This window comes from Anolis carolinensis, chromosome 2 (assembly GCF_035594765.1).
Source record: "Anolis carolinensis isolate JA03-04 chromosome 2, rAnoCar3.1.pri, whole genome shotgun sequence".
Classification (NCBI taxonomy): domain Eukaryota; kingdom Metazoa; phylum Chordata; class Lepidosauria; order Squamata; family Dactyloidae; genus Anolis; species Anolis carolinensis.
Window position 1 is genome coordinate 158,149,648 of NC_085842.1, and position 53,128 is coordinate 158,202,775.

The 53,128-nt window shown below is 40.8% G+C and overlaps 3 protein-coding genes across 4 annotated transcripts; 1 reads left to right on the forward strand and 2 right to left on the reverse strand.

Annotated features, from left to right (window-relative positions):
- Positions 1-3,938: 3,938 nt before the first annotated feature.
- LOC107982256 (aquaporin-4) lies at positions 3,939-18,376 on the reverse strand. The gene is made up of 6 exons (XM_016991215.2): positions 17,197-18,376; positions 14,501-14,657; positions 10,741-11,097; positions 8,614-8,778; positions 5,693-5,773; positions 3,939-5,276 (listed from the first exon to the last, which is right to left on the reverse strand). The coding sequence occupies exons 2-6, from the start codon at positions 14,513-14,515 to the stop codon at positions 5,073-5,075; spliced, it is 822 nt and encodes a 273-aa protein (XP_016846704.2). The 5' UTR covers positions 14,516-14,657; positions 17,197-18,376; the 3' UTR covers positions 3,939-5,072.
- Positions 18,377-18,420: 44 nt separating this feature from the next.
- Positions 18,421-24,319, forward strand: spryd4 (SPRY domain containing 4). Its single transcript, XM_003216938.4, has 2 exons — positions 18,421-18,553; positions 22,597-24,319. The coding sequence occupies exons 1-2, from the start codon at positions 18,463-18,465 to the stop codon at positions 23,142-23,144; spliced, it is 639 nt and encodes a 212-aa protein (XP_003216986.1). The 5' UTR covers positions 18,421-18,462; the 3' UTR covers positions 23,145-24,319.
- Positions 24,320-24,678: 359 nt separating this feature from the next.
- gls2 (glutaminase 2) lies at positions 24,679-52,864 on the reverse strand. 2 transcript variants are annotated; one of them, XM_008103989.2, is made up of 18 exons: positions 52,586-52,862; positions 47,533-47,632; positions 45,613-45,734; positions 43,371-43,500; positions 42,741-42,820; positions 41,243-41,406; positions 38,448-38,506; positions 37,545-37,577; positions 36,882-36,940; positions 36,608-36,674; positions 36,407-36,457; positions 34,907-35,083; positions 33,799-33,930; positions 30,574-30,666; positions 29,830-29,891; positions 29,625-29,701; positions 27,759-27,822; positions 24,679-26,394 (listed from the first exon to the last, which is right to left on the reverse strand). In XM_008103989.2, the coding sequence occupies exons 1-18, from the start codon at positions 52,750-52,752 to the stop codon at positions 26,238-26,240; spliced, it is 1,794 nt and encodes a 597-aa protein (XP_008102196.2). In that variant the 5' UTR covers positions 52,753-52,862; the 3' UTR covers positions 24,679-26,237. The 2 variants fall into 2 exon arrangements, 1 of the variants encoding a protein (XP_008102196.2); XR_010003016.1 differs by having other exon boundaries at positions 26,319-26,394; positions 29,801-29,891; positions 52,586-52,864.
- Between the last annotated feature and the right edge of the window lie 264 nt (positions 52,865-53,128).

The following is a 53,128-nucleotide window of genomic DNA, read 5'->3' on the forward strand; positions in this document are numbered from 1 at the left end:
TTATATGATATATATTACATATAATATTACAGTATAGTGGTATAGTTCAATATAGTAATATATAATGCTAATATTGTGCTATGCTAATAATATAATATATTGTATGTACATACAGCTGCTCTGAGTCCCCTTCGAGGTGAGAAGGGTGGGATATAAATGTAATAAATAAATGTAGTAAATGAATAAATAAATAAATAATTTTAGACTTAGGCTCGCCCAAAGTCTGAAGTGACTTGAAGGCACAAAACAACAACAACAATCCTAATTAACTTGACTATCTCATTGGCCAGAAGCAGGCCCACACTTCCCATTGAAATCCTGATAGGTTTAGGTTGGTTACAATTGTTTTCATTGTTGTTGTTGTTGTTTTGCACTACAAATAAGACATGTGCAGTGTGCATAGGAATTTGTTCGTCTTTTTTCCTCCAAATGATAATTCGGCCCCTCCACAGTCTGAAGGATTGTGAACCGGCCCTCTGCTTTAAAAGTTTGAGGACCCCTGGTCTAGAGCATAGTTTCTTAAACTGTTCCACTCATACCTCCTTTCATGTGACCCGAAGTATATAGGTATATAAAATATGTATAAAAATCAATCATTTACTGATAATAAATAAGTATTTGTGAGATTTGCTAAACAGGCTGATTTTCTTTTTTGTGGAGTACAGCTGAAGCATTTTCTGCAGAGTCCACTGTAAACGCTGACCATTGTTGCTAACAGATTGGTGTAAATGGATGGCATTCAGAAAGTTTTTATTGTCATGACTCCAACACTAAGCGAAGGGGACCCCATTTGGGGTCGGAACCAACAGTTTAAGAAGCTGCGGTTTAGCAGTTGTGTGCCATGAGTTGGGAACTGGAACTGATCACGGTTTCCTGCAAATTCCTTGTTAAGCTTTACTGCCTAAAATGATGGTGGAGGAAAGAGCTGCTGATTCATCGGCACTTCCACAAGAGGCTAAAGGTATAGTATGAAGAATGACAAAATTACAGCACTGATTCCCCTCAAAGAAGACTTATGCTCCACCATGTGAAGTTTTCCTTCAGGCCCTAAATTTCTGCTGAGAGTGAGGCACTGAAAATAATTCACAGCTAGAGCTCTCACATTTCCTATGCTTTCATTCCCTTCTTATTGTGTCTACTCCTTTCTTGCCTGCATTGTATTGCCGAATGCCTAGCTTAGGTTTTAGGTTATTGCAAAGCTAGAAATTTGGGGACATAATGAGAATTTAAACTGGCTAGAATTCTTATTTGGGGCAATCTCTCAATTTTATCCCCGTTATTGAAAATTAGACCCTTAAATTATAATTTATGAGACATGGCTCCATTGGGACATACGGCGAGCCCATAATGCCTTTGCCATTTGTCCTGTAGTAACCTTTTCATGAATTTCCCTGGAATGCTACCTCATCACACCTCGGAGCTCAGGATTTTTTTCGTGTCAGGAGCAACTTGAGAAACTGCAAGTCACTTCTGGTGTGAGAGAAGAAGCTGTCTGCAAGGACATTGCCCAGGGAACGCCTGGATGTTTTGATGTTTTTAACCATCCTTGTGGGAGGCTTCTCTCATGTCCCCACATGGGAAGCTGGAGCTGATAAAGGGAGCTTATTCGCACTCTCCCTGGGTTGGATTCGAACCGCCAATCTTCAGGTCAGCAACCCAACCTTCAAGTCATCAGTCCTGCCAGCACAAGGGTTTTAACGCACTGCACCACCGGGGAGACCTCAGGATATAATCTCATAATTATCAAAACCCCTCACAATGCCCTGGGAAGACTCTGGGAATACTCAATTGAATTCTCAGAAGAGCCACAAGGGGTTTCTAAATATGATTCGATTTAATCTTGGGAATGTTTCCTCACCTAGTGTACCGGGCCGCCTCTGTGAGATCCTCATTGTATCAGCCAACACCCTGAACTACTCTTTGTCTGTTTGGGTGGCAACCATTGTTTAATCCTGACACTGGGACATCAAGGCCCACTAACTCTTGATCAGCTTCATTCCTTTCTCCTTGTTCCTAGGAGAACCCGGAAACAGACACAAGTCTTCAAATATGCCTATGATATTTTATCAAATTTCCCTCCAAACCTGGAGACCAATTGGCAGCAACAACATCCAACCAACCAGCCTGCCACAATCTGGACCAATCGACATTCAGGGCAGCAGAAGTCCTTTGTTTCAAACTGCTGTCAAGGTCTTATAAATATTTCTGTATGTATGCATTGAGTTATGTCAGTTCTTTGAAGTGCTGTCTTCGCTGACTTTCTCTCTGCCCACTGAGAATAAAGCCTCTGATTCTGCCTTTAGTCCAGTAGTTCTCAACCTGTGGGTCCCCAGGTGTTTTGGCCTACAATTCCCATAAATCCCAGCCAGTTTACCAGCTGTTAGGATTTCTGAGAGGAAGGCCAAAACATCTGGGGACTCACAGGTTGAGAACCACTACTTTAGTCCATCTGTGTCTTATCTGGTCCTTTCGAAACTTGACATTCTGGGCCCCGAACCTACGATTTTAGCAGAACTGAAATCATGCAACATTCTTCTACACCTCTGCAGACACTTGTTATACTCCTCATATGGTCCAACATTTCATACATTAATATTAAGCCGTGTGGCCGAGCAAGATCTGAATGTGGTCAGAAGAATGTGGTTTGTTTTTAATGGAGAAGGATATGCAAAACTAGTATTTATAAAGCCCGATAATGTATGTACTGAATTTAAGAAAGCCTAGAAAAAAAGAACAAAAGTAGCCTGCCAAGAAGAGCAAGATTGCCCCCTTCTCTCTTCTTCTGAGTTGTGTACAAGCTAGTTTGGAATTTTCAACCCCGTTTGCAGCAAAGGAAGTTCAGGATGAAAGAAGAAAGTAGAAGAAAGGGAGAGGGACTGGGACAATTTAAATCTGTTGAAAAAGAATTACTGGTATCTATGATATACCTGCTCAATCAGGACAGTTGGAAGATATGACTCCCTAGCTTCCAGTCCCCATCATTATAGAATTATTTTGTTAGGAGCAATTTGAGAAACTGCAAGTCCATGTGAGAGAATTAGCCATCTGCAAGGACGTTGCCCATCCTGTGGGAGGCTTCTCTCACATCCCTGCATGGGGAGCTGGAGCTGACAGACCGGGAGCTCACGCCGCTCCCCGGATTCGAACCACCGACCTTTCGGTCAGCAGTCCTACCAGCACAAGGGTTTATCCCATTATAGAATGAAAACCTGAAAGAAGATTTTGCAAACAATCGTGATGCTGTTTGACAGATTGCTTTACTGTCCCCTCAAGGTATAGAGTCATCATATTACTACCTCCTTTATCCATTGGAATGGTATCTACAGTCAATTACGGACCAACCACCAAGACTCTACCCTTGGAAGACAATCATACCCAGCCAAAAGTAATAGCCTATGATTATATGATGATGATGAACTGCTTTATCAGCAATTGGTTTCCCACTAACAGAACACTTATTTGCCATTCATGGTGTACAACTCCCATGTGAGTAATACATTGTGGATCACTCTGTGTATGGAGCAGGCTGTTTCTGGCAGTAGAAGTCTCTGTCTCACTAATGGAAGGGTCAGTCTTGCGGCCATGGCATAAACCAGGCCTGTTATCAGAGGTTAATGGCCCAGCAAAAAGAATGAAGATAAAACTAAAGATATACACACACACACACATGCTCAGAACAAGGCCTCTAGGATATTTGTCACCACAGCAATTTAGAGCAGAGGTTTAGTCAGAGCTGTTCAAGAGGCTCCAATTTTCTCTGGGCTCCAGAGGATTTACCAGCTGGCTCAGTAATTGGGCAGGCAGGGCAAAAATTGCCAGGCCTGAAAGAGATGAGGACAATGGGACTTGCTGGACTCAGCATTTCACCGGGCCCAGCTTGTTCGAGGGACATGAAGAGGGAATCAATATATATACACCACATCAAACACACACTCTGATGCAGTCTCCCATTTTATTGTGCATCAGGCTTACGGCAGGCGTTGGCTTATGCCTGTTGTTGAACTCCACCCATGTGGAAGAGAGGACAAAGGGGTGCAGTAGGACTTTTGGGGATGTTCTCTGATCAATGCTACAGAGAGGAGGGGGACATGGTGAAAGGGAACAGACATGCCAAGGGGCATATGATAAAATTGGTGTCAGAGTGTGAAAGGAAATTCTAGAGGCCTAATTTCTAGTTCTTCCAAATTCTACCTCAGTTTTCATAATCATGTCAATCTTGGGGCACAAGACAGAAAATCCCCTACTTCCTCCTGTTTCAACCCAGGGATAAAAAGAGCCCAGAAATCCTGGGCTCTAGCATTTCCCCCAGTGTTATTCCTCCGTGTTCTCTAAGCAGAAGAGAAATCCCATTTTCCTGTGCTGCAGGGATGACTGAAAATATTTTGCCTCAGACATTTGCTGTGAGAGGCAAAGGACAATTTGTGTCATCGGGCATTTGGAAAAGGATAAGGGGCACACTGCTGGGGAGGTTGTGGATGGGATTTTGGTGGGATGGTGAACCTTAAATGTAATTTTAATTGTATTTTGATATTTGTATCCATGACACAAATATTTTTTTATCCATATGTATATGTATTTGCCTTGTTTTTAGATTCAATTATATTGTGTTATATTAGTGTTAGGCACCTTGAATCCCTATGGAGGGAAAGGCGGGATAAAAGTAAAGTAAATAAATAAAATAAGATTTGTGGCAGCATACTAGTGTAATGGGGTCATGGTAAGTTGTGTGAAATGTACAGCTCTGTCTTCCAGTATTAGGGTTGCCACAGTGAATGCTAGAATCCCCTTAAGGGTTGTGTAGAAGAAGGAATTTGAGCTTGTTATCTGCTGGAATTCCCTCTTTCTACACAACCATTAAATGTACAGAAACCCTTTCCAGTTTGCACTCTACTGCCATTTCTACCTGCAGTGCCACCTAAAGGGCTTATATTTCAGACCCACGTCAGTGCCAGGGCCCAATCAGTCATATACATGTATGATAACAAGTGGGTGACATGGTAAGGAAATGCTGATAGGGTGACAGATAGGGTAACAGTAAGAATATGACTGGTAGCCATTGATGCTACTGCATCCTACTCAGAGCCAAGTTCTCCCTTGCAAGGGGGCTTGGCAGAAGCAGAGAGCGATGAACGAGACATACTGGCTGCCTCCACAATTTCAATGTCACGGCAGGTCAGACAAGCAACTAGCTTCTCCCGTGAAGCACTGTGAGCCAAGAAGAACTCATAGGATACTCCAGCAAGGATTGCACCCATTGTGGGTCCAAGCCAGTACACCTGGAAAAGAAGCAGAAAGGGAGCAGCTGAGAGAGAGAAAGCATAAAGAGCACAAAGTTGGTTTAGAAACAATAAGTCATCTTCCAGGGAAAGAGTGTGAGGAAGAGAAGAGTGCACAAAAGGAACTGAGATTGATACAGTGACAGTTTAACCACCTTGCAGTTGAACCACTTTGATGGGGGATCAAGAGAGATGGTCAAACAATGCCTTAAGTGGGACTCAGTGATTCCAGCTGGTAACACAAAGGTAGAGAACCCAAAGGAGGTACTGGCTGCAATCACATCTTAAAGTGAACTATATTCACAACAGGTACAACATGTAAGCATGCCCAGTTCCTCAATTATCACCTACAGAGAATAGAGAACTATCCAAATATATGATGTCAGACGGAGGATAGAGTGTTTCCATCTGCTTACCCAATGATGCTCCCAGATTCCTGTGACTACTGCTGGTCCCAATGATCGGGCTGGGTTCATGCTGCCCCCAGAGAAAGCACCCTATAAAAGGATCACATTGGCACGATCAGTGATGGTATATCAATGTTCTCCTTTGTTCCATGAACTGACTTACATTATCTTTTTTAAAAATCCTGCTTTTTTTAAACTGGTGTTTGTCACTATCATTTGTCATTTATGAAGCACTCTAGATTAAATAGATACTGGTGAGAGATAGAGATATGAAAATAACACATTCCTATATTTTGGTATTCAAACAGTCAATTTGCAAATAATCTTTTAATTATAGTGCAGCATGTGTAGAATGTAGGTGTATGGTTTTTTTTTTAAAAAAACCCCAGTAACAACAAAAATCCAGATTTTGCAAACAGAATCAATTCATTATTAGGCAGAAATTTGACATATATTTCCTTATTAAATTATTATGTGTGCAAATACATAATCCATGATTTGTCAGTGTTTATTGTGAACTAGTGATCACATACAATGCTGTATGCAGGTATATAATTTCTCCTTTGCTTGATCCTGAGCTTAGAATGATATCTCACTGTTTCATAGATTCTTGATTACATTTGATGGTCAATAATACCAGTGAAATCAAGACAATGATCTGGCAATCCCTTACATGTTACAAAGACGGTTGAAGACCATTCGGAAACTACAGCTGGTACAAAGATCAGCGGCCAAATTAAATTAAATTAAATTAATAGCTAGCTATCGAGAGCAGTCAACTTCCTGTTTAAGCAGCTCCACTGGCTACCGATAAGTTTCCGGGCCCAATTCAAGGTGCAGGTTATCACCCACAAAGCCCTAAATGGTTCAGGACCTGCTTATCTCTGTGATTGCCTCTTCCTCATGATCGCCTCTGACCTAAGATCTTCCGGGGAGGGCCTTCTCTCGCTCCCACCTCCGTCTCAAGCATGGTTGGTGGGGACCACAGAGAGGACCTTCTCGGTAGTGGCTCTCCGATTCTGGAACTTGCTCCCTTCATTGTCCACCTTCCGCAGGAGTCTAAAAACATGGATGTTCCGGTGTGCTTTTGAGTGAAGAGGTCACGAGCCATGTATCTTGTTTTCAAACTGTGCTGCACTTTAATATTGCCCCCCATTTTATAGGTTTTAGTGTTTTAATGCGATCGGTTCCTTGTCCTCCCCACCCATCTCTATTTTACTTATGGACTTTACTCAGAGTTTTGCACTAATCACCCTCTATACATAGCAATTGATGTCTTAGTTTTAATAATTGTCATGTAATGTTGTTTTATAACTATGTTATTATATTGCGTTTTAAATGTATTGACTGTTTTTCTTATGTGAGCTGCCCCGAGTCCCTTCGGGGAGATGGATGCGGGGTACAAGAATAAAGTTATTATATTATTATTATTATTAGTAAAGACAATACAAAGAATCTGTGTCTGTGTAAACTGGGGCATCTACACTGCCATATAATGCATTATATGAGTCTACACTGCCATATAATAAGAGAAACACATGCAAAACAGACTATTGTTGTATGGTGTGGATATCTTACAGTTACATGAACCAAATATTTTGTCCGAAATGTTGGTGGGGGGAATGGCTGTCATTCAGTTGAAATACATTTTCTAACCAATATCTTAAAGCAGGGATGGGATGGGAACCTCACATCAATGAGCCAGATACTGCTTTTGAGACTCCCATTTTTTCTGATTGGAGAGAAGGGTGATCACCTTCATTCATACTCCATCATTTCCCCAAAATGAGACACAAGGTGGACTAGACATTAACACAAGTACAATATAATTCAAACATATTAAAATCAATGTCAATAACATTGACATTGACATTAAAAGAGATCAATAACATTATTTAAGACGTTGAGAAAATGTGCTCATATGCAGAGAATTATATCTGGCTTTTCTAATTATGCTCTGCCTTACTCCATGCCCTTCACCCTACTCATTACTGCAGTGACTCCCAACCCATAGGTCTTCTGTGGGGTTGCCAGACAGTGGTGAACAATAAAAATTTTACAAAGGGAAAACAAAACATCATGTCATCCAAACATCACCATGCTTGTGTTTTGAGTTTTGCTCTCATTTGTTTCTACATATCTTTGTGAGAACAGATTTTCAATGCTTCTTCAACTGAAAACCAAAACAAGAAACAGATTAAATGTTAAGAATGACATGAGATTGGCACTAACAAAAACTTAATTCTGAATTTTTAAGCTTGTTAGGTAAAGGGTAAAGGTTTTCCCCTGACGTTAAGTCTAGTTGTGTCCGACTCTGGGGGTTGGTGCTCATCTCCATTTCTAAACCGAAGAGCCGGCATTGTCCATAGACACCTCCTAGGTCATGTGGCATGCATGACTGCATGGAGCACTGTTACCTTCCCGCCCGAGCGGTACCTATTGATCTACTGCCATTTGCATGTTTTCAAACTGCTAGGTTGACAAGCTGGGGCTAACAGCGAGCGCACACTCCGCTCCCCGGATTCAAACCTGTGACCTTTTGGTCCACAAGTTCAGCAGCTCAGCGTTTTAATACACTGCGCCACTGGGGGCCCTTAAGCTTGTTAATGAGTTATAATTTCAATCATCACATTAAATATGTCATACGTTAACATTCTTTTGAATTATATTATACTGAAAAATCTTTTGTGTTTTCATTTACCCTATTAATGAGCCTATTTTTAATTTATTGGGGTCGTGGGTCACTTTGCATCGATAAAATGGAGTCATGACTCGGAAAAGGTTAGGAACCATTTCATTAGTGGAATGTATTCCCTAAGACCCCTCCCAAATTGGATTTGACTTTGGAGGGGACAATATCATGTGTGTCTCCCTCTCCCACTGCCCTTCCCCATTAAAAGGATATCTTGCTTGACTGTGAAGGCTCTTACTGCAGTGAGAGCTCCTGCCACCACAGAGAAGCCAATGGCCAGGATCCCCGGCTCGCCTGTTTCATGCCTCCGATGGTTTTCGACAGCAAAGATAGTGAGAGCCAGCTGGAAGGTGGAAAAAACCTCCATTCCTAAAGCCTGCCCAGCATTTCCCTCACTGCTGACCTGAGTGAGTGATAAAGAAGAGAGAAAAGGGAAAGGATGAAGAAGGGAGAATGTGAAAGAAACATATTAGCATCTGATGACTTTTTACATACATCTCTAAAGACACTCGGTATTTCCTGGAATCTTCTTTCCAAGTACTACCGAAGGCTGACCCTGCTTAGCCGTCAAGGTCAGGCAAGAGCTAGTAACTTCAGGGGGTACTTATTTAGATAATGTTAATTTGGCTCCCATTTCAAGACAGTTTACAATTTCCTCACCCACCATGGTCTTCCTAACTATGTACATTTCTAGCTAGCAGATATTGGGGGAGGAGGGGTTGAAGATTTATTTATTTATTTATTTATTTATTTATTTATTAAACTTATATACCGCTACTCCCAGTTTGGCTCAGAGCAGTTTACAAAAATAGATTAAAACAATACACTTGGCTTTAAAATAGCAATAAAAACAATAAAAACAACAATAAAAGCAACAATAAAAACAGACATAGCCCGAGTTTTTCACCCATTGAAAGCTTGTCGGAAGAGCAAGGTTTTGCAGGCTTTCCGAAAGGCAAGTAAGTCTCGGGTGGTTCGAGTTTCAACTGGCAAGGCATTCCATAATTGAGGGGCTACAATCGAGAAGGCTCTCTGCCTAGTAGAAGACAAATGATAAGTCCGTATGTTAGGGACTTCAAGCAAATTTTGGTCTTTGGACCAAAGTAATCTCTGGGGTTGGTAGGGGGATAAGCGGGGCCTCAGGTACGCTGTTGACTTCCTATACACAACAATTGTAGGAAGATTGTTTATTGGGGGTTGGCAAGAGATTTTGTTAAGGGCATCCTATCCAGAGATTTCTGACCCATTTTGTGATTATTGGATGAGATCTATACAGCAATCTGTAGGGAAAATAGATATCCAATTAGTCTACATTTAAGTAGCCAATAGGAGGAGGGCAAAAAGCAATGGATTGAGCAAGGATCAGCAAAGCGATGTTCAGCACCTAGCCACTAAGGCCCCTTCTACACTGTCATATAATCCAGATTATCAAAGCAGATAATCCACATTATCTGCTTTAAACTGCCATATAATTCAGTTCAAAGTAGATAATGTGGATTTTATATGGCAGTGTAGATCCAGCCAGAGTCTAGAAAGAGAGAAAAGGAGGGAAAGGGGAGAAAAATGAAGATGAGAGGGGTAACCCTTCTAGAAGGACCAAGTTTCATCAGGGAGATTCTTTGGGTTCAGTTAGCCAGAATTCAGTAATGGTGCACAATCATTGTGGGATCTGAGATTACAGTTAATGGAATACCATAGGACAGGGATGTCAAAATCATTTTCATTGAGGGCCACATCAGTCTTATGGTTGCCTTTAAAAAGCCGTTGAATCCACGGATGGAGAATCTGTGGATACAGAGGGCTAACTATATATTTTTTAAAAAATAGTGGCCAATGCTCTTGGGTCACCAGATATTATTGAATGACAATTCCCATCATTTTTTTATTATTTGTCATGTGGACTGGGGATAACGGAAATTGCAACCCCAATAATACTTGTGGCTCTGAGTTTGGGGAAAGTTTAAAGGACATTTTAAAGTTAGACATCATATCAACAAGCCTTGCCTCTAAATCCAAACCCCACTATCCCAACTGAACAGAACAAACTTCAGTCTTCCAGATGTTGTTTACTGTATTTATCACAACTCTCATCAGCACTAATCATTACGTCTAATGATGAGGAATACAAGCACTGGAGGACCACATAAAATAACATGGCGGGGCAGATTTGGACCATAAACCTTGAGTTTGACACATGTGTCATAGACTATGTCTGATCTACAGACACCTGTAATTAAATACATTTATTTTTATTGTTGGCTCAGGAAGACAGAGTAAAGTTTCATTTTCTTTGTTATCTAATGATGGGTGCAGGAGACCATAAAGAGAAGGAGGGAAAAAGGAAGACAGATTGAAGAAGACTCACCTTTGTGACCAAATGTCCAATGGCAGTGGTGGGCAGAATAAGATAGAAAATTCCAGATGCTATGATAGCACCCAAACACTGAGCAGTAATATAGCTTGCTGCATGCAAAACATCCAGTTTGCGGGTGCACAGGAAGGCCATGGTGAGGGCTGGGTTGACTTGAGCACCACTGATCTCTCCAAAGCAGTGAGCCAGGCTGACAGCTACCATCCCTGCGGCAAGGGCTGGCTGGAGCGGGGAAGGGAGCTCCTCTGTTGGACCAGCTGGGGAAGAGGCACCCAGCACCACCCAGACAAAGATAAGGGTGCCAGAGGCTTCTGCCAAGAGGCTGCCCCAGAACCTACGGCTTTGTAGCACCTGGAGTGGAAGGAATAGAAAAAGTAATCTTGAATGGCCCATTACTCATGCAAACTGGCACAAAGGACAATTTGGTGGGATATGCCACTACAACAATCAATCCTTTCAATAAATGTGAGATAGTAGATCAGTCCTTAAATGTTGTATAGCTGGAGTTTAAAATAAAACCACAGGCAGTGTGGATTTTGCTATACAGATCCAAAGTTGATTTTGTTGTGCAGTAGATTCACTGTACAGGTTTTACCAGTACATAACCTAGGGAGGAATAATTGTTTCTCCCATGCTCCCATATTAGGAAGGGATTGCGTCATTTTGTCCAATTATTTTCAAAAATCTCATCAATCTGATATCTGCAAGGACAAAACATATTTTAATTTTAAAAAAAGGGGACACTGGCTGAACTAGTCCTTCTAACTCTAAAATGCTCAAGCATATTATATTTTGTTCTCATCATAGTTGTGTGAGGGCAGAGCTGGGAGTCATGCAGCCTTCTAGCTTGACTTCAACTCCTATCAGCCCTAGTCAACACTGCTAATGGTGAGAACTGTTGAGAGCAACACTTCAACATTGAAGGTTGTGTTTTGGCTATTTCTGATACAGACAAGTATAGAAACTCAAAATTCAGTATGCTTACTTAGAAAAAGAAAAGAGTTCTGGAATAAAGTTATCACTAGCAGCTAAACAAAGGCCAAAAGGGAATAATAAAAAACTCACAAAAGTGATATCCATCTCTATAGCTTCTGGGATCTGGCAGTCAGATCCTAGAAGCTTAAAAGAATGGCATTTGTACTTTGTTGCGGGTAACCATCATCAAGTCAACTATGACTTATGGTGACTCTATGTATGAAAAATCTCCTGGTCATTTATAGCCCTGCTCAGGTCTTGCAGACTCAGGGTTGTGGCTTCCTTGACTGAATATGTATTTTAGTACTGAACAAATTGGGAGGAATTGGATTTCAGTAAAGGAACAGTGGCAAAAATATACAATTTAATGGTAGAAGATAAGGAATTTATGATCCGAGCAATACGTAACAAATGGAATGGGGTTAAAATATTAAGCACACAAGAAGTAGACGAAATAATTAGGAACATAAATAAAATAAAAACAGAAAAATATAATGAATTAGAAAAAAAGATGGTATTAAGATGGTATAGAACTCCTGAACAACTGTCTTATATGATAAAAGGGAAGAATTCAAAGTGCTGGCATTGTAATAAAGAAAAGGGCACTTATTCACATATGTGGTGGGAGTGTTCTGAATTAAAAAAATTTTGGCTAATGATACAAGGGAAAATCCAGGACTTATTACAGATAACAATACAAATTAATAATGATTTGTTACTTTGGGGAGTGCTGGATCATCCAAGTATAAAAACTGAGTGCCAATAGTTATTGAAAGCAACAATAAGAGCAGCACATGCTGTGACTGCTAGAGGATGGAGAGACAAATCGAAATGGACGTTAAATAATTGGAATGATTATTTGTATGATCAAGTGTTGTTAGATATTACAGGAATTATGACTAACCAAGTAACAAGAATGAATAAACAAAAGGACATTACAAACAGATGGAAAGACTACTTCAACTGGGTGAAAAATGGAGGAGCCAACGATTACATTAAAGAAAAAATACAAAGACTTTACCTGTGGCTGGATCTGCAAGATTAATATAAACATACTGTGGTTGAGGAGGGAGGGTGTGGGTGGTAGGGAGGGAAAAAATATTGGAAAAAAGGGAAGTAGTGTTGTTATGAATTATGAATTATGAATGTAAAACCCAATAAAAATGTTTTAAAAAAAAAAGAATTGGATTTCAGTAGTAGTTAAAGGTAAAGTAGGTAAAGGTAAAGGTTTCCCCTGACGTTAAGTCCAGTCATGTCCGACTCTGGGGGTTGGTGCTCATCTCCGTTTCTAAGCCGAAGAGCCGGCGTTGTCCGTAGACACCTCCAAGGTCATATGGCCGGCATGACTGCATGGCGCGCCATTACCTTCCTGCCGGAGCAGTACCTATTGATCTACTCACGTTTGCATGTTTTCAAACTGCTAGGTTGGCAGGAGCTGGGGCTAATAGCGGGTGCTCATTCCACTCCTGGGATTTGAACCTGGCACCTTTTGGTCCGCAATTTCAGCAGCTCAGCGCTTTAACACACTGTGCCACCAGGGGCCCTTTGAGTAGTACCGGTAGTTAGATTATCTCAAAACAGACAGGAATTTCGAGGCTCTATTCATTAGTTATCATGTACAGTATTTAAAGCTCCCTAGACTCCCCACTTCTAATTTTTTTCAAGTCAGATCTGGCTCAGCAAAAGTAAAGCCTTACGCTGACCTCTCCGTGCATATGCTTGCTCCCTTTCTGTTTGTCTCTCCTTTCTTTGGCCAGCAGTTGCTGGTTTGCTGCAAAGGACCAGAACAATCCTGTCAATGAAAAGATGCCAACAAAAGCCACCTCCCCACAACCTATAGGTGTCATATGTACTTGTCACATGTAATTAATGCGCAGTGTGGAAATATTTAGGGCCAATTAATAGGGAAGCAATTTTGAGGTTAGCTTTTAAATACCTATATTTAAAAAAGGAAGAACTGCCTGCCCTCTGGAAACACTATCTGCCAGACACTCAAAATGTTTCATTCCTGATGATGAATATCTCAGCACAGTTAATACTTTAACCAAAAATACTCCATCTTTGCAATGTCTGCAATCTTTTTTCTTGTTAGTGGTTGTAAAGAACAATCAGTTGCTTGCCTCTTGAAATATATGAATTTATGGATTATCAAAAACAAACACTTTTTTTCTTAGCAGGTGTAAACATGGATTTTAAAATAAAACAGAGATTGTCATTTGGAAGTTAAATGTTCTCGGGGATTAAAACATAGCCACCAAGATGGAAAGAAAATATTTAAATGATCATAGGGAGGGACTGTTTAAAAAAAGAGATTAAATAAGCAAAATGCTGAAAAAAATGGATGAACAATTACCGAAAATAACACTACATATATAATAAAAAAAATTCCCCGGGTTATAAATGTCATTTCCTAATTTGTTCTGCTATGAAAACACGGAAAAGGTTTATTAAACTGCAAAAACTTTGTTTTATGCAGGACATCCTGCAACACATTTTACTAAAGTTTGTCAATGAACATCTCACCAAATCTCAACCAACTCAACACAGTTTGTGGCAGCCACAAAAATGAAGTTTCTGGAATATAACAACTACTTTCAAAGGAAATACTGCACAATTAAACAGGAAATAACACTTTAAAACCAGAAAGAGAAAATTTTCCAAATTTTGTTACATAGTGTAATGAGTGATGGCAAGAATTACAGAAGGATGGGAAGAAAAATGGGGAAGAAGCAGGGTATTTGACTACATCTGGGAGTCAAAGAGGGATGGATGTCCTTACCTCCCTGATGCCCATGGTGCCTGTCTTGCAAACTCTGATCAGAGTGGGAGAAGATGTGCAGCTGTTGTGGCTGTCATCTAGTGGTTTACCATACTGTATTTTTCACCCATTTCCTGCCTTCCCTCATCCTCCTGCGTCACTAGTTATAAACTGGACCCTTTTAAAGATGAAGCAGGTACAGTCCGGAGTAAGATGGAGGGGAAGAGAAATATTTAAAACAGTTCAATGCTCAGATACAACATTGGAAGTATCAGTAGTCACCTCAGTAGACATTCTTTATAATCTGAGCCACAGTTTATAATAATCACAGTTTCTGCTGGGTTCAGTCAACTATGCTTCTGTATTATTGTTCTTGGTCCTCCCAGTTCAGAGTACCTGAGAAGAGGAAATCTTTGGGATCATCATAATCAACATCTTATATAAAAGCTTTGAAACAATTATGTGCACGGAGATAAGGACTGACACCAAGGATGTCAAGGCAACAGGTTCCTTTGAACTAAGCCCATGACCTGATCTGAACAGTTGCCACAGTTACCTTTATTCTAAGCTGGAATTCATTTCTGTGTGATCAAAGGTGATTGCATACAAACTTCAAAGAATTTACATAAGCAATAGAATGCATGATTGAAGCAGGGTCGTCTCTAAAGTCTTTATGTCTGGTATATTCAGCAAACAGATAGGCATGTTTAACATTCCCTAAAACTAACTGTGTTGTTTGTTTTTTTACAAATAAGGAATTGGGTTTGAACAATGGTTAAGTTATGTCAGAAACTAGAGGAATTTTGGAGGCTGAATCCATTAGCTGTCATGTGTTGAAAGCTCCCTAGAGCCCCTACTTCTGTTTTGTGAGATCAGCATCTGGCTCAGCAAAAGTGAGGCCTCGCGCTGACCTCTCCCTGCGTAGGCTTGCTCTCTTTCTGTTTGTTTCTCCTTTCTGGTTTGCTGCAAAGAGCTAGAACAATCCTGTCATGAAAAGGTGGCAACAAAAGCCACCTCCCCAAAACCTAGAGTAGTCATATGTAATTATCACATCTAATTCATGCCCAGCAGACTCCTTTAGCGCCAATGACTGAAGAAGCCATTTTGAAGCAACCTGTGGGAAAAGGAAAAAGAAGCAAGAGCAACTGACTACCTTATTCTCAAATATTGAAGAAATTATTAATATTATGCCTCAGATTGTAGAAAAACAACACAAATTTCTGTCTGTGTCATGAAATGATGCGTGTCTCAAAAGTGAAATGAAAGCTTTGGGACAGATTTCTTGAGAAATTCAAATGGGATGTTAGCTTTGTACAAAATACAGGCAGCCTTGATCTCGAGAGACGTTGCTTTTTAGTTGCTAATAGAGTTGATATTCAGTTACATGGCTTTTACTGCCATCTGGTCAAGGAGGGCCTTTAGCTTTACCTCCAAACCAACTTTATTGACAACAGAAGTAACATTTGACTCTATCCTCACTTTTTTCTGTACGATTTCTAACGTAATAATAATAATAATAATAATAATCTTTATTTATATTCCGTCCTCTTCCCGGAAGGGGCTACTTATAGCAAAACAAACAAATACAATAAATAATATAACACAAACAGTATCCACATATCAATTAATAAAAAATATAGAACAATACTGTAAACATAAATAATTTAAATGACTATGTGACTCTAAAAACAGTATGTAATGCAGTTTTAAACCAGCCATTTCTATGAGAAGACTATCCAGGCTTATTAAGTTATTAAAAATCCTGTCCAATAGGGTGGTTGATACTTTTAGCCATTATTAAAAGCCTGCTGAAACAGCCAAGTTATCTATTTCTTCCTGAATGTTATAAGAGTGGGTAGTTGTCTAATTTCCCTGGAAGGGCATTCCAAAGTCGGGTGCCACTACTGAGAAGGCTCTCTCCCTCGTCCCCACCAACCTCACTTGTGAGGGAGGTGGGATCGAGAGGAGAGTTCCCTGGCTGATCTTAGAACCCAGGTTTATAAGGAGAGCTGCGGTCACATAAATAGACAGGACCTGGCTTTTCGTCTGATGAAGTCCATGAAGCTTCAAAAGTTTGAGTGACATATTTGAAGCACTTGGGTTGCCAATAAAGTAAATTTTAAACCATGAACATTAAATATACTACTGTATTTTAATCCCATTATTATTGTATTTTAAATCCTTGTACCATGTATTTTATAGCAATGCGTTTTAATATATTCATTTTGTTATGTATTTGTGGTGATGTGTTTTGATTGTGCCATGGAGAAGCAGGTAACAATTTTTTGTTATTATTATTATTATTATTATTTATATACTGTATCTTTTGAAAGTTTCATTGTATTTTGCGGCAGGGCCAACCTGGCTACTCTGAATATGTTTCCTAGGGATGATCAATATCTTCACGGTAGACAGGTGTTCAAAGCCCAAATGCAGGTAGAAATCCAACAGTTCAAGATCTGGGTTGCTGTGAGTTTTCTGGGCTGTATGGCTATGTTCCAGAAGCATTCTCTCCTGATGTTTTGCCCACATCTATGGCAGACATCCTCTGAGGTTGTGAGGTCTGTTGGAAACTAGGCAAGTGGGGTTTATATATCTGTGGAATGTCCAGGTTGAGAAAGAACTCTTGTCTGTTTGAGACAAGTGTGAATGTTGCAATTGATCACCTTGATTAGCATTGAATAGCCGTGCAGATTCAAAGCTTGGCTGCTTCTTACCTGGGGAAAATCCTTTGTTTAGCTGACTGATTGTTTAACTGGAATTCTCCTGTTTTCTGAGTGTTGTTCTTTATTTACTGTCCTGATTTTAGAGTTCTGTAATATTGATAGTCAGATTTTGTTCATGTTCATGATTTCCTGCTTTGTGTTGAAATTGTCAACATGCTTGTGGATTTCAAAGGCTTCCCTGGGCAGTCTGATATGGTGGTTGTTAGAGTGGCCCAGCATTTCTGTGTTTTCAAATAATGTGCTGTGTCCAGGTTGGTTCCTCAAGTGCTTTGCTATAGCCGACTTCTCTGGTTGAATCTGCCTGTGGTGCCTTTCACGTTCTTTGATTCGTGCCTGGGCAATGCTGCTGCGTTTGGTGGTCCCTGTGTAGACTTGTCCACAGCTACATGGTATATGGTAGATCCTGCAGAGCTAAGAGGATCCCTCTTGTCCTTTGCTGAACATAGCATTTGTTGGATTTTCTTAGTGAGTCAGTAGATAGTTCATAGATTGTGTTTCTTCATCAGCTTCCCTATGCGGTCAGTGGTTCCCTTGATGTATGGTAAGAACACTTTTCCTCCGGGTGGATCTTTTGTCTTTACTCTCGTGGCTTGTTCTTGGTCTTGCAGCTCTTCTGATGTCTATGGTGGGAGTATCCATTGGCCTGTAGAGCCTGGTTTAGATGGTTCAGTTCCCTTCGGAAGAGGTGGGGTTCGCAAATTCTTTTTGCACTGTCTGCCAGGGCTTTAACTGTGCTTCACATCACCTCAGGATTCAAGATGCACTGGATGCGACTGAGGGCACCTCTACACTGCTGAACTACTGCAGTCTGACACCACTTTAAACTGCAACGGCTCAATGCTATGGATTCCTAAGTATTGTAGTTTGGTGAGTCATAGCCAGTCTTTGGCAGAGAAGGCTAAAGGCCTTGTAAAACTACAGATCCCAAGATTGCATGGCATTGAACCATGGCAGTTAAAACGTGGTGTCAAATTGGGTTCATTCCACATTGTGGATGGACCTAAAGACGATGGTCTGACTCAAACTCGCCCCAAGGTGCTCTCAGCGCGAGAGGCAGGAGGTTTTTAAAACACCGCTAAGATGGCGGCCCCAGCAAAAGCGGCAGCAGCAGCGCCCACGAAGGTCCCTTTCATCCGCCTGAGCCCAAGATGGCGGAAGCTTAGTCCCCATTAGTGTGCGCGCGCCCTCCTCCAAGATGGCGGCCGCGGCTACTTTTGGGTGGATTTTCCCCACGTGACGTCAGAGCGCTGTTCCAAGATGGCAGCGCCCATCCTGCGAGGCGTGAGGCACTGTGGCTGGAACTTGCGTGGAGTGGGACGTGGAGGCCTCAGCGAAGTGGCCCGGAGAGGTAGGATCCTTGGAAATAATGAGGAGTATTGTTAAAACAGCTGCTTGCCAGCGCTGTCGCCAGCGTTTCTCCCTCTCTCCGCGACCATTCCTAGCCTAACCCCATCCCTAAGGGCTTAGCTTTGCTTGATCACGGCGCCTGTAGTTCTACTAAGTACGAGACCAGCAGGAAACTCATAGGCCACGTGTTGTCGAAGGCTTTCATGGCCGGGATCACAGGGTTGTTGTATGTCTTTCGGGCTGTGTGGCCATGTTCCAGAAGTATTCTCTCCTGACGTTTCGCCCACATCTATGGCAGGCATCCTCAGAGGTTGTGAGGTATGGAGAAACTAGGCAAGGAAGGTTAATATTTATCTGTGGTGAGTCCATGATGTGAGAAGTGCAAATGATCTTTGGATGATGCTGGCTAGGACTATTAGCTGCTGCAGTTCAAAATATTCAGTGCTGCAGGCAGCTATCACAGGAAATTTAGATGGAATGAGCATTTGAGTGCCCCCAACATAATGGTGTGCCAAGGCTGCTCTGCTGAGTGTCCTTTGTATTCCTGTGTGCACCTATGTGTGGCATGGAGCAGTATGCTTTGCATTCTACCAACATTCTATCTATCCTAAACCTCGCAACCTCTGAGGATGCCTGCCACAGATGTGGGCGAAACGTCAGGAGAGAATACTTCTGGAACATGGCCACACAACCCGAAAGTGATAGGCCATGATTTCTCCGTATCCGAAATAGAATAAACCGCCCCTTCCAGCCACACTGCTTTCAAGATATCGGAGCTCTAATCAATGTTATCATTTCCTCTTTGGCTTTGCAAGGTCTAGTTATTTTTTCCATCATAGATAGGCCCATTGAAAGAATGGGACTTAAATAGCTAAGACTTATCATGTCCCATTGATTTAGAGCCTTGTCCCACTGCACTGTTATTCCCTTTTCATTACAATGGAAGCATTCTGTGGGGAAAGGTAACCCTTTTCCTCCAGCTGTACTTGACTTGAGCACAGATGTTGGTAGGGCCCAGTCATGCTTCACTGTTAGAGCACTATTATTCCACTTTAGCTGCCAAGGCAACCGCCTGAATCTTACTCAGGTTCCAAAAAACTCTTAAAACTTACTTTAAAAAGAAAGCTTTCAGCTGACTGGGTGTTCTGATATAAACAGATGAGGGCACTTGGATGGCTCCCAGATACCCTTGATTTTAAGATGCGATAGGTTTTAAAAAAATATTCAGGTTTTATGTTATCAGCACTGTCGAATATTTCATTTTAATATGTACTGTTTTAATGTTTGTGTTGTTATATTTTATTTATTTATTTACAAACAACATTTCTACCCTGCCTTTCTCAACCTGGGAGGGGACTCGAGGTGGCTTATAAGCAATTATTTAATGCCTTAAAAACAGTATACAATTCAAGTCAACTTGAGAATTATAAAGTACATTAAATGAATTAAAACATTTAAAACAATACATAATCCAGAAGCATAAATCGGGCCGTTCCAAGAGTCATTGTACATCAATCCATATATGTCTATTGCACAAGTTCTCCAAAGGCTTGGTCACAAAGCCATGTTCTCTTATGGAAGGTTAAGAGGAAGGGGGCTGATCTAATATCCCTGGGGAGGGAATTCCACAGACGGGGGACCACCACTGAGAAGGCCCTGTCTCTCATCCCTGCCAATCGTGTCTGTGAGGGAGGCGGGACAGAGAGCAGGGCCTCTCCAGACAATCTTAAACTCAGAGGTAGTTCATAGGGCGATATGTTCAGACAGGTAAGCTGGGCCAGAACCATTTAGGGCTTTGTAGGCTAAAACCAGCACTTTGAATTGTGCTCAGTAGCAGACTGGTAGCCAGTGAAGCTGACGTAATAGGTGGGGTGTATGCTCCCTGTACCCCGCTCCAGTGAGCAATCTGGCTGCCGCCCATTGGACCATTTGAAGTTTCCAAACAGTCTTCAAAGGCAACCCCATGTAGAGTGCTATTAGCCACCTTGGGCTCTTAAGTGGGGAATGGCAGGTTAAAAATCACCTAAACAAATATATACATTTGTAGTATAGGCCAAGAGCTCTTGGGCAGAGACTTTTAAACGTTCCCCGCTAAACTGCAAATTCTAGCATTCCATATGATGATGTCATATTGTGTCAGAAGCGAACATACTGCAAGTTGCTTCTGGTGTTAGAGAATCAGTTGTCTGCAAGGACATTACCCAGGGGACACCTGGATGTGTTACCATTTTGCTAGGAGGCTTCTCTCATGTCACCGCATGAGTAGTTAGGACTAACAGACTGGAGCTCACCCCCTCTCGCCGACCTGCAGTTCAGCTGGCACAAGGGTTTAACCCACTGAGCCACTGTGGCTCCAAAAGTGATATCATAGTACTAGAAGTGGGTGCATCTTCACTATAAAATTAATATAGTTTGAAAACACTTTAACTGTCACAGTTCAATGCAACTATATCATGGGAGTTCTGGTTTAGTGAGGCACCATCATTCTTTGACAGAGAAGGCTAAAGATCTTGGGAAACTATATTGCTGTACAAGAGCCATGGCAGTTAGTGTCAAACTGCATTCAGTTTGTGTACATACACTCACTAGTCTTAATAGACAGTGAGTACATCTACACCAGGCATGGGCAAACTTAGTCCCTCCAGGTGTTTTGGAGTCTAAAACAACTGGAGGGCCAAAGTTTGCCCATGCCTGATCTACACGAATCAGGGCCATCATAAATCAACAGGTGTTTTGAAGGGTCACACAAAAGTTGGGATTAACAATTGAATTTATCCAATTGTATACCAGAAACTAAAGTTTCTGCTTTAACCATTTCTATTTGCTTCAGTGAAGAACAGCAGGTGGTTATTGTTGCTACTTTTTGCTGTGGTTTTTAACTTTGGATATGTTTTGATGGATTTTAACTTTGATTTTTTGGTGCTGTTTGCGTTTAATTCTGTTTTAATTGTTGCATATTTGTATATTTTAAATTGTATACTAATCCTTTTATGTCAAGCCACTTTGAGTCCCCTTTGGGGAGATAGTGGGGTATAAATAAATAGAATAACAACAACAACAACAACAACAACAACAACAACAACACCTTTTAAATAGTAATAGAAAAAAATAGCTTTTGGCAGACCCCTTGATTGAGCAGAACTGTTTCTAGGAAAGGGAGATATTTTTAAAACTGTAAATGTATGTTCAAGTTTGAAATATACTTGGAAATTGGATCCTGGTTTTGATTATGCTCACACATAAATATCCTAGATTTCAGTGGAACGTGCTTCCAATTAAGTTGCTTAAAGCTAGTATTATTATAAAAGTATTTAAACTTAGTGTAATCTAATATTTGGGCCTAGTGTATCTGAGTAAAACAAACTAGCATATCAGCATTTTTACCTCATTTCTTTACGCATCCAATGTTTTTTGTTGTATTAAGCCAGTATTTCATTGTATTACTGCCAATAGTAACGATGCTTCCAGACAAAGTTTTAATGGATGCATTACAAATTGATGTACACAAGCCTGTTGTTATGTTAACAGTTTTGCTGCACTGTTTCCTATTTCTGCATTTTGCTTTGAAATCAAAATTGGATTCATGAAGATGAGTGTATAGTGGGGCCCATCTCGCACTGATGTAATTTTTATCCTTATGCCAACACATGCATATTTAACCTACAACCATGATGTTGTTACATAATTGGGCAATATACCCATTGAAACTTTCTCCTGCTGTTTTGGGGACTTCAGTTTTCAGGGGCCACAGCCTCTTACAAAGAGGTGTCTTGGTCGGAGCTCTTGTGAACTGAAGGCCAAAAAACTGCAGTGCCAGATTTATTTCCCAACCCTTGAACTACATTCTTTTACACAAGATGTCCATTTTTTACTTTCAGTAAGTTGCATTTGAGTCCTCAAAAACAAACACAGCTGGTCTCTCTCAGTAGAAGAGCTCAGAGTTCATATAGTGGCAATTAAAAAAGAAAATGGTTCTCTTAAATGCTATGTTTCTTTTCTGAGAAAAGGAAAAACTTCAATGTTCCCATTTTGTTTTAATTGTAGAGATCAATTTCAAACTAGATGAGAAGACTGCCCACAGTGCCTTGGACTTGTATAAAAAGGACACTGGTGTCATTTACCGCATGCTGGGGATTGACCCCACTAAAGTTCCTCAGAACCCTGAACGCTTCAAGGACTGGGCTGTAATCCTGGGCAATGCCATTGTGTCCAGTGGCTGCCATTACTGGGAAGTGACTGTTAAATTGTCACAGCACTTCCGCATCGGGGTGGCCGATGTGGACATTTCCAGAGAAGTTTGCATTGGCATGGATGAGAGTTCCTGGGTCTTTGCTTATGCAGACCGGCACTGGAATGCCATGTTTGCCAGCGAGACCACTCCCATCAGCAACATTGGCAAGCCAGAGAGAGTGGGTCTGCTTTTGGACTATGAAGGCAAGAAATTGAGCTTGATTGATATTAGCAAATTTGCATTTATACATAGCATGTCTGCTGAATTCAAAGGCCCCGTGGTGCCTGCTTTTGCCCTCTGGGATGGTGAACTCTTAACTCATTCAGACCTTGATGTACCTGAGAAGCTCAAGAGCAACTAAAAACCTCTAAAGAACAATGATGGACTTTCAGAGGATTCTCTGTCTGAGAGACTGGACGGTTCAGATTGCAACAGAACAATGGGAGACATTTCCCTTTGACAATATCCTTGCCTGATAAGAAAATAGAATTTTAAACTGTCCAACTTGTTTTTCCCAGAGAAAAAGATCAGACCTCTAGATACCAGATTGAAACCAATCTCTGTATATGTAGCATTAAAATATTAAGTCAAGGAACTCAGCAATAGGGTACATTTTAACTCTCTGCCTCAATTCCCTCTTTTTTGATAAATAAGATTCGCTGCCTACAGAATTTGTGTGGGGTGGGGGGCAGGTCAATTTGAACTCAGTAATTTGGGGTTGGTTGTACACAAAATTGCTTCAGAAGGTAGGTCTAAAAGAACAAGTTGCTTTCTTGACAACTATTTTTGTGTATGATTACTAGCCTCAAAATTTGTTGATGTTATCTCAGGATGGGAAACCTCTCACCTTCCAAATGTAGTTGAGCTTCATCCCTCATGAGCCCTACTAATCAAGGAACTGGTAGTCCAAGAACATCTGAAAGGCCACACATTTCCCATTCATGCTGTATTCATGTCTTTTAATTAATTGAATAGACTCTTAATCTCAGTCTTAGGAATCTGCTTAAGCTTTGGAGTTGGAAAATAAGAAACATCCACTGTCAGCAGGCTTCTCTATATAATGCATAGCTACTGCTGCCCTCTGCTGACCTGGTTAAAGGCATCTTCATTGAGAAACTGTCACACTTCTAAACACCAGTTTCATAGAAATTACTTCATTACACTAACCAAAATCCCTACATTCCATAATATCCAGGGTTGCCTTTGCCGGAATCTGTCAACAATGTAATATAAAACAGCCAATTTAGATCTACAACTGTGTAAGTTCAACCTAGGTAATGGGAAGGAAAGATGATAGGCAGATGACAGACACAATTACCCACAAATAAACTATTCATGTTTTCTTATTATACTCATTTATATCCTGCATTTTCCCAAGTTTGGGAGTCAAGATGGCTGGGACATCTCTGAAATGTACTACGCTGACAAGTTCTCTAGAGGTTTCATTTTATGGAAAATAATCAAGAAAAGGGAGCTGTTTTGAAGAGCACCTCATGCATGCACAAATATCAATAAAAATGATATTGTCTAATACAATGTATTGTCAACTGGTGATGTCCTAGATTGCTTGAAGTGACCAGTGTTTTTTCCTAAAGCATACATACTATAATTTCCTCAACATAGAAATACCACTTAAGGCTTAGTTTTAAGAAGCCTACAAAGTCTGCAATGATATCTGTTTGATTATACTGCAGCTATGAAATATACAGCTTCAAAGTTTGAGATTAAGTTGTGGCAAACTGGGTGTTCTTTTAGCAGCAAAATTGTTCCTTCTTAACAGAGACAAGCTCAGTCCAATTAATTGGAACGAGATTCTAAAATATATGACAGCCACAATACAAGCCACAATAGCCCAAAGATGGAGGGATGAGACAAAATGGGACGTAGAAACTTGGTGGTCTTATATATCAGAATATATAATTAATGATTTCATTAATCAAAGGAAAAGAAAATATACAAATAGTCTAAAAGAATTTGACTGGTTCAGGAAATGGTCAGTCCTAATTAACAAAATAGATGGAGACAAAAGATACACCACCTTGAATCAGGCGTTCCACACAGTTAAAATGATACAATGATAATATATGAATTGCTGTTCGGGGGGGGGGGGGGGTTACATTCCAAAGGATCGTTTATAATGTCATTTAAGCATTAGTTATTTTTGGTATTATGTATATTGAAATAAGACATGCATTGCTAAAATTTTGTTAATTGTTGGAATGTAAAAAAAAATTAAAAGAGGGAAAAAAAACAGACAAGCTCAGAAAAGATGACACTGCTGTCTGGCAGTGACGTCATCTCTGTATAAAAATAGATTATATTCTCTTTTTCTCCATTCTAGCGTGTATTTCTGAGTAAATATGCTAGGCCAGAGCACTTCCTAAATATTTGAATATGTACACTTAGTGTTGTTCTGTAGCCACTTCACCCTCTTTAACTATGTAATTATATTTGTTACTATTTGAGCCAATGGGTTAACATAGTAAGTTAGGGCAGAACTCAGACCAATTGTTTTGGAATTGCTTGAAGTGAATCAGTTGTCCATATATATCAGGAATGGGATTCTATTCTGATTTCTATATGTTGTTAGATGATCGCATCCAGCAACTGTAACCAATGAGGAGAGATGAAGGGAGATGCAATCCAGCAACATTGGGAGGGATGCACAAATACAACCACTAATGTGCATTTTTCAGTACTTGGTGTTTTGAAGCACTTCCATTTAACTTGTATAAACTGCACTGACAATTATATACTGAATGGAAGCTGTTTTTATTTTTAAAGACAGGTTAAAGAAACAGTGCAACCCTATCCAGAAAGCATATTCAGAGAATATCTAGTGAAATTTTATTACATTTTTTTTCAGGAGCAGTTGAAAAATCTTCCAAGGGAACAGATTCATATATGTTCTCAAATGAGTCAAATAGCTATGTGTTATATATCAAGAAAAGGGAGAGCTTCCATGGCAAAAATGCCATAGGAAAGTTAATAAAAGTGCAAGATCGGTGGTAGTGCTTGCTTTTTAAACTAAAAATTCAAGTTCTCCAATTGGAGTCTTCTGCAAAATAAACAGCTGCAAGAATATTTAGCCCATAAATCTGTCTAAAGTACTAAAACAGCCTATATTCTTTCCACATAAATATTCACTCCTAGTTATCCCACATTTTTTTTAATTTTAACAATAAAATGTAGAATGGAAGAGCTCATTTTGTTGTTGCAGCTGCTGAACAATTCTTTGGTCACAGTGATGTATTACAAATTTCACAGTCTGCTTTACCTTTCTCCAACACCTGACGTAAGGGGAAAGGTCAAAGACCTCAGTGTGGTCCCACTTGCTTTTTTGTGCCAACATTGAAGGAGAAAGAAAACCGTATAGACATCTTCTCCCTTCTGTCTTGGCCCTTAAATGCTTCCAGCCTAGGTAGCAGCGCTTATTTGCATGTGCAGACCAATCTCATACCATACTTTCTAAGTTCTCTTTGGAGAGATCTTCAGCTGCTTCTTCAGCTTGTCTGGTTCCCAAGATGTATGTGTCCTGGTAATCCTTGAGCAGCTTTACCACCTCCAAATGATTAAACTGGATAGCATCATCCAAGGCTATGTTTCCCCACCTGCAAAGAAGGTACATTGGGATGACAGTGATTGGCTGAGGACAGAGAAACTAGGGAACCACCTGCCAACAACCCTAACTATCATTACCAAACAGACCATCCTAGTATTTATCAATCAGTGCTCTCCAACTACTACAATCATACATCAGAGAAGGTACCAGTGAAAACAAGCAGTATAAATTCAGGGATGCATTTACTATAGTGGAAGGATCTCCACTGGATCTCTAGAAAATTGGAGAGTCCTTTCTCAAAGAGGGGTCAATTAAACCCCTCTCAGATCAAGGGGCAAATCTGATCAGTATAGTCATCCTAATCTTAAAACAAACATTGTTGGGAAAGAACAACATACATATCCCCCATCTAACATTTTGCCGCTAGTAATGACAATACTTGTAATTGGAGAGGAGTAGGAAGTGCCCAAGTATTTCTCTTATCCAGGCCACAGACACATTCATGTACATGTGTACACTTGAAAGCAACACAGACCACTGCTGCATGTCTTGCTGAGGGAATTGCACACATATTTGTCTAGAGCTGGTGCTGAGATTATGTATGAACAGCTCTGAAAATGTAGGAACAGGTAATATACAAAGTCAAAAACAGCCCACCATTTAATGATGTGTGGCCTGTCACATGAGGGTCACTTTTCTTGGTCTTATACTTTTAGTCAGGCAGCCAAAATGGTTTATTAAGTTCTTGATGAGTTGTGCGATGTGCAGGCGTGGTCTAAACTAGGTAAAGGTAAAGGTTTTCCTCTGACGTTAAGTCCAGTCGTGACCGACTCTGGAGGTTGGTGCTCATCTCCATTTCTAAGCCGAAGAGCCGGCGTTGTCCATAGACACCTCCAAGGTCATGTGGCCAGCGTGACTGCATGGAGCGCTGTTACCTTCCTGCTGGAGCGGTACCTATTTATCTACTCACATTTGCATGTTTTCAAACTGCTAGGTTGGCAGGAGCTGGGGCTAACAGCGGGTGCTCATGCCGCTCCCGGGATTTGAACCTGGGACCTTTCAGTCTGCAAGTTCAGCAGCTCAGCACTTTAACACACTGCGCCACCACCAGGGGTCTAAACTAAAGATGGGCAAATGAAGCCCTTTTGTGACTACTTGCCATTGTTTAAACCCATTGATAGGGGGCAAAATCCACTTTTTTCTATACACTTCAACAGAAATTTCCTGGATCTTTGATTTTAAATGAACATGCTTTTATTACTGCTGCTACTAAATTTTGATGGTGCATTTTGGTTCCAGGTGGGAAAACAGCCACTGGACCTGTAAAATGGCAGCAGGTCTAAGCTGTTCTTTTTCTGAGATTATGTTTCTGAACAGCTATGAAAATGTAGGAACTGGCTTGTCAGTCCTCACCTGTCTTTGACAAAGGGATTGACTCGGCAGGCCTCCACCAGAAACTTCACGACCTCTAGATGCCCTAGGGGAAAATCACACAATTACGTAGGAAGCATACAAAAGATTATTCCAAATGCTTCCCAAAGACAAAGGTTATGTACACTATTCCACAGAGCAGCAGTTTCCAAACCTAACTGCCAACAGAAGTTGATTTCTCTTAATTTCAAAACCTACTACATCAGGCATCCTCAAATTCCAGTCCTCTAGCTGTTTTGACCTGCAACTCCCAGAAGCCCTAGCCAGCTTGTGCAATGGTCAGGAATTTTGGGAGTTGAAAGGCCAAATAGCTGGAGGGCCAGAATTTGAGGATGCTTGTACTACATAATACAAAATACTTCGGTAAAAGGAATAGATGAAAGAAGGAAGAGCTTTGTGGTTTCACAATGCTTAGTAAAAAACAGAGATAGAGTTAGGGCTCCACAGAAAAGTAAAGCCTTCAGAAAGATTCCATGACCAAAAAAAATTGGGAACTGCTGTTATAGAGACCATCCTATGCATCCTTGACCATGGAGTTCTTAAAGCAGAGATTAGTTAGGTTTCAAAAATTATACTGCAGAGCAAGCACAGCACATGCAGCAGTGCTCACTTACGTGGACAGAATGCAGTGTAGACTGTAAACCTAAATTCTAGAGCACACTCTTCCAAATAATGTAACATAGGAGCCTATTGCACAACTCAAGCAAAGACTTCTCTGTTTAAGCAGGCTTCTAATGAGTAATTATGGGAGGTTTCTTATGGAGGGTACTTTATTGTACAACATGTTTTTAATTGATTTTATCTGGTTTTTAACATATTTTAATATCATTATTTTAACTGTTTTTAGAAACTGATTTTCATTTATTCTTTTGTAAGCCTCTTCTTCTGCATCAAAATCCAGAAGAACGGCAGCATATATAAATGGAACAAATAAATAAAAACTATGTTGGTAGAGATTAACACATCTTATCTCTACTCAGACTGTTATAATTACTGAATTTTATTCCAAAACCACCCTTCTCCTTAACTTTAGTTAAAAAGTGTGATGATTTAGTTATATAGTTCCATGGCTGCCATACATTCGGAATTCCTTATTTGAGAACTGAGACAGTGAAAAATCACTGCCTGGGATTCCCACCTGCCATCAAACAAACATAACTTCTTTAGTCAATGTGTTTTGGATTAAAATTGTGTTATACCACATATGTAGGTAAGGGGAAAGATAGTCCTTTAGAGTTTAAACTGATTTGGATGCAAACATTTTGCACGTTTTCTGCTTTGAATACCTCCAGCTCTAATGGAAGCAATTTCTGTCCCTGCCAGCAGCCTTTTGCTGTTCCTTTGCTGGATGCCTCCCACCTTTGACCTGCCATTCTCACTGGCTTTGTGCCCAAATCTTTTGCTCAAGTTGTTATTGTGTACCTTCAAGTTGTTTTTGATTTATGGTAGCCCTATCACAGCGTTCTTAGCAAGATTTCTTGTGAAGAGCGTTAGTCAACCATCTTACAAGGCGATGAGAGTGTGACTTGTCCACAGTGAGTTTCCATGGCCAAGAAAGGCATAGAACCCTGGCTGCCGCACACAGTCTTCTAATTATGATGATATCTTCCTGAATGTTGACTACAGAGAAACATTGATTGCATGGCACGCTAAAACGAAGTTATGATATTACTCCCATAGCATCACCACACCAGAGACCCTTCCACAATGCATATGGATAATAGAGAGATGTACAGTGAAGCTAAGAAGATTTAATAAGCACTAGAGCTCTGCAAGCCTAAATATGCAGAGGAAGCCCTGGACCAAATATATGGGAATTATGACTTATTTGTGTTCTCAGCATGCTACCTTCGGCTGCAGCTACATGTAGAGCTGTGCGGGAATCATAGTCTTTCTGCTCCATGTTCATGGCTGACAGAGCAAATCTGGAGAGAAGCCAAGGAAAAGAGAGTCAAATATGATGCAGGATTATTGTAGTTACACTGAGAGCAACACATGAGTAACACTTTAAGACACCTCCTCACAAATTTCTGCTGAACTGGCTGGCACACACCTCCGAAGGGCAGAGAGATCTCCACTGTAGGCAGCAAAGAGCAAGTTTACAACAGTCTTGTTCTGAAAGATACAAAACAAGGTATGAGTAAGCACAGTCTTTTCTACACTTAGGTTTTTTCATATCCTCTATCACCCACAAAGTACCAAAAACGTTATATGATTTCTAGTCCTCATTACCTGAAGATCAAAAATACTCAAATGAGATAACAATGTGCATGGATTTCTTACTACAAGAACCCTTCGCCATTGGATTCAGAATATAGGGCACACACTGAGAAAACTTTTAAGATATTTATCAAAAGTCTATGATTATCATGACAACACAAAGCTGAGAATTCTTGGTGTGAAATTTGTTGGAGGCTTCTCCGAATCCCTTTGGGAGATGGAGCGGGATATAAATAAAGTTTTATTCATTCATTCATGAAAATTTGTGTTTTTTTCACGGAGAAAAGAAATACAACTTCTGTTTTGACCACTATCTGTATTGATGTTCACATTTCCCCAAAAATGTGTTCTCCATGAGTCTGCCAAGACTTCTGAATACTAGTCCAAAGATTTAACCCAATAGATTTTACCCAGTCCACTGAAAGCAAGATCTGCAACCCTAAATTGTTTTATCATTTTGCTATTTTAACCCAACCAGCAGTTTTATTCCACCCCAAATGTTTCTTTTTTTCATATCTTTTCTCAACTCAATTCTGCTAAGTATCTTTCAGTGGTGTCAGTTCTCGTCTCTGCTTACCCTCACTTCATCTCCTTCACGGCGTGGGTCCATCTTGCGAGTACAGTGCTGCAAATTGTCATAGTTGTGGAAGTTGAAGAGTGATACCAGCTCCTGGAGAATTCAGAATCAAAGACCAATGAGCTGAATGAGAGCGTACAGCGGCATGGAGGAAAATGGGAGTCTGTAAATATAAACATGTAACACTTCCCCAGGATTAAACGCAGCAAGCTACCTATGTATAGAATTGGCAGTTCTCAAGAGCCATTCAGCCTAACTCCTTGCCAGTGCTAGAAACCACAGCTATAGCACTCCAGAGAGATGTTTGCACCATGTGTTTTGCCCAATAAAGGTATCAGCCTTTTATGGATTTTATATTTTGTTTTGTTTTTGTGCATGGCTAGATTTGAAGATACGTTTTATGGCAACAAGGGAACAAAAGAGAGCAATGAACTGCCTAAGTGTAGTATCTTACATTTGTCCTTGTTGAAATTCATTTTGTTAGTTTTGGCCCATCTCTCTAATCTGTTACGGTCATTTTGAATTCTGATCCTATCCTCTGGAGACAGGATCCCTCCTAATTTGATGTCACCTGCAAACTTGATAAGCAGGTCATAAGCTTCATCCAAGTAATTAATAAAGATGTTGAACAGTACTGGGCCCAGGTCTGAATCTTGCACCACTCCATTAATCACTTCTTTCTAGGATGAAGAGAAACCATTGGTGAGCACCCTTTGGGTTCAGTCGCTTAACCAATAACAGATCCATTGAATAGTAGTATTGCCTAGCCACATTTGACTAGTTTGCTTGAAAGAAGGTCATGGGGGACTTTGCCGAAGGCCTTGCTGAAATCAAGATATGCTACATCAACGGCGTTCCCTGCATCTACCAAGCTTGTAACTCTGGCATGACTTCTTTTTGAGAAATGCATGTTGACATTTAGTAAGTGATTGTAGACTGCCTCCTTAATGATCTGCTCCAGAATCTTTCCTGGTATTGATGTCAAGCTGATTGAATGATAATTGTTTTAGTCCTCTTTTTTTCCCCTTCTTGAAGATTTTTTTTGACGTATAATTCTACTCCACTTCCTCTCCTGTTTGGTTTGTTTCTCTGAAATAAGTTATACCCCTCCACTGCTACATTCTAATTATAGGACTCGTTCCACAAAGTTTCAGTTATATCTATCGCATTGTAACTTTTTGTTGTGTGAAGTATTCCAGCTCATCTTGTTTATTTCTCATGCTCTGGGTATTAGTGTAAAGCAGTGGTTCTCAACCTGTGAGTCCCCAAATGTTTTGGCCTTCCAACTGGGATTTCTGGGAGTTGTAGGCCAAAATACCTGGCAACCCACAGGTTGAGAACCACTGGGTAAAGATATCTAAGCCCATGGGACATTCTCCTTAGCAGTTTATTTGAGATTATTGTCTCCTTGCTGCCTGGTACTTGTTGTGTTTGTCCAACCCTCTCTTTAGCCTTTTGTCTTTTCACTCCAGGCTTTGATAAACTACTGTTCCCAAGGATAATGCCACCCTCCCCCACAAAATCTAGCTTAAAGTCCCTCTGATCAGGTTTGCCATTCTCTGAGCCAAAACATTCCTTCCTACTACTGTGAGGAGCAACCCATCCTGTACCAGTAGGCCATTTTTCTGGAAAAGCAAACCATCCCCTCTCCTTCCTATCCTCTGTCTACTTCTAAGTTGTTGTTGTTGTTTTTTTAACAGAATTGGCATAGGAAAAATAGTGAAGAATGGCTAGAGAAAAAACAGCTTTCAGTATTGGGCTGGAACAATATGTCTGCAGTAAGCAATCATCATTATTACTATTACTATTATTATTATTATTTCTGTCCTGCTTTCTCTCTCTTAAAAAGAAACCCAAAGTGGTTAACAGTAAATGCAATACAACATATAATTTAAAACCTAAAAAACATACAACCATTAGAATAGAAAGAAACATAAAGCTTGAGCGAGAAAACTGAGATTCTACTCTACGCTATTGCAGCTGTGTCTTCCTGATTATGATGGGAAAGACAAATGGGCCCTGCCTCCAGAATCCCTTACTGATCACTTATGAACAGCAAAACTTTGATAAAAAAGTGGGACAGCAATAAGCTTTCCTTACCAGCTCCCTCCAGTATGTTAAAAAAAAAACCCCAAAGAAACATAGCCCTGAATCCAAAGTGGAATCCATAAGAAAAAAGTGAAAGCTGATAAAAGGAAAAAAATGCCTGGATGCATTTTGGAAAAAGTGTTCCAAAATGTATTTGTTTACTTATTTACCTGACCTGGTTGTTTCATTTAACATAGGCAGATTGTCCATTTTGGATACATTGTTTACTGATAAGGTTGATCTTTGATTTTTGTGGCACAAGAACCCTGTTCTTTCCATGTTATTTCTGCCTCAGGTACTACGATAAAATAAAAGAAGTAATGTCTAAGAATACATCTACTTCATTTAACTATATTTATTCTGCTCTATCTTGACCATGGAATTTTATATTTCTATCTAGATGTTTTCACCTTCAACATGTAACCGTCTTGTTTCCCCCCCACTTTTCTCCCTAACAAATCAAACACCCATTAATAAGGAAGAGAAGGTGTAGCTATAGGGTGTCTTTTGACTTGATCGCTCCATGAGCATTCTGGATGGAATGAACCAGGGCAAGTATAACAATCATATTTCATGTATACATAGAGTCCCATATCAAAATATCCTCCCCTTAAGATAAGTAGATTAGAGATTAATCAGAAGCGGGAATTATATGTATCCCCATGTTCTTTCTTCCAAATGTTAACTAACCTCTCTAGACACCAAGAGTGGGCAAGACTACATACCTGGAACTACAACAATGACTGGACTGCTTTTTTCTGGTGCACCCCAATAGATGGACCTTTCAACATTGTTCAAAACCCCATTTTAAAAAATTAGAAACTAACTTTTGGCCACATGCAATTTCTTCCACATTAAAAAAAGATAATTCCTGTGGCTTTTAGACCCACCTCCGATGTTGATCCTTTATCATCTAGCCCTTATTAGACCTTACCAGCACAATTATAAGGCATAAGTGGGGATAGTTTTAGGTTTATAGATATTGTTTGAGTATTATTGTAGGTTCTGACCATAGTTGTGGGATTTTGTCTAATATTTATGGCACAAAACAATCCGTAAATGCCACGTCTATACTGTTGTTCTCATTGGCTCTTTTGGAATGGCTGCTTTATGGATTTATAGCCCTAGAAAACTTACCTGACAAAATCCAATCCCTCGAGTGCTGTTTCCACCTTTATCCAGAGGTGGTGAGTGACACATCACACCCATGACATTGGGCACCACCAGCAGGATGGCCCCGGAGACTGCAGACTTGGCAGGAAGGCCTACCTGAAGATGAAGAAGGGAAGTCCTTAGTACAGCCCAGGTAATGGCCACATGGTGTAGTTAGCCTGCCAAAAATTGCAATTGGAAGTCACTGGCTTCTGATTTCCAAGTATTGTAAGGCTTTTTATTTTATTTTCCAGATGGGGAAGAGGGAGGGTTAGGGGAGTAAAGTGGTACTTCAGGGATGCCAAGGTGTAAAAATTTGCCCCACAAAAATCCTTTTGAAATTTGGGGGTAGTGTTTTGGAGGAAGGGCTTGGAGAAGTCAAGAGGCTTCCAAAAGCAAAACTGGATGATGCATGCAGATCATGGGCTGCTGCTTCCACACTCCTGGAATAGATGAAGGGTCCACAGAACTAAGGTCTCAGGACATCTCTTTAGGTTCAGTGAAAGTCGATTAAAGAAGGACTATGATCCAATACAGATCTTCCTGGACTTTGAAATCACATATATGGGTTGTACATTAGATTACAGGCTCATAAATGAAAATGCATACACATAAGATATAGAACTGAAAATGCCTAAACTTGCCAGGGTGCGAGTTTTAACTGACTATTGTATTTCATTGCATAATAGTCGCACTCCATCCACTTTCCTTTAAAAAGGGGGAGTACAAGAATTATGCAGTGGCAACTATTATGTGGTGAAAAAAGCCTCTTTTGAGTAGGCAGCCATGCAGGTGCTCCCTTTGAAGCATCACCACTCATGAGTCTGCTCCTTCAAAGGGGCTTTTTTCAAAGGGACGGATGTGTAGGCTGGTGAAGCCTCACTCACTGAGGTGCATCATTGATTCACTCGCCCAGGTGCAGGTGAGTGAATCAAGTGTGGGAAAGGGAAAAAACCCTCAAAGAGTGTGCGACTATTATGCGATGAACTAACGGTATTCACCTCAAGACAATCTGAGCACTATCTTGCCATCCGAAACATTTTCTCAGAACACAAGGGGATGGTTGGGAACCAAAGGTACAGCAGAAACTCACATGGAAGGCAAACTGCCCTGAAAAGTCGTACATGCCACATGAGTGCATGAGGCTGAGGGTGTTGCGGACAGCTTCATCATTCAGGACACACTCGCCTGTGATAGGACAGATCCCGCCGTTGGCCAGTGTGGCTGCCATGACACTACCAGACTCACAGGTCACTTCCACAGAACACAACTGGATCGAGTGGCGCAATGGAAGAAAGTAAGAAATGGATTTAACAATTATATTTTAACAGCAGCAAGCTGAGACTCAGAAGCCAGAATTATGAGTAAAAATCAGCCGTGACCCCTGGCTTTTTGCTTGAAGCTATAATTGCAGCACTCATTGCCAGAGGTAATTCAAAATAGAGAAAACTCATAGGATAGATCTTTTCCTAGAATGGACTGGATCACCTCAAAGACTACACATGCAGGCATGAGAATTTGAATACTCTCATATCAGAGTCTTCCTAAATAGCACATAAAGGAGAGAATAAAAGGCTGAAATGACCATATTCTAGTTTTCTAGATGGGATACTTTAATTGACAGATAATTTAATGCAGACATTTCACCAGTGTCAGTTGATGGAACAAAAAAGTCAGGTCAGCAAATCCACTCTGGGTTTTAATCCAAACTCTAAAGGAGCTGTTCAAGGCACTCAACTTATTTGGAGATAAGCTGTCACAGTGGCATGGAAGCCATGAGTCAACATTACATATGACTCCCGTCTCCCTACTCTCTGCTGTCCAGTCTGGGGTGGAATGGTGTTACCTGCCCCCCTCCCATTTATTTGATATCCTGTTTTTAAAAAACAATCACAAAGATTTCATGATCAACTATGACACTGAGTTGCTCTTCAAATCCAAATATTCAGCAAAACTGGACACAGCTTGGTTCAGCTATGAACTGTTAATCTATCACCTGGAAGAAAACTTAAAACTGAATTTTGGGGGATGGCCTTTTGGGGGTTGGATTCAAATCACTATAATCCTTTTGAAACATAGTTTTGTCCACAGTTTACTGCAACAGAATGGTTGGAGTGATCTAGGAATACCAGCAATTATGTTATACTTCATTTGGCTTAGTTTTTGATGGCTGGAGAGTTAATAGGTGATAAGGACATGTCTCTATTTTTAAAAATTTGTGTGCCAAGAATGCTACCTGACATTATAGCAGGGCTGAGAAGATTCATGGCACGTTCAGAGTGAACTCTGAGTGTATTCCAAATTAAACTGGAGGTAACAGGTGTTCTAGGGAAATAACAACACATAACTAAAGCCAAGGGTGGCCATCCTTTCTGTCTTGTTTTAATTAGTTATTTTTAAAATATTTATTTATTTATTGCATATATACCATTTTTCTCACCACTGGGGGGACTTGGATCATCAAGCTAAAATTACTGGGTCGGTCCCAAGTTTGTCCTAGTCGCGGGAAAGAAGGCTGTTAGTCTTGCTAATATGGATTTTTCTCCTGGATTCAATTGTCCAGACTGAGAATATAATGCCAAACTCAATTTACCTGGAAGTACAAGTCAAGGGCTCCCATCATGTCTACCTCTCGTGGAAAACACTTAGTGTATAAACAAAAGAAAAGGAGAACTCCATTAGACAAAGACAATAGTAACACATCCCATCCCAAATTGCAACATCTCATCAAGATGCGCTTTATCCTTGATTATTGTCTCTTATTCATTCCTCCCATCTCCTCCTCCTTTGTTACCTTTTTTTCTTTCAGGTAATATCCAATGGCATAATTTCGGTCTCCTGTTTCTTTCTCTGATTGAAACCTACAAAGAGATGTTTACATGTCTTTGTTTCTCTTCAGACACTGGCTGACTACCATTGTAAAAGGATCGTTCAATCATCAATATCCCTGTCTGACATGCTGCATTAATTCCATTCACAAGTCCCAAACAAACACTTCAAGTGAAACAAGCACGATGAGCACCTCTTGTGGAAGTAACATTGCTCACTCATCTCCAAAGTGGCCTTACGTGGTATTGCAGAATCCAACATACTCATTTCCTGCCAGTTTCTTCAAATAATCCACTACCTAGAAGAGGAACAAAATAGATCTTCCAAATATATGCACAATTCAGTCCCAGTGTGTCATTTATTATTCCCTCTTCCATCTGATTATATAGTGAGGTTTAAACTTTCTCACTCTTAAAGACTATATTATGCATTATATATAAAATCCTAGTTCTTAGATATTATTAGTATTTATTATTATTATTATTATTAATAATAATAATAATAATAATAATATAATGTTAACATTCTAGTTGGTAGATGAGAAGGTCTCCTGAGGCAATGTTTTTTGAGTTGTCATGTTATTAAAGAGAGACAGAGATGTCAGAAGTGATCACACAACTGCCTCAAGTCAAATCTGAATTGGGTCATTCGGGAACACAGCTTGTCTCTTTGCAATTTAGCTGAGAACAAATGATGTTTCAAAGCACACCCTGGTGCTCTATGAGTTTCTCATCCTTCAATGATAACTCCTTTAAACAGTTCCTAAAACACAAGCTGAATCTGAACTACAGAACTGATCAGCCAATTTTTGTCAGTGATTCGGGTGTAAGTCACACCAGGCCCTGGACTGAGAAAACATGAAATGAATGTTTTAAACAGTTAAAGGTAATGTTCACACTCACATAGTCAAATTTCTCAGCTTTGTTGCAGCCCATCTGAAAGAAAGAAGAGAGGACACTCGGGTTTCAAATAAACAAACTGTATTCCTTTGGCCAACACCTACTAAAGTGAGATACAGGGACTCTTTATCAAATTGACACAAGGGGACATGTATACTTCTAGGAGGCTAAAAGGACCCAAGATTGCCATAACTATCAAATGGACATAGGTGACCATAAATCCTCATAACAACCAGAACTCAAAGATGGACTGAAGTCTGTAATCTATAAAGATCTGAAGATGGATGAGAAATTGCTTGGATTTGAGCAGAAATATGGATCTGATTGAATCTTCCTCTGATGTAGAAAGATCCCAGAAGAAGCTACAAGTCCTACAATCTTGGCCATGATTCTAGTGAAGAAGGAAGGTCCTACATGAGCAGTCCAGTGCTTCTCTTTCAGTTACAGCCTATTAACAGTAAGCTTTCACTAATGTGACTGAGGTCCATAAATATTATAATTCTTAGCTGTGAAATTCTTGCTAGAGGGCAATACCAAAGCCGATCTTCTCACTATAACCTATGGCGGAGAGTCCTGTAGTTCTCCAGATGCCATCAAACTGCAGCTCCTATTACCCCAAGTCAATGGTGAGGGCTGGTGGAAGTTGTAGTGGAGAGATATGATATATTATCCACTTGGCTTTAGCCCCCATATTGATTCTGAAAAGAAAATGCCCATGATGAGGAAGTAACAGGACTAGATTCCAAGAACAAAGGCAGAGCCCACTTAGCCTTCCATTGCAGCCTCTAAAGAACACATTCTGGTTGCTCCATAAGTGTACTCAGCCTACTCCAAGTTCAGTGGGGTCAAAGAATCCTTTTATTCTATCTTTCAAGTGGAGACCTGTGGTAGCCAGTGGTGCCTTACCTTAAGGAGAGAACTGATGACAATGGCCCCTGCGTTCACCATGGGGTTATGGGGAATCCCTTGATGCCAAAACAAAACAAAAATCCACCATTAGAGTCATGACAAAGCCTACCTAGGTTTACAATGCAGGGAAATAGTTAGCATCTATTATAATTATGGGATATGTGCATTGCCCTCTAAGCATACTTGAGACCAGCTACACATTACTGACTTTGATTGAAGTGGTAGTGGGATCACAATGTTCTGTAATAACTGAGGCTAGCTGTCTTGCATGTTCATGTTACCACCCAGAAGTTGCTTTTAACTCAGTGTATGAACTTTCCAAACTATGCCCCTAAAGAAAAAAAAGATCAGTGGATAAAGGATCAAGGGCTTCCCAACATGATCAAACATGCATAAAAATGAAGGCAAGATGAGTCAGTGAGGAGTCGCAATCTCCTATTTGCAATCATCCATATATCTCCCCAGAGGGGTCTGCATTACATTTGGTAAAGCTTGCTTTGAGTGGGATGAGTGTGTGGGTGACACAAATTACAGGCCGGGAGTGCTAAGGTCTGCTGTAGCTCACAAAGCGCCATTCACCTGAGATTTCAGTCAAGGTTCAAGCAAAGACCTCCCCTCACTAAATAGGGGAGATCAATGCTTGTTGGGTGAGTAGGCTTAATAAAAGATCCTTCCCATAAACGTATAACAGAGTAACTTATTAGTAGCACCGTGACCCAGCAGTAGTAGCCAAAAGTGATAAAAAGAACAAAAATTCACAGATCAACATCATCTTTTACTTTGGAGGGTTTTCTTTGTAGCAAAATAATATGGTTGCACTATTTACAAAAACAAGGTTTCTCTAACACAAATAAAGTTCTTTATACTTTCTTCTTTGCTTCCACGCTGGGCCTCTTTCTCATGCAGATAAACAGCTTTGCTCTCACAGAGTGTCCTCTCACAATGAACTTACACTGGGGTTTCACACAGTAGCTTTTCACACAGCAGCTTCTCACACTAGGGCCTTCTTACACACAGAGGCTTTTCTCACACTCCTCAAGACACTAGCTTTGGCCCACTAACTTTAACAGACTTCAGCCTACTCACTCTCCTTAGGGCGGCACTAGCTTATTTAACTTTTTCAGTGCTTGACTCACATTTTTGTAATTAAAAATACCTAGTTAATTTTTAATATTTCTGACAAATGAGGGCAAAAGGAAGGAAGTAGTTATTTGGAGGATGGCAGCCATATTTAAAGAGAGAAAAGGCAAAACCATTTTATAATATCAATGCACAATGTGTTTAATGCTGTGCTAGGTAACTGCGTTTGGCCTAGAGATCAGTTTTCTCCCTTAAGATACGCTGGAACCTGCATAGACATCCGAAATGCCGAAATCCCACTCAAAACAGCTCATCCAGAAATGGCTGGAAGACTACTTACTATGGTTGAAGAATAAGTTGTTTGATATTAAACAGCCTGTCCAAAAGATGCATTACCACTCACGGGGGGTGTTTCAGGAGAAGCAACTCATCTTTTAAAAACACTTGCCAAAAAGAATAGTCCAGAGAGTGTTGCTTTACACTGTCATAACCCTGGGAAATGTAAGAGTCCTTGTACATCTCACAACAACCACTGAGTTGAATGCGGGCTTGACAGGTAGTTGTAGCCTACAGTCTCTGAGAAAAGTATTCATTTGACTTGTAGGTTGAGTGGGCCCTCAGTATCTACTAGCTTACTACCAGCTTCAGTTGATATGCCAGCTTCCTAGAGGACTTAAAGATGGCAGTGCAGGCATTGGTGACCTCAAGGCTGGACTTCTACAATGCGCTTTACATTGGGCTACCTTTTTCAAGTTCAGAAATGCTAGTAAATTGAAATAATGGCAGCCAGATTAGTTTCAGTAATATCCAGAAGTAAACATCACATCCATGCTAAAGTTACTCCACTGGTTGCCAATTAGTTTCCAGGCAAAATACAAAGTGTTGGTTTGGACCTTTAAAGCCCTACATAATTTGGGTCCAGGTTACTTATAGGATTGTCTTCTCCCCTATAATTCACCCCTTAAGACACTGAGGTCCTCTGGGGGCCAGTTACTGCAACAAGCCAAAATCCGATTGGCAATCATCACCCAGAGGATCTTTTCATCATGTCTGTGTCACTTTATTTTAATCTTTGTTCTGTGTCACTGTATTTTAATATATCTATTTATTTTACTGAATATTTTTATGATGTTTTTAAACTATGTTGTGCTCCACCTCAAGCTGTGAGGAGTGGCACATAAGAAATAATTTTATCATCATCATCATCTGGTTTATTTCCAGGACCTACTGCAGATACCAAACTCTATGGATGCTCAAGGCCTGTTAAATACAATGGTGTGGTAAAATGGTATCCTTTATATAATGTTGTGAACAACTCAAGCAAGTGTCAGAGACAGCCTCAGGACTATGAAATGGTGAAAGACTACAGCGTGGTGTGCCTACACATCAGTATAATGCTTGGTTTGCAGCAAAATCCAAGTTTGCTTTTTAATTTTTTTTCTGAATTTTTTAGAGCAGTGGTAGGTTGAATGCATGGATGTAGAACGCATAATATATAGGGCTGATTTTATATGTTTTTCTTTATAATAGTTGATGGCTTCTTATCTTTGGGAAACAAACCCTGGAGGAGAGTGACTTGCTCAAAGGCATTTTGAGAACATCAATGGCTGGATTCCACCATTGGTCTCCTACGTACAAATGCACCAAGGAGCTTCTTGGTTATCACAATTCTCCTTCCCAATTCCTTGTCCTCTGGAGTTTTGGCCCCTCACCTTCCTCATTGAGAGAGAGTGTGTCGTAGCGCCGCCCACTGGGTTCTTTGCCCACATACTGATGCACTGGTTTAGTACCCAGTTCGTTAACAGCAACTGCATATTTCAGGGGTTTAACACATGACTGCAAGCAGAAGGGGGTCTTGGTGTGGCCCATGGAATACCTGGAGAAAAGAGGAGGAGGAAGATTGATCTTGTGACTTAATGTTTTTAATTAAAGTATGTCACAAATTGTACAAAAAGAGAAAGCTGTCTTATTCTAAATCAGGCCTTCTAGTTGTTAGGTTGCTGTGGTTTTCCAGGCTGTATGGCCATGGTCCAGAAGCATTTTCTCCTGACGTTTCGCCTGCAACTATGGCAGGCATCCTCAGAGGTTGTGAAGTCTGTTGGAAAACTAGGCAAGTGGGGTTTATATATCTGTGGAAGGTCCAGGGTGGGAGGAAGAACTCTTATCTGTTAGAGGGAGGTGTGAATGTTTCAATTGGCCACCTTGATTAGCATTAAATAGCCTTTCAGTTTCAAGGTCTGGCTGTTTACTGCCTGTGGGAATGCTTTATTGGAAGGTGTTAGCTGGCCCTGATTGATTCATGCCTGAATCATTCCAGATATATAAACCCCACTTGCATAGTTTCCAACATATCTCACAACCTCTGAGGATGCCTGCCACAGATGCAGGTGAAACGTCAAGAAAAAATGCTTCTGGAACATGGCAATACAGCCTGGAAAACTCACAGCAATCCAGTGATTCCAGCCATGAAAGCCTTCGACAACACATCTAGTTGTTGTTATCCACAATTCAATGAGCAGGAACCTTTCAGAGTCTTGGAGATGCCAGGAATTGATCACAAGACCTTCTGTGTGCAGAAAATGGGTTCTGCCACTGAGCTGCAATCTTTCTTCAAATCCCAAGTATGAAACAGTTTCACTAAATGCATTCTTGTGTGATACTGCTTCCAATTTAATAAGACAAAGAGTAGATGATGATGGAGACATCATCATTATGCTGAGGCAGTCAGCAGAAATTTAAGTATTAATGTTGGCTGCTAGTGGCTCCCTTGTCAGTAGAACAGTGAACCCACTCCAAGCTTCAATATCAACTTCAAAACTGCTAACCAAAGTTCTGAGCCCAATTCCCCTTAAACACTTCCCTTGGATAACTATCTTAAACCTAGTACTGGCTAACATGGGAGCCACTACTGAGTCTAAAAACCTATGGACATCACCTGGCACATGGATTGCCCTGCTTTCATCTGAGGGTGCACCAGTACATACAACTGTCTCACTTGTGGTCCCAACATTGCAGGTTTGGGTACTTAGATCTTCCCTGGTTCCCAGGTTCTCTCTGGCCTGCAGGGTGCAATGACCCCAGCCACCTAGTTGCAAAAACATATTTGCCTTCCATAGAAGGCAATGCCCTCCATTGCATGAATACCACGCACCCAGCAGGGAGAGATGTGGCATTGCTTCTCAACCCGCAATGTTGAGTCCTTCCACTCACCGTTGTCCATCTACTGTGCAAAGTGAAATGCCCCAGATGTCTGGATTACATTTGGCCAGCTGTGGGATGTAATTTGCAACCTAGAAAGAAAGAAAAAGTTTAGCAAAGGGGTGTTCACTGGTCTCACTTCAAGTACACATGCCCAGCTGATGGAGGCATAGGCAGCTTCCCTTGAGTCATCATCCCCAGCAACGTTCATATTATTTGACACTCCCTGTTTCTCCAGTTACAAAACATTTTAAAGGAAACTTTCTTCATAATCACAATTCTTGAGAAAAAAATATTATTTAGCCATCTGCCGTGAGAACCAGCAATTTTTTCCCCAATATTCCCATTGACCAGTTGTTATTGGCCACTGTTTCCTTCTATCCTGAAAATTCTCTATGGACCAGCAGTCAATGGTTTGGAGACCAGCATGAGTCAAGGGACCTCCAACTTGAATAGTGCAGGCCTCAAAGCCCACATATCCATGCTGCTGTTTCCACCTAGGATAGCTGCAGTATGCCCACCTTCCTTCTCTCTTATCTCTCTGGTTCCTTCTGAGAGTTGTGAGGAGTGACTTGCTATTACTTAAAATCTAGAGACACTGCTTGCTCCTTTTTTTCTTTTTCTTTTTTTGTGTGTGTCTACCTTGCCCTCCTGGAGCCCTTTCGTCTTCTCAAAAATCTGCTCCACATGAGAGGTGAATTCCTGGAAGTCAGGGATGACAAATTTCCTCCTAAAGGCCTGGGTCAATAGGACAATATTGCTGCTCACACACCTGAGGACAGAAAGCATTAATGTATCGATATAAAAAAATATAGAAGGCCTATTTGGACTCTCATCAGCACTGCCCATTTTTAACAATCTTCAAATGCCTTTGCCCTGGAAGCCAACTAACTTTACTAGATCTAGTCGTGTCCGACTCTGGGGGTTGGTGCTCATCTCCATTTCTAAGCCAAAGAGCCGGCATTGTTCAAAGACACCTCCAAGGTCACGTGGCCGGCATGACTGCATGGAGTGCCGTTACCTTCCCACTAAAGCGGTCCCTATTGATCTACTCACATTTGAATGTTTTTGAACTGCTAGGTTGGCAGAAGCTGCGGCTAACAGCAGGAGCTCAACCCGCTCCCTAGATTCGAACTGCTGACCTTTCTGTCAGCAAGTTCAGCAGCTCAGCGGTTTAATCCACTATGCCACTGGGAGCTCCAGATCAATTTAGCAGTGCCTATGTGAGTTGCATTTTCTCAAAGTCTGAAAATCTGTGAAAGAGGCAGCAAGCTTACTTCCAGTTTTTTAAAAAGTAGTTGGTTTATCTCTGACTCTAGCTTCCTCTGTTCTTTTGACAGATAACTCTTATGCAACTTCTAACTAACTTCCCCATAAGTGAACTCCAGAGCTAAAAGAAAATGCAAGAGGAGTCTTGTTTTACAATAAATTATTGGTAGTGAAGTCTGGAACAGAATAATAAGTACATTCCTCACCCACAAAGAAAAAGGAGTTAGAAATGTCCCCCAATTGTGAGGGTTTTCTTTTACTTTTCTGAAGGCAAAGGTATTGGTAATAATTATGTATTTGTTACTATTGAGTAACAAATAAGGTAGAGGTGTATGACTAAGAATATGGTCAAGATGAACTGGATGTCATAGGGGAGAGTGCTGGTATGTGCATGTGAAGATAGGAATTGATTTTTTTTTCTCACCAGAAAATAGATGGAATGAGAAATGAGAAAATGTGGGAAGATTATAAATGGAAGATGACATTGTCTGAGTCATCAGTGAAAACCTGGGTGTGATTAGGAGGAGAAGAAAAAAGTCTAAAAGAATACAAGTGCCATGGGATGGATCATGGAAATGGGAGGCTCGCTTTGCCTTCAAATATTAATCCCTATAACAAGAACAGAGGAAGAATGCTTCTTTGTTTCCATCTCCAACATAGATCGAGACCATAAATTTGGCTTACATAGTACAGAATCCCTGCACATGAACCTTTGAAAGGGATGAAGTAATTTTAGTTACGGCAATTTAAATCTATCTGCAGTCACTAGCAGGCAGATATCCTAAACAAGGACATGGGGGAAATTTTCTTCAGTACCCAAATTTATAGCACTGCAGAGAATGGCACACCAAAAATAGTTCATTTTTACACCTGCTGTGTCCGCATTCCCTTGCCTCTTTGCCTACTTCTTTTCTTTGGATGTCTAAACTCTGCTTCTAAGTGCTCAGGTGGAGTTTTCAGTTACTGCAATACTAAAAATTTGGGAAAGGGAGGATATTTTTAATATGAGAAGACAGACTTTTTTATTTGTCAAGCTATGTCTTCATTTTGTCCTCCTATAGAGCAGAATGGGGATTGAGAAAGTACAGGGGAGAGAGGCGGCTATTCAAGCTTGGTAAGAGGAAAAGGAGAAGTACACAAAGAGAAAGGCTGAACAAGCACCAAAGTGGGAAGAATTAAAATATCAGCTAGAAAAGGAAGTGGAGGTTGGGTGAAAAGACTGAGGAGAGGGAAAGAGAAATGCAGCAAGATGGGTAACGGGCAAGAAAGAGCATTTAGTTCTGTTGGAGAGAAGAAGCTCTCCCATGGGGTTAGGTCAGTGGTTCTCAACCTCTGGGTCCCCAAATGTTTTGGTCTTCAACTCACAGAAATCTTAACAGCTGGTAAACTGCCTGGGATTTCTGGGAGTTGTAGGCCAAAACATCCGAGGACCCACAGGTTGAGAACCACTGGGTTACGTGGACTGGTGAGGGAGGGGAAAGAAAGAACAATAGGAGGAGAGAATAGGAAGAGGATCACTGTAAGGACTGAAGCTGCTAGTAATTGAGAATTTCTGTTCCCACAGCCAAAGTCTGAACCACAACAACAGTGCACTCCATCCAGCTGTGACTCACACCTCCGGAAAAGCTCTCTGTTCAGCATCCCTCCAGTGCAAGAGTCCTGAGCTGTTTTCCACACCAGATCCATGCAGTCGCGGAGGCGGGGGTCTGAGGTCCAAAGGCCGGTGCCTTGCAAAGCCTGAATTGAGAAGAGGAAGACATGGATAAAGACATGGCAATGGAGCTATAGTACCAAGCATAAGAGGGCTTTTATATTATAAAATTATATGCCATGATTGCATTGTAACTGCTTGTGAGATCCTGGCATTGTGTGAACTCCTGATGCCCAGACATATAGGAACATACCAGTCATGAAAACTTTTGATCGTTTTTTAAAAAATGACTCTTATTTGATAGGAAAAAAAAGAAACAAGTGTCAATCTTTTATCACGTGATGTCTGTGAATTATTTTTAAAGACAAAACTGGAATATGTGTCCTTTGTAACTGACAAAATACTTTAATATTTGCACTCCAAAAGTTGTGTCTATCTACAAGTTATCTTGTGTCAGTCTTCATCATAGTGATTTCCAGCAATTGGAATAAGATTCTCATGTAACACTAAAATAGCTGAATATAATAGCTTACATACACCACAACCCACATATATGCAGAAGATACATTTCTGAATTTGCAGTGGAAATAGGAATAATATAATATACTTTATTTATATTCCTCTCTATGTCCCCAAGAGGACTCAGGAACAGATTACAGGTACACATATGGCAAACATTCAATGCCGTTATACAATTGACAGAGACAGACAGTACATAAACAGAGGCAAGGCTTCTCTCTTTTCTTCTCCGGCATCCGGCTGTACTCGACTCAGCCATGGGGAGGTACTGTTGCTTCAATTTTCACGCTGAGGAGCCCGTCGTCCATGGACTCCTTTCCTGGTTGGATTTTTGCCAGCATGTTTTTCAGGGTGCCCTTTACCACCCCACCAAAGCGGTACCTATTTTTCTACTTACATTGTTGTTTTCAAACTGCTAAGTGAGCAGAAGGTGGACTGACGGCAGTAGCTCACCCCGACCTGGGCTTGAACTGCCAACCTTCTGGTCGGCAGGATCTTCTATAGCAGGCAGTTTAACCCGTTGTGCTAGTCTGGCCCTAAGGAAACCCTATTGAAATAAACTTCTGCCCAAGGTTGCTACATAGTTGTCCTGAAAGGCCTAGGAAATTCATAGAGCGCTATCCTCTCAAGGAATTTTCTAGGTCCTCCAGGGTGACACCATCAAAACTTCCAGCTGAAATATACTGTAGAGTTGCTTGGAGGACCTCTAAAATACCAAGATGACATATTTTATCAGATGCAAATAAGGGAAACTGTGGCTATGGGTCCCATGGGTACTGGTGTTGTACTGTATTTAGATTTATTAGTCATATATTATTGCAAGTGGCATTGTGTGGGTGCACACGGCAACAGATCCCAATTTCTTATGTTAATAGATTATATCTGCACATATTTAATGAGGGAGATAAATTTGTTGATGCTGAGAGCAATTTACCCATGCTCTTTGGTGGTCCCATTCATCATACTCTTTGGGGTAGAAGCAGAGTTAATGTGGGCAGAGTTCTGTCTTTTAAGTAAATATCTTTCATGCAGGCTTACCAAGTGGGGCCATTTTGATGGAAAACACCTTTTAAAAATGCAGGAAAATTCCATGTCAAAGGGGGAAGTTAATAAATCCTTGAAACCCCACATAAATCCAGTTCTTAGAACTTTAAAAGGTATTTGGCTATGTTTTAAAAACCATTTATTGCAAGAGAAAGAATTCTGACATCAGACTAATCATTTTCCAACACTGCCTAAACAGTAAAAGGATTTACAAGGCCCATTCTGGCAGAAGGATGGGTTATAGATCCAATGAATAAATCATAAGTGAACAAGTCCATTCCACCTTTCCCACTTCACTCATTAAGACGGTTCAGTTCTTACACTGATGAATTTATGGACAGAAATGCTCTCCTGTCCCTCAGCGATTGTGTAGAACAGAAGGTCACTAAGACGGGGCAGCATCCCATTTGCAGACAGATCCCTAGGAAGAGAAGAGAGTTACTATGGAGTGCATCCAAAAATACTTATTTTAGAACATTTTCCTACTGCTTTGCAGGTACAGCCAACCTCTCCAAGAGATTTACAGTAAAGAGTTGGATGGGAAGTCTGTATCTATTGCCCAGGAAAAGAAGTGGAGAACAGTGAGAGAGCAAACTAAAGCCATTCGCTACAGAAAGAGCCAGGAAACACGTCCCCTGCAAGCAGCATAATTTCATACTTACTGGGTTCCCCTCTCACCTTCATCCATTTCCATGGAAATAATAGGTGGGGGGAAAACTTTGCCAAATGTTGACGTTTGCCTCAAAACATGGAATAACTGAGATGTGTGCAGAGTTGTGAATAAAATTGGAGACAATCCTTTTTAGCTAGGGCTGCCCCTAAAAAGGACATGGATACGGATGCCAATAGAGAAACCAATTACAGGAAAAAAGATTCCACCTAAATATTCAGAAGAACTTCCTGATGGTAAGAACTTTTTGGCAGATGAATATACTGCTGCCTCAGAGAATAGTGGTCTCCTTCTCTACAAGTTTTTAAGCAGAGGCTGGATGGCCATTTGTCAGGGGTGCTTTGATTATATTTTCCAGCATGGCAGGGGGACTGGACTAGATAGTCTCTTCCAGCTCTGTGAATCTATTCTTCCCCCTTAATGTGCATAGTACACAAAGCTTGTTAATTATTCTGGCACATTAAGCAGAAACCCCATAAGAGAACCTCTCGTTTCCCCTGGCAATAAAATAATAACTTAGACCCATTAAGCAATTTGCTGTCCTTTCATAATAACTTAAATTTGATGCCTGAAGCCTCTTCCACGCAGCTGTGTGAACTGGATTATATGGCAGTCTGGACTCAGATAATCCAGTTCAAAGCAGATATTGTGGATTATCTGCCTTGATATTCTGGGTTATATGGCTGTGTGGAAGCGCCATGAGATAGGGTTGGCTCTGCCCTCATGCCTCAATCTAGATCTTTGCTGTCTCTGCGTATAGAGTCCTAGATCACGGGTAGCCAACTTCAGTTTGCCAAAAGTATTTTGACCACAGCTTTTCAACAAATGGAGAGCCTTCACTGCAAATCAATTTGCTTTCTCTCCTTTGTACCATATTATACAATAGTTTCAGAGTATACAACAAAGAAAATTTGTGTAGAAGAGAATTGTTTAGTTTAAGGCTGCGAATGCACACGTGCATTTCCTATTGTCTGTTGAAAATATCCCACCATTTAGCAGAAAAGTTGTAGGACACATTTGCCTTTAAAAGCTATATTTTCTAAGCTCTGAGAATTATCCAGGATTGATTCTTGTTTATCTTACTAACAACATTTCTTGCCTTTCCCCCAAAACTAAAACTTCCAAATCCAGGTTTGCCAAGTTCAAAAATACTTATTCCGGGGAAATAAAATATAAATAAAGCACTAACTCATTGCCAAATTAGCTTGGCTTTCACTAAATTAAAGTTTAGGTGATTTCCTCCACTTATTTGGAGAGGAATCTGGGCACACCACTATTGCCATGTGTCTGATATTATGGTTAGTCAGTTTCGTGCACATCACTTGTTATCTTGCCCTTTGTACACAACCCCAAGGAAGAAATTTCTCTTGTATATCTTTAGTCATAATTATATATTTGATGAGTTGTACCCTTGGGTCAGTGTACAAAGGAGAAGAAAGCAGGTAAATGCACAATCCCGAGCCTGACTGACCACACTTCTGAACAACAGACCATTGAAATTGACTCCTTCCCTCCAAATAAGAGAGGACATCATGTAAAATATAATTCAGTGAAAGTCCAAAAAATGTGAAAAGGAGTCAGTGACTGAATTTTTTTTGCCCTGGGATTATAATTTTTGATTTGGACAAAGAAAGGTGAGAAACAATCAGTGAGAATAACTTGACTCTACTGTTATCATGTGCATCTGGATCAAAAACTATTCCTTGAACAGACAAACTGTTTGCCACAAAACAATCTTCATGGAAATATACACTTGAATTTCCTATTGTGTGACCTGAATCTACCAAATCAGAAAGTTGTGAATAGAAATTAATATACGGCATAGCAAATAGAGACTATGAAAAATGAATTTTCTGTTAAATTTTGGGAAAACAGAATGGAAGCGAAATATATAATACTTTCCCTTGACAATATCTAGTAAATAGATTTTTTCCCTACTATAACTTAATAATTATTTCATATTTCTTGAATATTGAAACATTCTTCTAGGAATAGCAGACGTTTCTTGCCTTAGAAAAGTTTTATTCCCACAGGCTCAAAACTATCAAACTCTAAGCCACAAAGTAACACCAAAGCTTGAGGGTTTTCTCTTTCTCTTTTTCTCTTTCTCTTTTATCTCTTTTTTAAAAATTTGGAACCAAGTCTGCCATCAAGGGAATGCACCTATGGAAGCCAATATTTCTTAAGGGAATAGCACCAGTAATATCCAGTTGGACTGGTACAACTGGAGAGATGCTTAGCATTTTTTAAGACGTCTCATGCACTAAAAATATGTAATCAGAACTGTCAAAAGTTATCAGCCGCCAAGAAAGTGACTTGCTTCATGCGCATCTCTGGAGGTTTTAATCTCAGGCATCTTATCTTCTCTGTTCCTGCACAGAATGGAAAATTATCATGTTATGGAAACATACCCAGGTCAAATTCTGACGTTTGTCATCGTTCAAGGTTATAATGGATGTTTTATTTACTCGCACATACCACTGCTGGCTTACTAGATCCCTTCAGAATTGTAAGAATCCCTCATGCAATCATAGTTAGAAGAGATCAACCAGTCTGACCCCCTTCTGCTATGCAGGAATGCATAATCAAAACACTTCCGACAGATGACCATTCAGCCACTGCTTAAAAACCTCCAGAGAAAGAAACACCATCACCCTTTGAGGCAGCAGCCAAACAGCTCTTACTGTTAGAATGTTCAGAAGTGACCTTTTCTGTAGTTTGAATCCATTACTTGGTGCAAATAGTCTCCAAAGCAGCAGAAAACAAGTTTGCCCCTTCTTCAATGTTGGGTAAGGTAAAAGTTTCCCCCTGACATTGTCTAGTCGTATCCTTATCTGGGGGTTGGTGCTCATCTCTATTTCTAAGCCAAAGAGCCGGCGTTGTCTGTAGACGCCTCCAAAGTCATGTGGCTGGATTGACTGCATAGAGAGCACCCTTAACTTCCCGCTGGAGCGATACCTATTGATCTATTCACATTTGCATGTTTTCGAACTGCTAGGTTGGCAGAAGCTGGGAATAACAGCGGGAGCTTACCCTGTTCCCCGGATTCGAACTGCCAAACTTTTGGTCAGCAAGTTCAGCAGCTCAACAGTTTAATCTGCTGCGCCACTAGGCGCTCAATGTTACATCCTTTCAAATCCTTTCAAATATTTAAACATGATTATCATGTTTCCCTCAGTTATCTTTTCTCCAAGCTAAACATGCTCAGCCCCCTCAGCCACTCCTCATAGCTGAATCATTTTGGTTGCCTTTCTCTGGACACATTCCAGATTCTCAATATCCTTCTTGAATTGTGTTGCCTAGCACTGGAGACAGTATTAGAGGTGAGGCCTGACCACAACAGAATGAAGTTGCTTACTATAACGTCCTAGACACTATATTCCTATTGATGTAGACTAGAATCACATTGGCTTTTTAAGCTACCGAGTCATTGTTTATCTTGTGGTCTACTAGGGCCTCTTTTACACTGCCATATAACCCAGATTATCAAAGCTGACAATCCACATTATCTGCTTTGAACTTGGTTATATGACTCTTCACTGCAATATAATTCAGTTCCAAGCAGATAATCTGGATTTTATATGGCAGTGTAGGGGCCCTTCCACACAGCCATATAACCCAGAATATCAAAGTGGGAAATACCACAATATTTGTTTTGAACTGGGTTATGTGAGTCCATATGTCCATATATTCCAGTTCAAAGCAGATATTGTGGGATTTCCTGCCTTGATATTCTGGGTTATATAGCTGTGTGGAAGGGCCCTATAGCAAATGGGTTTCTTTCTGTGGTGCAACCCATTGTTTGCACTAGTTAACTTTTTCCTTAGACCCCTTCTAGGGCCCTTCCACACAGCCATATAACCCAGGATATCAAGGCAGGAAATCCCACAGTATCTGCCTGCTTTGAACTGGAATATATGACAGTGTAGAAGGGCCCTTAGAATGGTGGCAAAGGACCTCAGAACGATTTACTACACAATTCATTTGGGTTGCCAGAACTCCCCTGTGACAGATCCCAAAACACTAACATCAAGGAACATTGGGAGAGAAGCTATCACTGATTTTCCCAAATACTCCCTTTTCTGGATTGGGTTGTTGAGGCTCAGGTTGTCCCTTTTTAATGTGGACAATGTGGTTGTGTTGAAGCAGGGGTTCTTCAGTTTTGACTCCATCTCACAGGTTGAAAAGCCACCGCCACCAAGAATAAAAGGTTATAAATTGGCATATGAAAGTAAAACCAGAATAGTCTCTTCTTTAGGCTTCCCAATACCCAAGGCTACATCTACACTCTCTTCCCTTCTACACTGCCATAAAAATACAGATTATCTGGTTTGAACTGTATTATATGACAGCGTAGACTCATATAATCCAGATCAAAACAGATAATCCGAATTATCTGATTTGATAATCTGGATTATATGGCAGTGCTGAAGGGGCCGCGGTTTGACACCACTTTAACTGCCATGGCTCAATGCTATGGAATCCCAGGAGCTGTAGTTTTATGAGATCTTTAGTCTTCTCTGCCCAAGAATACAAGGGCCTCACCAAACTACAACTCCCAGGATTTCCATAGCAGTCAAAGTGGTGTCAAAGTGCATCCATTCTCCAGTGTAGATGCACCACACACACACACACATCAGGCATGGAGACACCATGACACAACCACAGCGACCGAGGATGGCTCATGGGTCGTGCATCCCTTACTGGTCAGACATGGGCTGCGGCTGCTGCAAATGGTGCCGGCCATTCCCCACCGCCTCTCTGCCCGGAGTCCAGGAGGAGACACCGGGGGGCCCCACTCCTTGGCCCCCCTGGCCCTGGGTCCCCCGGCGAGGCTGCCACAGCATGGACAGGGCTCTGATGGGGCGCATGGCTGCAGGACGCGCTCCTTCTTCCAAGCCTCCGAAGCCCAGGGAGAGGAGACAGCAGCTCAGGGCGCAAAAGGAGCGCCTGGCCCTTTAAGAGCACAACTCCTCGGGCTTCCCCAGCGTAGATTGAAGGCGCGCCAAATAAGGCGGCCTAATGGAGTGATAGACTGGAATCTTAGCCTATCAAGGGAAAGGAGGAAGGAACGGATCCAATGAAGGAGGGAAGGAAGGGCTGTGATTTGCCCATTTGTTCCTCCAGATGCGCCTCTATAAAATGAATACAATTTGACACCCCTTTAAGTGCCATGGATCAATGCTATGGATTCATAGGAGCTGTAGTTTGGCCCTCTTTGGCAGAGAAGGATGAAGAGCGTATAAA

Excerpts from the sequence above, each read along its gene's own strand:
- LOC107982256 (XM_016991215.2), bottom strand. Across the intron at positions 8,779-10,740 it reads TTGGACATTTGGTCACAAAG|GTCAGCAGTGAGGGAAATGC; the intron begins GTGAGTCTTCTT and ends TCACTCACTCAG. Across the intron at positions 5,277-5,692 it reads GAATCTGGGAGCATCATTGG|GTGTACTGGCTTGGACCCAC; the intron begins GTAAGCAGATGG and ends CTTCTTTTCCAG.
- gls2 (XM_008103989.2), bottom strand. The coding sequence starts at position 52,752 with ATGCGCCCCATCAGAGCCCTGTCCATGCTGTGGCAGCCTCGCCGGGGG. Across the intron at positions 29,702-29,829 it reads GATCTCTCTGCCCTTCGGAG|ATTTGCTCTGTCAGCCATGA; the intron begins GTGTGTGCCAGC and ends GCTTCTCTCCAG. Across the intron at positions 26,395-27,758 it reads AATCCCTTTGTCAAAGACAG|GTGGGGAAACATAGCCTTGG; the intron begins GTGAGGACTGAC and ends CCTTCTTTGCAG.
- spryd4 (XM_003216938.4), top strand. The coding sequence starts at position 18,463 with ATGGCAGCGCCCATCCTGCGAGGCGTGAGGCACTGTGGCTGGAACTTG. Across the intron at positions 18,554-22,596 it reads CAGCGAAGTGGCCCGGAGAG|AGATCAATTTCAAACTAGAT; the intron begins GTAGGATCCTTG and ends TTTTAATTGTAG.